General features: G+C 40.9%; 1 protein-coding gene and 1 pseudogene across 1 annotated transcript; both read right to left on the minus strand.

Annotated features, from left to right (window-relative positions):
- Positions 1-4,716: 4,716 nt before the first annotated feature.
- Positions 4,717-20,099, minus strand: LOC115655370 (lipase member M-like). The gene is given in 10 exon segments (XM_030570756.1): positions 4,717-4,908; positions 4,910-4,948; positions 5,917-5,968; positions 7,256-7,326; positions 8,977-9,123; positions 11,338-11,474; positions 13,563-13,672; positions 15,177-15,375; positions 16,125-16,242; positions 19,998-20,099. Coding segments are annotated over 10 exon segments (1,167 nt in total).
- Positions 20,100-31,548: 11,449 nt separating this feature from the next.
- LOC115655372 lies at positions 31,549-47,753 on the minus strand (annotated as a pseudogene).
- Positions 47,754-56,237: the final 8,484 nt, after the last annotated feature.

Consider the following 56,237-nt stretch of genomic DNA (forward strand, 5'->3'; position numbering starts at 1 on the left):
CATATACTGAAGCAGTTTTACAAAGCATCATGTTTTGGCCTTGAGATTGCAAAGGCCCTTCAGTTGATGTAGTGAATCCTGTAATTCTGGCAGGATAAGACTGATCCTATAAAAAATGTCCAAACAATTGTTTCCATGCATACGGTTATGTTCTAAAGCAGTGGTTCTCAACTTTTTTTCGTGGACACTTGAAAATTTCTAAGTGTCTCAGAAGACCACTTAATGATCTTTCCAAATGTTTATACCGTTAGCTAACTATTGTAAAGCACTTTGGATAAAAGCGGTATATATAAAAACAATCATTTTTTTTGTTCTACAAATAAAAGCACATGATTCATATTTTAGTATCAGTAGTTTTACCTTTCTAATGCAATGAATGTGCCCTCTCTCCCCCACTGTGGCAGCCCCCGAGCTGGGGCTGGGAAGGAGGAGGAGGTCTCTCCCCAACCACAGCAGCCACAGAACTGAGGCTGGGAAGGAGGGCCATCTCTCCCCGGTAACTGCAGCCCTGGAGATGGTGAAAGTCACCTCTTTCTCTGGCCACCACAGCCTGCATGTCCCAAATTCCCCCCACCTTCTCTTCTCACCCCACTACCCCCTCCTACCTACCCCCCTATTCCCCCACAAGGCCACCACCTCACCTTACATGTGCATCTTCTCCAGGATCCAAGGTCCTAATTAGTGGAGCCATGTCTGCGTGGCTCCACTAATTAGGTGGGTTGCCCTTCATTCTTTCATGTGCGGCTGCCCAGGTGCGCACCTTAGAAGGAAATATCTAATGGATGTTCAGAATGAAACTCGCGGACCACAGTTTGAGAACCTCTGTTCTAAAGAATAAAGAACTGTGCAGCCACAAGGGTGAGTCATGTAACCTCTGTATTAAGTAGTTGTCCATCAAAATACTGACCAATGCATATTAGTCATCATTTCAAACATTTGTTGCAAAGCAAAAGGGGCGTTGTTCATGTCCGAAAATCATAAATATGGTGATTAATGAAAAGGGGGAAACTAAAATGTTATGAGACAGTTTATCAAGCTGCTCTTGCTTTTATGCTGAGTGCAGCGTTGCCAACCTCAATTATTCAAAACTCATGAATCAAGCCCCCAAAAACAAGACAGGCTTACAAATTACAATATTTATAAAGATAATAAATTTGGGGTCTTTTTATTTGCCCTCTGGGTTTGAGCTTCTAGGATTCATACTTTTTGGTTTTTCCCCATAAATATAAGGGTTACTAACTTAGATATTTTTGTTTTGTTTTGTTAATGAAAGCTGAGATTCTCACATAATCATATGACTCCAGGAGTTTGGTTTTTTTTAGAGAAACATCAGAAAAACAGCAGACTTTCTATAAAAATCTCTGTTGTACTCTCTGCACTTAGGGAAGTTTACTGATATAATGGTCTGTTAATTGTTCTATATCTTTTACCTAGTTACTGAAGGAATATTTACTAATGGGGAGTATTATTGTAGATAATTAGAATTTGACATTAATCTTGAACTTCAGGATCCAGGATAAATATTGTTTATCCAGTTCTTTAATGTAGTGCAGGTTAAAGTGATAATCTAATGGGAGCCAATCATATTGACACTTACCTCCAAAGAGATTTAGATTTACATGAGCACCATATATTTAAAAAGTAGGGTATCACTTTGCAAAACCCTCTGGCCTTCCCAACCTGTTTACCTATAATACATCGTCCATGATTTTCTGGACAGTTACTGAAGACAGCACTGTAGTGAAAAAGACAACCTCAACAGGAGACAGTGCTGTGACACATTTCCCCTTCATGGTCCCATAATCTGTCCACCGCATTTTCCCTCCCTTTCCAGTATCCTACCTTGCATACTTTCCTTCTCTACCCCTCCTTAGTCTCTTCTCCCTATCATTCTTTTTCTTCAGCTTTTCAGCCTTCAATGCCCCCTATTTCCTCCTGAATCTCTTCATTGACCTACTGCACCAGGCATTCCTGCCTCCTCCTCATTCCTTGTATAGACCCTTAACACATTTCACTTCAAATAATGGGAATTGGTGGCCAGCTTTACTATGGACAGCCTTACCTTCCACATGTAATTCTGTTAGGCAATGATGGAGAATTTGAGTTGGGGCGGTGTGGCATCAACCCATTGAAAATAAGCCATTTGAATAAGGGAATATTCATAAAATATAGTGTCACTGGATGGGCAGGTAATATGAATAAGCAGAGCCAAAATGCTCAAAGAACCACAGTATGGATTGTCTACACTATGAAATTAGGGAAACATTTATTAAAGTGACATGTAGCCTCCGAATTTACAAATCTGTGGTGTATGTCCCCACTATGCACATTCTTCAGCGGAGCGCATCCCACTGCCATGGTTAGCATCAACTCATGGAGCGATGCACTGTGGGCAGCTATCCCACAGTTCCTGCTGCTGACTGGAATTCTGGTGAGGCTCCAATGCCTGATGGGACAAAACATTTTCATGAGGTTGGTTTGGGCTACATATCGCCAGCCTTCCATGATGCATTTGGCTCCCCTCCTTCCTCATTCCCTGAAAGCAACAGCAAACAATATGTTATGACTAAGCCTGGTCACTCATGCAGACGCCATAGCACAGCAAGAATGTGATGCCATGCTGGAAGCCATGGAATGGAGCAATTCACATATGCTAGCAGCGCAGCCAGCTGCTTCTGGGCCAGGGAAAAAAGAATAGAATCAGTGGGATTGCATCGTTATGCAGGTATGAGATGAGGAGCAGTGACTGCATAACTTTTGAATGTGTAAAGCCACTTTCATGGAACTTTTTGAATTGCTTTCCAGCCTGACGTGCAGAATCCAAATGAGGCCTGCTCTGACAGTTTAGAAAACGGGTGGCAATAGCCCTATGGAAGCTTATAACATCAGATTGCTATCGTCAGTCGGGAATCACTTGGGAGTGGGTAACTCTACGTGGAGGCTGCTGTGACCCAAGTAACCAGGGCAATCAATTCACTTCAGCTAAGAAGGGCAGTGATTATGGGAAACATGCAGGACATGGTGGATGGCTTTGCTGCGATGGGGTTCCCCAACTGTGGTGGGGCGATAGACAGAACACACATCCCTATCTTGGCACCAGAGCACCTTGCCAAAGAATACATAAACTGGAAGGGCTGCTTCTCAATGGAGTTGCAAGTGCTAGTGGATCACAGGGGCCATTTCACTGACATCAATATGGGATGGTCGGGAAAGGTACATGACGTACATCTTTAGGAAATGCGATCCCTTCAGAAAGCTGCAAGAAGGAACTTTCTTCCCAGACTGGAAAGTTACCATTGGTGACGTGTTTATCCTGAGGACCCAGCCTACCCCTTGCTCCCATGGCTTATGAAGCTGTACACGGGCAGCCTAGACAGCAGCAAGGAGCAGTTCAACCATAGGCTGAGCAAGTGCAGAGTGGTGATAGAATGTGCCTTTGGATGTCTAAAGGGGCACTGTCATAGTTTACTGACCAGGTTAGACCTCAGCAAAAGCAATATTCCCATTGTTGTTGCCGCTTGCTGTGTTCTACATAATATCCGTGAAAGTAATGGGGGTGAGGAGGACTTTCCAGACGGGGTGCGGGGGTTGGGGCAGATCACCTGGCTGCCAATTATGAGCAGCCAGACACCGAGGCCAATATGAGGAGCACACTGAGGTGCACTGTGTCTCCGAGAGGCTTTGAAAACCAGTTTCATGAATGACCAACACTGATGTGACAATTCGTGTGTTGTTTCTTACCAGCCTGCCCTCTTTTTTTAAGAACCTCTCATAATCAAAAGAACTAGATTGCATTAACATATTCTCTGTAACAAGGTTATCATCATAGGATGATGGAATGCATATTGACCACTATCAGAAGACTGATTTCAGTGTAAAAGAAAAAATAGTGGTTAAGTGGAGCTGATAGACTGAGAGCTTTGTGACCCGGCAAAACGTTGGGAAGCATGGGAGCACATTTTTGGAAGTAAAAATATAATTTACATGAGAAAAGGGCTAAAGTTATATTTCTAATTGTACACAAATGTTTTAGATTCCCAGACATTGGTTTTTTTCCTCATTCATCTCTTCCTAGTGTGATCTCTTTTATCTTTTTTTTGTTACAAGCCTTTCAATTCAAGGACATCCTTGATGTGGTGTATTTTCCTGGTTTAGCTTTTGCTGTCTTATTATTGTATATATTCATGTGTAATCTATACAAAATAAATGGTCAAAGTCAAAACTAATATAGACTATCTTAATTATATACGAAAGGCTGCATTAAAAACATTTATTTTTTAACATGTAACATGGAAAGCTCTCTAGTATTTTAAGTGGACCAGAGAAATGTCCTCATAGTTTAACATCTAATGATGGACTGTGCTGAAAGATTTAAGGCATGCACCCACATTCTGGGCCTCAACAGCTGTAATGTGCCATTATAGGATTTTAAGTTTTGGTTTCAGAAGGTTTCCTCTGAGAAATATAATTCAGTTTTCTGAGTAACAGAATCCTGGTTACTGTATTTCACCAGGAAGATGGGGAAAAATTGGTACCGTGACCAAAAGAAAAATAGAGTAAATATAAATCCTTTCACCGTAACCTCCCTTTCCGTTTACAAGCTCATGATGACTCAAAAAATTGCAAGTGGAAAAGCCGCTATTGGCATACATACAGAAAGTAGATTTCAATAAATCTAAATTAACTAATTAATTCTCAAACAATGCGGTGTGGGCTTTATGGATACTTTCCTATCAGTGCAATAATTTCACTGTACACATGCTTGGCTGCATCAAGACCCCAGGTGAAATCCCAGTGGTTCCAGTCAGAATATTCTTGTGGTAATGAGGTTAGTATGTGAGGGAGTAACATGTCAATATCCTTTGGGTCTACCATCCAGTCCTCTCCACCAGACCATACTGCAGTGGGCAACAATCATATCTTCTATCTTATAGAAGGGAGGGACAGACTGAAAGACAAAAAATGCAAGTCTCAGATTGCTGTCTTTATTTTAAACAAAAACTCATGATTAACCATTTGACTGCTGTGCAAAATTGCCAGATTCACTGAGATGATCAGTGTTTTGGGACAGCAGTCTCAACCGTGGTTGATAGTCTACACTAGGCACCTGCTGCTGCTCCGTAAAGAGCTGCCTTCTACAACCTGTCCCAATTCATCTTTGTAACATCGTATTGGGTGCCATTAGGGTAGCTGGAAATCATGCAGGATAAGCCTGCCTAATTTCCTCACTAGGGATCGGTGCTTCATGGGAGTAGGAGGAGGAAAAGGAACTGTTCTCAGAGACTTGCTGCTGGAAAGGAGTTGCCAGTGTGAGAAGAGCCAAGACCAATCCCGCTGGCGACAAAACATCCAGCAGAGAAGGGAAACAGGCTATGACACGGAGATCGGGGAGAAAGGAAAACACCTGGCAGAGACAGAACCAAGTTCAGGAGAACATGCAAGAAGGGAACTGGACCATATACAAGGGAATGGGGAAGCAAGGAAGATGGAGGCTGTGCAGGGAGAGAGGATGACCCAGAAGCAGGGGAGCATGTGCAGGAGGAGACAGGGCCAAGTAACAATGACTTTGTGCATGGGAGGCGAGAACCAAGCAGGCAGTGAACACAGGGCAGGAAAGTGAAGGAGGAAGGCGACCAGATGGCAGATGAGCAGGTGCAGAGATGCCTGGGGACAAGAGAGGAAGTGACAAATGATAGAGAAGGAGATGAAAGAAGGAGCAAAAGGAGATAGTATGATAAGTTTTCAAATGGATGAAACTCATATAAATACACCCCAAAAATCCATAAACTAATGCTAATTTCCTGAGTCAAATGCTGTAACAGATTGGGGATGTGTTGTGATTGAGCATGGGAAGGCAGGGGATCATTCTTATTTTTAAAAGACTACTTCGTTTCATAAAAAATCATTTTTCCCTACCTGGTTGTACTTAGCCGGGTTCTCACTGCCATAGTCAAAATATTGAATTCTCCTGATTAACTGCCTAGCAAAATGAAGAAAAGAAAGTGTAAAATAGACCAAATATCCACATGCCTTTGCATATCAGTGTGCTGTTCTGCCTTAAACTATCATGAAACAATGATATTATAGTATGCAGGACTTAAATTTCATCCAAAATGTTTAATTTTTGGCAAAACACTCATTGACTTCAATAGGATCAGAATTTAGCCCTTGCATCTACAACAGCATAAAAAACTTACATGCACTTCTTCAAAATCACTTCTCACTTTTATTGCCGGCAAGTAATTTTTAATCTGTATCTGCTAACAAACAAGTTTTTCTCTTGTTAACTCATCATAAACACTGTGCACCAGGGTGCTTTTCGAGAACTTTGTACTGACAGATTTTGGTATTACATAGTCCCTGATTTTTGTCCAATCTTTCTCTTTCTGACACAATAATCTTAAAATACTCCTCTACATCAATATAACACAGCCCAATATAACATGAATTTGGATATAACGCAGTAAAGCAGCGCTCCGAGGAGGCGGGGCTGTGCACTCTGGCAGATCAAAGCAAGTTCGATATAACGCGGTTTCACCTATAACACAGTAAGATTTTTTGGCTCCCGAGGACAGAGTTATATCAGGCTATAGGTGTATATAAACAATTAAAAGAATTATAATTTTCCTTTTCAGGACTGCTTTCTATACTGGTGTTCTTCACGGAGGGATTATAGATGACACAAGCAGCAAACCCTATAGTTAAGAAAAGGGTCAGGTGATCATTATAAAAGCCTGTTTTCAGTTTGCCAAATTTTAATAATTTAGGCTGTAGTTTTCCAGGCTCTCTCAGGCTAAATTATTTTGGCAAATTTCAATAAAACCAGTTCAGTCATTTGTTATAAAATGTCTAGTTTCCTTGAGCCATGTCCATCCTGTGCACTGAATGAGGCAGGGCCCTGTGGAAAAAGAGTATGTGATCAAGTAATTAAAGACTGTATCATAATACCTATGCACAAGGGGGCTTAATTAAGGTTGCATGAGCAAACTTTATTCTGGAATTTTCCTAACTCTGAGTGTGTGACTTTAACAATCTTAATATTCATAGCTTTCCTACATGCCTATCTTTTCACGCTGAAAACTCTCAGTAACCAACAACGTCAAAGATGGAACTCAAAGGATTATGTCCACTATATTAAAATTCTCATTGATAAATAAATGCCTGTTCTTCTGAACAAATCAGGTTTTAACTATAATCAGAGAGCTCAAGGGAGAGTATAAAATGGCAGAATATTGAAAGATTTCAGAAGCTCTACCGGGCCCAGTGCAGTATGTTTTTAATAGATGTTTTCATTGGGAAGTGGCCTGTGTACACATCCATTCGACTCTGCAAAAAACATTTTTAGGCTATCATTTGTTTTCTAAATGAAATGGGAGAAAGGCAGGATTTACATAACACCATTCAGTTCTGTAACTACAGCATTACAAATCATCCAAAATTGAGCAAGTTGGTAGCCAGAAAAAACTGGAATATTTTCAGAAATATAATTCCTCTCATATCTGTTAATTTTACATCAGTACTTATGATAGTTCTGCCAAAAGTAGTAAGAAACATCTAAAATATTAAGCTCTCCTTGACCCTATTGTTAGGTTTTATTTAATTCTGTCTGAGTTATGGTTTTCAGTGCTAGATAAAACAGGCTTGCAATGTTTGCCTAAATGACCTCATGCTTTTGCTATGTGTAGATCCTGGGGGAAAGCTAGGTGGATGCTATTGACCCATTGAGCTAGGTGGATTGTCAGACCTCTGAATATAAGGAAGTGGGAGTTTGCTCTCTGTAAACAGAGGAGTCAGGGCTGTTGCTTAAGCAGGCGCATGTAGGAAGAGCTGAGTTTGAGTAGAAAGCTGGGCTGAACTTTGTTTCCTGTCATTAATTTCTGTGCTAATAGACCCACCTTCTCTCTCTCCCCCCTTCCCCCCCGCAAAGGGTGCAAGTCTTTGACTCTACATATTGCATGGGACTTTGTTTCAGAGCAGGTTGAGCAAGGTACTAGCTCACATGAGGCACAATTTCCTTTTCCTTTTTTCATTCATAGAACTCCAGATTGCCATGTAAAGACACCTCTGGCAAATGGACTCTCAACATTCCCCCCAGAGACGAGATTAAATATTCCTGACAACGTATGGTTTGCAAAGGTATGTGTGTGACAGTGGGTACCTTGCAGTGCTGACAGCAGACACTACTTTAATCTTTGGCTGACTGGTGCCTGTTAAGCCTACCGACAATTTAATAATATTATTGATAAATATTAGTTGGCAACTGGTGCCTGTTAGGGAACTGCTGACTTTCCTTATCTGGGCTGCATTCTAGTGTAGGGGAGGTTAGGCTGAGGAATGGAATTCTCACAACATCACCTCCTCAAATGGACAGATAGGCATTAGGACTATAGCATAATCCATCTATAACCACTAAGCCACTATACTGTGCAACAATATGTTCGCCTGAGTAATGTTTTGGGGGCAGTGGATCCAACAGCCTCGCTTCTGCTCACCTGTTCCACTGGAAACCAGTGCAGATGGCCTACCCATAGCACTGAAAAGTGAGCATTTCAACCCTCCCTGCACAACTGCTCTGGCCACAGCATGCACTGCTGTTGCGTAAGTCAAGGCCTGGGACTGCAGGCTGTAAACTCCAAATTTGACTGTGATATTTTAATGCCATGTTAAACACTTACCTGTCTTGTTCTCAATAAAGCAGTGTAACACATTAACCAAACCACTAAGCCAACTGCAGGCTACAGAAATTCCCAGTTATATTGCTTTTCATCACCTGCATTATTGAGACATTTGCTTTCTCCATTCTCATCATGTTTGAAAGTCCCTAGCAAAATCCTGCAACAATTAAAGGACTCAGCCTTACTCATTCCAAATTAAATAAATTGCACACTTGGCATAAAAGCTGTTGAACTGAAAAAGTTAGCTTGATTTTAATCATCACTAAAAAAAAATAGGGCTGATATAGATATACACACATACCATATTTATGTTTTTCTCATTGAATCCACCCGCAAAGAAAAATGCATTGGCACAAAGTCTATTAGGTAAGTCATAGCAGCATATTTTGGCAGCAAACTCCCTCATAGTCTTACTCCACCAGCGGAACTCTCTTTTGCCAAGAAGATCCTGTGAAAATGCAAAGAGCATTACTTACAGTGAACTTTCAAAGTGTATTTGGTATAGTTTCCTTATCACAGTCCAGGCCTGATCCAGGTCATACCCTTAACTGACTTCCTTTAGGTTTTCATGTAGCTACTATGACCACAACTGTGTTCCATCAACAGTGTATTCCACAAATGTCACAGTTAATACATGCATACTTCATGGGATTTTCATTCATTCAAGGCAAGAAGACAGAAGTGTATTACCCACCCTCTATCCCTGACTTGAACAGATACCTCAAAGACATATGCATCAGAATGGCATCAATATGATAAGCTGAACGTGAAGTTGGAAAATTCACATTCAGATACCTTCTCCCCCCATTTTTTTCAAAATAAATTTAAAAAGTACTTGAATACAGCATTAAAATGGTTAATTTAAACATACTGAAGTCAGGAATTCAACAGTTAAGACTCCGAATAGGGATGTTAATTCTGACACCTTGCACATACAGTGAGAGGCATATTGTAAATGGCAGAGACTTACCCAGCGGCACCTCCTGCTGGTCATCTCTGGGAATTAGCTCTCCAGCTGTTGGAGTGCCCTCTGCAGGCCAGTGTCTCGCTGCCGCTTGCAGCCCCCCCATGTCCCTCCAAGGATCCCGGTGCCCCTTTAACTGGGTGCTGCCCCCTGGCAGTACCCCCACAGTTCTGGGTCTCCCCTTCCCAGGGGAACCCCCACCCACTGTCCCCACTTCACCTCAGTCTTGGCTACTGCCCAGTCCCCATCTAGCCCCCGCTTACTGAGGCAGCCTGCAGTATAAGCCACTCATCATAGGCAAAGGGGTTTGGACCTGCTGTCTCTGGCTACCCATTGGCTGCCCCTGCAACCTAGTATCTAATAGGCCTTACCAGGCCTGCAGCCTGGGGCTTTCCTAGGCCAGAGCTCCCTGGCTCACTTGGCCTTCCCCAGCCCTGCTCCACTCCAGATACCTAGTTAACCTCCCTGCAGCCAGACCCATCTCTCTCTGAATACAGAAAGAGACCCTCTGCTTGAGCTCCTGGCTCAAGCCTTTATAGGGCCAGGTGAGGCCTGATTGGGGAGTGGCCCAGCTGCGGCTGCTTCCCCAATCAGCCTTGTATCTGCTTTCCCCACCACAGCCCTCTCCCAGGGCAGTTTTAAGCCCTTCAGGGCAGGAGAAGGGTGTCATAAACAGATAGTTAAGGGTTAATGCCCCTTTACCTGTAAAGGGTTAAGAAGCTCAATGAACCTGGCTGACACCAGACCAGAGGACCAATAAGGGGACAAGATACTTTCAAATCTTGGTGGAGGGAAGTCTTTGTGTGTGCTCTTTTTTTGGGGTGTTGTTCGCTTTTGGGACTAAGAGAGACCAGAAGTCCATCCAGGCTCTCCAAATCTCTCTGAATCAGTCTCTCATGTTTCAAAATTGTAAGTAACAGCCAGGCAAGGCAGATTCGTTTTATTTTTGTTTTCTCAACTTGTAAATGTCTCTTTTTCGCAGAGACAATTTTACCTCTGCTTGCTGTAACTCTGAACCTAAGGCTAGAGGGGGTTCCTCTGAGGTATAGGACTCTGATTACCCTGTAAAGTATTTTCCATCCTGATTTTACAGAGATGATTGTTTTTTACTTTTCTTTCTTTAATTAAACGCTTTCTTTTTAAGAACCTGATTGATGTTTCCTTGTTTTAACATCCAAGGGGATTGGATCTGGACTCACCAGGGATTGGTGGGGGGAAAGGAGGGAGGATGGTTAATTTCTCCTTGTTTTAAGATCCAAGGGGTTTGGATCTGTGTTCACCAGAGAACTGGAGAAGCCTCTCAAGGCAACCCAGGAAGGGGAAAGTTTTGGGGGGACAGAAAGTGCTCCAGAGACTGAAATTTCTGGATGGTGGCAGAGTTACCAGATCTAAGCTAGTAATCAAGCTTATAAGTGTCCATGCAGGTCCCCACATTTGTATCCTAAAGTTCAGAGTGGGGAAGGAACCTTGACATGGAGTAACCACCCCACTACACATATGTTTAACAAAACAAGCAACCAAAAACACTATGGAATATACATGCACTGTGACTGAATTAATATGTCAGTGGCAATCTAAACTGTTTACAGTATATTACCTCTTGTATTATCTGGTAGCGTGGGACTCCTGCTCAGGCACAATGCCTCTTTTTAAAGACCAGTACTCAGTAGCGTAATAAAATACAGAGAAATCTCATACCTGTAATGCTTCTTCAGGCATTAACAACATTTTCACTACAGGGCTTTTGCTGTGTCCAACGGTGACAGCAGGAGCCAAGGCAAAAAACATTTTGACTTTCTGTGCCAACTGTGGCATGGAAGAAAATGCTATGAATCCTGAGAAAGAGAGGAGAATAATTATGGAAATCTTACAGAAAATAACGGAATACTGACAGGTTTCAGAGTGGCAGCCATGTTAGTCTGTATCAGCAAAAAGAACGAGGAGTCCTTGTGGCATCTTGGAGCAGTGGTTCTCAAACTTGGGCTGCCGCTTGTTCAGGGAAAGCCCTTGGTGGGCTGGGCTGGTTTGTTTACCTGCCACGTCCATAGGTTCAGCCGATCACGGCTTCCTTTGGCTGCAGTTCACCGCTCCAGGCCAATGGGAGGTGCGGAAAGCGGCACAGACCGAGGGATGAGCTGGCCACCCTTCCTACAGCCCCATTGGCCTGGAGCGGTGAACCGCGGCCAGTGGGAGCCGCGATCGGCCGAACCTGTGGACGCGTCAGGTAAACAAACCAGCCTGGCCTGCCAGGAACTCTCCCTTAACAAGCAGCGGCCCATGTTTGAGAACCACTGCCTTAGTGACTAACAAATTTATTTGGGCATAAGCTTTCGTGGGCTAAAATCCACTTCATCGGATGCATGCAGTGGAAAATACAGTAGGAAGATATATACACACACACACACACACACAGAGAACATGAAAAAATGGGTGTTGCCATACCAACTATAATGAGACTAATTAATTAAGGTGGGCTATTATCAGCAGGAGAAAAAAAAACTTTTGTAGTGATAATCAGGATGGCCCATTTCCAACAGTTGACGAGAAGGTGCGAGTAACAGTAGGGGAAAAATTAGCATGGGGAAATAGTTTTACTTTATGTAATGACCCATCCACTCCCAGTCTTTATTTAAGCCTAATTTAATGGTGTTCAGTTTGCAAATTAATTGAGTGACCATCCCTGGACTCAATTACAGACCTAAAAGTTGCAATTCTCTAACAAAAAAGCTTCAAAAACAGACTCCAATGAGAAACTGCTGAATTGGAATTAATTTGCAAACTCTACACCATTAAATTAGGCTTGAATAAAGACTAGGAGTGGATGGATTATTACACAGAGTAAAACTATTTCCCCATGCTAATTTTTCCCCTACTGTTACTCACACCTTCTCGACAACTGTTGGAAATGGGCCATCCTGATTATCACTACAAAAGTGTTTTTTCTCCTGCTGATAATAGCCCAATTGACTAGTCTTGATTGATTAGTCTTGTTATAGTTGGTATGGGGACACCCATTTTTTCATGTTCTCTGTGTATATATATATCTTCCTATTGTATTTTCCACGGCATGCATCTGATAAAGTATGCTGAATGATGCAATTTATCCCAGAATAAGAGCAAGCAGAAATGGAAACTGTACCAAGGTCATCAGCGCTTCAGAGGAGTTAGCAGGGATATTTGTTCATGACCTTTCTGTTTAACTTTTATATAACTTTCACAGCAGAGATGTTAAAAGGAGATTATTTCTTATTTCTATGGTCAAATATAGTCCTGATATGGACCTCTTTAATGCCTATTGCCAAGAAGCAGATCTCTCGATTATCAGTTATTGACACTAAAAGGATAGTATTTTGTCCCTATTGCTAACAGAGAATATGATAACTTGATAAGCCTGAGTTGGAACAATAAGCTCATTTTCACACTTGGGCTAGACTATCCATTAGTATGGAAGAAGGGAGCACCATGCGTTTCACCTGAAAACAAAAGCCATGTATTTGGTGCAGCGTCCCTGGGTTAATTTTAGAGGGTATCCTTGTCTCTTCAGCAATGAAAGATTTTTCAGGCTGAAGTATAGTCAAAAATTCCACTTGTGACACCAAGATGAAGTTTAGCAGGAGAGGAACCTTTGGTGGTCACGAAAACCTCTCTGGTTTTTCTAGGAATCTGTTGGCTGCCTCTGATTACATCACAGGCTTCATGGCTTCAGTGGGACTTTTACCTGAGTCAGATCTGACTGAAAACTGAGAAAGGAATCCTGAACTTAGCCCTATATAAAGTGTTGGCACGTTACACAAAAATGGGAATCATCTCTGCAATTTTCTCCTTATAAACTTATGAAAGAGTTAATAATAGCCCAGAGAAAGCCTTTTGTATTTAAGAGAGAGAAAAGTACAATGCGAATGCATCAAATTCTGCTAGCATACCCATACTGCCGCCCTGAGAGTAGCCAACATAATACAGTTGCTTCTGTCCAGTTTCCTGCAGAATAAAGTTTATCATAGCTTGAAGGTCATATATGCCCATTTCATGAAAACTGCAATATAAAAATATGAAGTTAGTCACACAATGAAGTTATAGGGTCAGATTCTCAAGTAAGTTATGCCTCTTATGCACCACTACGGTGACCTTAAGGGACTGGAATTTGGGGATAGATTTCCAGGAGAAAATTCCCATTGTGTAGGGAAGCTCTCTGCTGAGTGCAACTGCGTGGGACCTGGGGCTGTGCCTCTGGCTACTATCCAATCCTTCCCTCAACCACTTCACTGGAAAAGGGTCCATTAAAGACCCTATATGAGTGCTACAGCTTTCAGCAGCTCAGCAGCATCTGAAAATTGGCAGGGCTTGCTCTCAGAATCAGGGAGCTGTAACCAGCTTTGCAGTGAGCGGAGCTCTGGCTAGGGAGAGAATCTGGCCAGGAAATCCTGCCCACATATATTTGAATGCAACACTAGTGAACTCTGGATCTGTTAGATAACAGCTCAAACTCTTCAGGGATCCAGCCCAGCCTCAGTTTGCCAGCCTAGAGTTTGAATCTTTATCTCTCTACATAATACAGATGCTCTATTCATTTTTCAATATTGAGTGTGTTTACAAGCCTAGGAAATATAATGTTCTGTTCGCCAAGACATGATGTTTGAATTAATGTTAGCCCAATGCTCTTTTAATTCTGCTTCTGTGCTAAAGGAAAATGGCTATGTCCTTTAGAGGGTATTCTAATAACTAGACCCAGTTCCAGTAAATCACTAACAACAAGCTTGTTAGAAAATGGCTCAGCAATAGTTAAATAATACCCAAAGGGGAGGCAGCAGCCAACTGGAAAGCTTGATAATATTGCCTGAAACCTGTATTCCATGCATTTTATGCCTGAGCTTCCCCATGTGAAAGAGAATGTGCAGCTGCCCCTTAAGCATGGTGCTGCCTCCTCCCTATAGTTCACCGGGCCCACTCTGGACTGATGCAAATGGAAGATGGATGGGCCTGTTCCATGCTCCTCCTTACCCTCTTTGGGGCAAACTCTATCCCCAAGGTGAGAGCAATCCCAATTCTGCTTTGTGCTCAGGGACTGACTGCCCTTGGCCACTGGATAGGATTACAGTGAGGGAAAGTTTCCTTGTGATATTTAATGAACTAAACCTATCTAACAGCACAATATATTTCTGTAGGTGAGTAATGGCCCTGACGATGACATGTTTCAATGCAAAGATTTCTACCACACAGAGGGTTCTGTTTAGCTCTGTGCTGCATCTTTCAATCCTAGTGCTACTGAAAACAGTGGCATTAATGATGTGAGTAAGGGGTGCAGGAGGAGGTTCTCTGCTGATTTAAACTTATGGCCTCCCAAGGCCATGACAATGGAACCAAATGGAAATTCATACAAAAGTACAGATCTAAATCCTATCTGAGCACCATTGCTGTGCACAAATCACACAAATTGATGTTCACATGAATTAAGAGAAACATAGATCACTGCACATACAGAATTGCCAACATGCAAAACAGTTTGTCACTTTCACTAGTTTCTCTCCAGTTCAGCCTACCTGAAATCCCAAAATTCCTCTTGGCCAACTGAAAATTTCTGGTGTCTTTGAGACCATGTTGTTCCTCGGCTATTTCCTATCCAAACATCATAGCCAGCATCTGCTAGCATGAAGCCCAGACTGTTGTTGGCCAAATTTTCGATCCAGTTGCTACCTTGACCAAACAATCCATGCTGGAGAAGCACAGCTGGCTTTGGGCCTAAATAAATGGAATACTTTACCAAACTTGTCGTTCTGTAACATGGCAAAGTGACATACTGTATTTCACTCGTCCCAAACACATGCTGATAAAACCTTTATATCAGAGCACACCCACAAGTATGATACCCCATGGCAAATAATTAGCTATAGTTAAAAGCAACTGTAAATAGGGGGTTAGAATGGAAATGTTTAGGGAAGTTTAGCTATGGCTGTCATTAGTGTTCTATACATACATATGTACAATTAGCTTTAAAGCTGCTAACAGCTGTAGTTAAGATTTCCTAAGCATTTCCATACTAAATCCCTGTTTTTTGTTGCTGATAACTAAGGCTGGTTGCTTGACATAACAACCAAACAGAATAAAATATACAAAAGTCACAAATTTATAGGAAAAAATCACTGTGCTACTCAGACAACAGGCATCCAGCCTCTCCTGTTCTCAAAGTTATGTTACTGCTACTGTCAAAAACCATGACCTAATCATTCTCAATTTTCCTCACCCTGCTTTGTTCAGAAAAATCACAAACATATAGACATTTGTAAAGACTTGATTGATTGATTGATTGATTGATTGATTGATTGGTTGGTTGGTTGGTTTTCAGTCTGAGATTTGGGTTCAGGATTTCACCACAGACTTTAAACATGCCTCCAATATATCTTTTTTAAACCTGGATTGGTGGGTTGGTTTGTTTTATTTTGGATGAGTGTTATTTGGGGTTTTGTGCATCAAGGAAAATGGAATCATACCTTCGTCTGTAGGTTTTTCTCTGCCATAAGGAATTCTGTTTATTTTCAAGTAATAGCCATCCTCTGTCAGAACTTCATACTCCTCACTGGGATATCCTTCATAGCAGATCAACTGACTCTGAGGGAATTAAAGAAATGTCTAAGGGTACGTCTCCACTACCCGCCGTATCGGCGGGTAGCAATCAATTGCTCGGGAGCGATATATCGCGTCGCATCTAGACGCCACTATATCGATCCCTGGAACGCGCTTATATCGATTCCGTAACTCCACCAACCCCAAACGGAGTTGCGAATCGACAGGAGGAGCAGCGGACATCGATCCGCGCCGTGAGGACAGTGAGTAATTGATCTTAGTTACTTCGACTTCAGCTACGTAATTCATGTAGCTGAGTTGCGTATCTAAGATCGATTTTTCCCCGTAGTGTAGACCAGCCCTCAGATTGTTTACATGTATCAGATTCAGGGGCAGCTCCCAGCATCAGCACACCAAGTGTGTGCTTTGGGCGGCAAGCCACGGGGGGCGCTCTGTCGGTCGCCACGAGGGCGGCAGGCAGGTTGCCTTCAGCGGCATGCCTGTGGAGGGTCTGCTGGTTCCGTGGCTTCTGCAGACCTCCTGCAGGCGGGCCGCTGAATCCACGGGACTAGAGACCTCCTGCAGGCAAGCCCCCAAAGGCAGCCTGCCTGCCGTGCTTGGGGTGGCAAAATACCTCGAGCCGCCCTGATAGATTTTTCATTATCTGTTGCAAGGAAGAGGGCATTTCCCACTAGGAAGTGTTAGCATGAGTGTTTGTTTAAATTTTATGAGTTCCTGCACTTAACTAGTTTCAACAGGGATATGGAACAAAGCCTAAAATAGTGAGAGAACTGTATTCCTAACCTGGCCCAAACCAGAAAGTATTGAAAATATTCCAGAGAGCCCATTCTCCTGAGATTTCCAGCCCAATTACCTGAACAAGGAGGTATGAAGAAGGCTGGATTAGCTGTGGAAAAGCTTAGAAAATTTCTCACAAAGAATGTAACATTTCTATGTTCTTCCTTTGCATATCCAAATGTAACGGCATTAGTCCAGAAGGGAATAAATATTCAGGAATCTATTATTTGAAAATAGTTTTCATTGGAATAGTCATTTCAAGAAATCCTCAATAAGTTAAGCATTTAGATGCAAAAAAAGGGGTCAGTGATTAATAAATGAGAAAAATATAGTAAAAAGTAACTTTTGATCTGTGATGATTTGGGGAATTTGTCTATGTACAATTTAAGAATTCCTGGTTGATTTATGAAATTGCTGAATTGAATGTTGTGAAAGTAGAATGAATTATATTTTAACAATAGAAAGGATTAAAGAAAATGCTGTCTGTATCTTTAAGCAAAATATTGGAATGCTGCAATCCAGGGTGTCAGGAATACAGACATTAACATAGAACAATTGCATCGTTTAAGGGCAATTGGTGAAGTATTAGCCTTAAATCGTAAGAGTTAGTAAGGAAGTAGAATATTGCATGCTGTGCCCCAGGTGACTTTTACTGTTTGCTTTCTTTGTCCCTTTGTCTAATTTCTGGCTCTTTTATCTGTAAAATAAGACTGTTTGGGTCTTGCATGGCCACTCACATTATCTGGGTGTTATTGGCGGAGCGCTGCGCTAATAAAACAGAGTGGTCTGAACAAATTGTGAGTCCCTGATTCTAACTTTGACAAGTGTACAATTCACCATCAGCTGTCAGGATGTCGCCTCTCCTCCTGATCAGGGACAATGGTAGGCCACTCAACTTTGATGAGCCTCCATTCAAATGGAGCAAAGAGATGATTGCTGCCCAGAGCAAACCAGTTTTTCATGTCTGAACTCCAAGGAGGAGGTAACAAAGCAATAGATATTGTGGTGGGACTCTGGTCACCCGATGAGCCTGATCATTGACAAAGTGGAACTCAAAGAATGACACAAAGGGCCTTTGGCCAGGAAAGAGGAACAGAGGGACATGTTGTCATAGTAGAAGAGTTCTATTTAACTGCAGGACTGGCTGATGAATAAGGAAACTATGCAGAAAAGAGGAGAGACTTTATGATTTGGAGGAAAAGCCATGTACAGGAGATGGTATCCTGGACTCCTTAGTGTACATGCCCTAAGCTCAAAGAATGCTCAAGAGTGCTGAGGAAAATGTGTACAGGTGTCATAGTTTTGTCTAGCTCTGTCTTTCTTGTGTTTGCTGAAGTAAGTGATTGGTTTTTGGAATCTTCTGAGAAATCTGTGCATCTGTTTGCTTCACTATAAACACAGAGTTCCCACAAACTAGGAGCTCAGGGATAGGATGATCTTAAATTATGGGGGAATCTGGGGTATTAGCACTGGTGGGGGCCTATAGCTGGTGGGCCACGAGGCCCTATCTCAGTGACAGGGTAACAAACAAGGAGCCCGTGCCCAGGAAGCATGCCAGAGAGGCCAAGAAAAGAGACAGTGTTACAGACTACTCAGACTAGGGACACTTAAAGCATGTGAGCGCAAACACGGCAGTCTAGTGAGTTTCCAGCTGGGGGAGCTTTTCCTGGATTGCGACATGAACCCGAACAGAAAGGTAATTAAGCGTATGGAGGGGAGATAGGTCTGGGTCCCAGAGCCTCAGTATTTAATAATATAAACATTTCATCCTAGTATGTGGGGAGTAGGTTTGTGCAGAGCATTATGGAAAATGCCAGCTTTAGGAACTCGTAAGAACCAGAAGATTATAAGCAATGGTGTCTGCTGACAGCTCAACTGAACATTGGTAGCAAAATTTACATGCTAAATCTTTCTCAGAGCCAATTTACATCTGCAGATAATGATCGTAATATACCTGAGCCAAAACAAGATAGGTGAACTCCATCTTGCCTAACCTGAAGGGCCAGTACTGCAGGAATCCTGCATGCTCTTGTGTAATTCTCTGACAGCTCTAGCTATTAAAATCCACTCCAATGGGGAGTTTCCATTAAACCAAACTTTAGACTATCTTAGATTTGCTTTGTCCTATAATAATTATGTATCTTTACATCTCAGAAAATGGTTGGCTCCATGATAGAAAGAACTTTATTATGAATCCTCTTATAAAAGTAAGGGTATAAACTACCCCAAATATAAGTGTTTACAATACCACAGAAACATGCCAAACACCAAGCATCCTTTCTGTGCTCATTTCACTCCCGCCTTGAAACCCACTCCTTTTGCAAAGTCTCCATGTATTCAGCTCCACATTTTCTTACAATTTATCTCTTGTAAAGATCCATCTTATGCTTCATACTTTAAACCATAATCATCTATTTAATAATCCCTTAACGTACATACATCAAGCAATTACTTCCCGAAGGGTTGTCAAAAAAGTGTTTGAGCATAACTATTATGTAGACTCATTATTGCTGGCTCAGATCCTCCCTCAAAATAGGGAACCATGACATCTGAGAAGAGAAAACAGGCGTGATGAATTTTCTTTCCGGGAACAAAGAAATGCATGGAACTGAATATAAAAGATCACTCCCATTTATAGCTGACTTACTCATATGCACACTTCATACTTCCCCTGATCTAGCCTTCAATACAGATAAATTGTAAGGTTCTTCTGGAAAAACAGTAAGTGCTGCTATAATGGGGGAAGGGAAAGAGTTAAAGAGAAAACTTGTTAATGAAACATTATCAATATTAAATATGGACCTAAACTTGGATCCAAAGTTTGCAATTAGGTCACTTGGTAGATGTATTTAATGAGCCTTTCTAAATCCCAAAACAAGACACCCCCAAACGTTGTGGTTAAAAATTTGAAATGTGGCCCTCAACCTGAATCTGAATTTTCAGGCCAATGTCTAATTATTATGTTCCATTATAGTTAAGATTTTCACAAATACTTGACTTACAATATTCATAAACGTTTCGGGATTCATGTTTCTTTTCTTGATGAGTTCTTCTGAGCTTGTAATGGCTTGTATTAGACAGACTACTGCAATAAACCACCACATCTTGTTTCTGTGAAAAAAAAATGCGTCTATTAATAACGTTTCTACTAACATACATATTGGCTTTGTAATGTTATGCCAATTCTCTTCTATATCTAAAGAGTGTGAAATATATGCTGGAAAATGGAAAAAAAACCCCACTATTTTACCTGCCAATTCTTACTCACAAGCACAGTAATATGGAATTCAGTCGGGGACAGGCCCTACTTTAGTCTCTGTCATGATTCTGTTGTATTTATGGCGATATCCAATTCTTATTGAACTTACTGAAACACTCCCTTTGCCTGCAATAGAAGATGGAGCAGGTCCTATGTGAAGTACTGTTATACCTTGAGCACTACAAAGTAGTTAAATTGCTTCATACCCAGGACCGTTGTTATGTAAGTTAGTGTCTTATGTTTTGTTAAACACAAAAACACAATAAAAATAAGGATTAAAAATATATCAAGGAATGCATTCATGCCAGTCAAGTAATGGCCACATCTATACATTTGTTATTTTATTATTACTTAATAATATATTGTGGATCAGGAGCCTATTTTATTGGACATTGACCAAACACATAGGAAGACATGGTCCCTGCCACAAAGAGTTTATAATCTAACATACTGCTATAAACCATTATTTCCAGGATTATAAATTTCTCAGACTAATTTTTTAAAATAAATTTGTCAAGAATACATCGTAAAACCTCCACACTACTTGGTCCATATAGTAATCACATATCCCAATAAAAGACATTTATAATATGACTGGAATGGCAATCGTGTTTAAAAAGCATGACTTTAATATAGCCCACAAGCACTCTCCCTGGTTCTGTGCAGTGATACCAATCCCTTACTTTGTTGAGTCAAATTTACCACAGAATTTTACAAAAATAAAATTGCTAGATTTGTGGCACATCAATGCAAGTCGGGAGACTGAAAGTTAGGTTTGATTGAAAACAGCACAAAAAGAACCCACTATTGAATTCTGTATTAAGAACACAAAAAATACTCGCCTATAGCGATTTAAAGTACCATGCTCAATTATGGTGAATATTCTTTTGGGCCATGTTCATTTGTAAAGTACTGTAAATGGTACATTTTACAATAAGGTTTAAGTAATGTCTCAATCTATGAAAAAGAACAGATCTACCCTTAGGAGACTTTCTGTCTATTGTTCCTCATTCCAACAATCTTTTATCCCCATAAAATATATAGACCAGAGGAGTTGCAGTGTCAATTCTCCTCACTCCATCTCCTCTCCAATGTTACAAGCATTCACCATAACTCCATCTAAGGACCTGTCAAAAACCACATTCAAATGTGACACAAACCAAGTGACTGAGGTACAGGTTATTAGTTATTTTACTCCCAAAAGAGCATCTAAAATGTAAATCTGAGTTCAGGAAGGAAAAGATATTACCAACCAGAGTCTACTCACGGCATCAGATGGGATTTGGAGGCTTGAATGGCGGCAGTTCAGTCAACACCAGTGTTAATAGAAGTAGGAAGTGACAGACATGCAGTACCTTATTACGTGACACAATTGAAGTAGGTGCGTATCAGTAAACACCACTGATGACTAAAACTATATTTATTGTGCAATTAAATGCCTTCATTCCCCTCCATCTGCAGGCATGTGATGTCATTTCACATATTTCTGCAGTTGTTCAGTAAGGCATGGATCCTCCACTCACTTATGCACGAGCTTAACTTTAGACATATTGTATGTTGCCGGATGCAAACTCATTTTAAATTAAATCTTCTCTTATCACATTCACACAAAGGAGCTACTGATCTGTGTGAGTTGTGAAGAGTGTTAATCAGTGCCATATGTCCATATAAAATATATTAATTACAGTGTGCGTGTAGTAACCTGTAATTTTCTATTATCAGTAGTCGCTGATAAAATACAACAGCACATGTGTTACATCCTTAGTTACAAAGCATTTGGTTAGCTTCTTATCTAGTTCATTCGACTATCTCTTTGCCAAAGAGCTGATGAGGGCTTTTGTAAATCTATTCCCACTGTTGTGTTGAAAAAAATCCCCACACACATAAAATAAATAAAGAACAAATATTTGCATATCGAAACTAAAATTTACTTTCCATGATCATTAGCATGACTACAACTGGATCATGCCAACGTCTGTATTAAACAAATTCCAAAAAGGGCCAAAGCTGAACAGGGCAAATTCATATTAATGGTAGCATTATTTACAGAAAACGTTTCATCGTATGTGCCCAGTTCCAGTCATTAAAGCACCTAATTATTTTATGTCTAATATGGACTTTTTTCAAAAGAATTATTTATTGAATAAATGAGCATATCAGCAACTCTATCTAGTAGAGCATGTTTTTTGCCAAAAAATAAATGAGAGCAAAATTTAGCCCACACACTCTTCACTACGAGTTATTCTCAGGTTTCAAAAAACAGAATCATACTTCTGCACATGTATGAGTGTAGTATTCTATCAATAATAAAATGTTTTCTCTCCATTTTACATTCTCCACTGAATGTGCATCGGAGCAAGCTATAATCCCACAGAAAGCCAGAGTCCCCATAGCAAAAGGGCAATCGTTCAATCCTATCCTCTGGGATCTCTCTGCTCAAAAGAAGCCAAGCCACTCGTGGGTGACTCCTACTCTCTTCACACATTTCCAGCAACAAAGGCCTACAATTTCTCAGATAAAGGGGACAAAAATCACAAACTTCTCAAGCAATCAATCCAATATTTCGCTTTAGAGGATAAATCATTTATTCACTCCTCCCTTATCACTGAAATGAAAACTATCACAGAGGCTAATGACTCAACATATATAATAGTGTTAATGGTTCCAAATACTACCTGATCAGTCTGACAAAATCAAAGTGGCCACCTGATCTTCATCCATCACTAGCACAACATTAACCAACCCAACTAGTGGTATGTCCATATCATACTCGGGTCCGAACCCAGATTCATTATGGACACAGAAACACGAAGTATGCAGATATTATAGCATTGTCTCACCACAACTGTCTCAAAATGTATTCCCAGGAAAGGCCTTTACGGGAGCTGCTGGATGTTTGGCATCTTTGCAAAACAGGCCACTTATTGAGGTTCCCAAATATGGATTTAAGTACCTAAATTCTGGTTTGTAGATGTTGACAAATTATTTTTCTTGTCTCTGTGTTAGTGTAAGCTTCCTGCTTAGTATTAGTCTAACCCCCCTTCTGAGACACCACCTGTTTTGATTAAATATCATCTGACATCTGTGATGATGGTCTGCCGGTCTTCCTTGGTCAGTTTAAATTGCCCTCTAAATGGCCCCAAAGCATTTGTTGGAGTGTGAAGTGTGCTTCCCCTATGTTCTCACCAGCTTCTCTAGCCGTCAGCATTGATGTTGCTATCATTGGGTCCTAATAGCTGAAGTGTAAAGTAATTGTATGGTCCCCCCCACACACACACATTTCTTCTTAACCATCCTCAGAGGATTGGGAGCAGTTCAGGAGCATTTCTGAGCAATGGAGGTTGGAGTGATATTTAATGCCAATATTTAGAATCATAGGCCGATAGGGTTAGAAGGGACCACAAGGGTCATCTAGTCTAACCCTCTGCCAAGATGCAGGATTTGTTGTGTCTAAACTATCCAAGACAGGTGGCTATCCAGCCTCCTTTTGAAAACCTCCAGGGATGAAGCTTCCATACCCTCCCTAGGCAGTCTTACCATTCACACAGGTAGAAAGTTTTTCCTGAGATTTCCATGGAAAACCCCTGTCCCCCTACCACACTCTTGCCCAGCCTGCAACCTCCCCTCCCAGCCTACAGCACCAAGACTCCAGCAGGGGCTTCCCCACTGGGTGGAGATGCATGTGCCCCAGTCCGCTACCTCCTATTTGGGCAGTGGGTCCCCAAAAGGCAGATTTGTGAGGCTGCAGCCAAGGAAGAAAGTGTTAAACCCGGGATGTGCTAAGGGGATGTGCTAAGCCTGGGCCACCAATACCAGGGCAGAACAAGCAGGGAGAGGTAAAAAGTTGTTGTTAAGCAGCATGCCTGTTGCCAGTATCCAAATCTCATTAACATTAATGTCAATGGGATGGACTCAGCTTCTGGCATAATGTCGCTATTAACCGAAAGTTGCTAATCTCCGGCTTGCTATTAACTTCATCCACTATAAGATAAAGGGACTATTCATATCCCCTCCCAGTGTTTGTTAATAGGAGTAATCTCACCCCTAAAACATGAGATTGGGATGTGATGTCTCCAAAAGTTATAATCATTCAAAGTTTGTGAAGAATTTAATAATTATATAAAATAGACTGTACTTTACAGGCTGCATATATTATTTCCTATCACATGCATAGATTTGTTCATCATTCTACAATAATATATATTGATTTAGCTGACTAAACTGAAGGATAAATCTAGCTTGAGTTCAACATTATATTTTGAGTGAACATAACTGGGAAATGGGGACTGATTGTTAATCCTATGCTATTCCTTCCTGTGACTAGATCACTGTGTGGGCCAAATTCTGCATTCATGTACAGCCATGCAGTGCCATGGAAGGCAATAGCGTAACTGGCAGAAAACACCACTCCCCCTGAATATGTGCCCGGTGCTCTGACGTTTGTTGATATGCTGGTGTATGCAATAAAATAATTCTTTTTTAAAACATGCAGTTTAAGCATAGAAGTGTTTGGCTTATTAATAGCTAGAGCTGGGGGCATACCATAAAGTGTTTTCTGCAACTAACGTACACTACAGATGTGCTTTGGCCATGCTCTCTCTTCTCCTTTTGTATTTGCTTAACATAGACACCGGAGTGAGCTAAAGTTTACTCATACAAAGGTCCATGCAAAGTCCATTTTAAGTTTATTTACTTGTTGTTTAGCTATGCCACAGAAAAAGCCCCTACCAGCTCCCAGGCACAGTGGCAACTAACTGAGTTGGACAAGCATCTGACTAAACCCTTCTTAGCTAAGTCTTCATGTTTGTGCTGTTGGTTTATGTCAAAGACTGTGGTGATTACAGAGCATTACACATAATGCAAGTAATATATTTTATATGGGTTGAGACACAGCTTGGCACCCTTTACAACTTGCACACTGCACACAGATCAGCAATTGCTTTGTGTGAACATGACAAGAGAAAATTAAATTTAAACTAGTTTGCATCCAGCCAACATGTAACACAGTAGCCTTAAAGCTAAGTACATGCATGCGAGACTGAACAATTGATCATAGAAACATAGAAGATTAGGGCTGGAAGAAACCTCAGGAGGTCATCTAATCCAACCCCCTGCTCAAAGCAGGACTAACCCCAACTAAATCATCCCAGCCAGGGCTTTGCCAAGCAGAACCTTAAAAATCTCTAAGGATGGAGATTCTACCACCTCCCTAGGTAACCCATTCCAGTGCTTCACCACCCTCCTGGTGAAACAGTTTTTCCTAATATCCAGCCTAGACTCCCCCGCCCCACTGCAACTTGAGACCACCACTGAGAACAGACGAGCTCCATCCTCTTTGGAACCCCCCTTCAGGTAGCTGAAGGGTGCTATCAAATCCCCACCTCATTCTTCTCTTCTGCAGACTAAAGTAGCCTCTCCTCCTAAGTCATGTGCCCGAGCCCCCTAATGCCTCCCTGATCCCTTAGGCTGATGCTGAATCACTTAGAAATGCGTAAGAGATGGCATCCCATGTCTGAAAATAGAGTCATTTTCATTCTTCCTCTGGCCCAATGACTATTCAAGAATTTCATACAAAGTGAAGCACTTCTACAGGAGAGACAGAGCGCTGCACTGACAGATATCCTCTAGCGCAGTAGTTAGGGCACTCACCTGGGAGGGGAGATACCTGGATTCAACTCTCTAATCCAAAGTGCGGATTAAAACTGGCCTCTCCTATATGCCCGACAAGTACCTTAACCACCAGGCTGCAGGCAGCACATCACCATCTCCTTGCCCCCATTTTGTGAATAGCTTCTAAATCCCTTTTTGAATCAAATCTGAAAAAATTCTTTTGACTAAAACTATTCAGGGGCTTTGTGTCAAATTTGCAAATAGTTTCAGGTTACTCAAACCAGCATTTTTCAGTGAATAAACTAGTCTGAAAACATCACATGGAGCTAAACTGTAGGAATAAAGACCGAGAAGGGGGTGAGAAAGGAAGTATTTGTATTCCCATTTTACCAGTGAGGAACTGAGGCACTGAGAGATTAAGTGTTTGGCATAATAAGGGATTTGCAGGATTGGAGCTGGTAGTTATGTGACATAATATAGAGCCAGAATGATGTGGATTTCACATGGGTGATTGAGGAGGATACAAGGAGACTCTGCAACTCAGTCTCTGAGCTCCCTGATCACAGGGATGACTCACCTATCTCCTCTAAGAAATCAAATTCAGATCCTTGAGGAGGTCCCCGAATTACCAGCAGGATAGAATATGATAACGACAAGTAGTGCAAATCCAAGGAATCATAGCAAACACCTGGGTAAACCCTACAGTTAGTTCAGATACAAAGCTTATTTCAAAGGACTCTTTCTAAATCTTGCTTAATTCTAAAACACTAATATGCAATTCTATGGATGTTTCTTCATCAGATCAATTATTTCACCGTAAACTCGCTCAGCAGCATCAAGACCCCCAAATGAAATCAAAATGGGCCCAATCAGGAAAATACTTTTCATACTGTAGAATAGTGATTTGTGGGAGTAATATTTTCATATCCTGCAGGTCCACAAGTCAGTTCTCTCCACTATGCCACAATGCAGTTAGAACTTTCATTAACTTCTAACCTATACAAGGGGGCTTCAGTCTGGAAAACAAATTGAACAGCTTTAAAAGTGAAAGCCTGTGAAGTAGTAAGTTTTAAACACAAAATATTCATCTGTGGCTTGATATCTGCCTGAAGTTTTGGGTGCATCCAGAAAGAATGCAACTATTTCATTATTAGATGTAGTGAGAACATCCTTGAGTTTCACGGATTTCGCTGGAAAGTCAATAGAATAACAACAGCTGGACAGGGACAGTGGACAGACAACAGACAATTTGCAGCAGTGAAAATATTTTGAGCAAAGTATTGAATAATTCAGATAAATCAACTAAGATATTTCCACCACAATCAGACAATGCAGCTAATATATTTTATTCCCTCGTTAGAAATATTCTTGCTGTAGTATTCTGTTTATTTTTACTTTTAAGAGATCATGGCTTTTTCTTACTTGGTTGTATTTAACTTCATTTTCCTAGCTGCCATAATCAAAATATCTGAATTCTCCTGTTTTAAATTTCTAAGAAAGAAAATATACACATTTTAATATCTTTTATTATTTGTTCTGTCCCAAAGTATCCTGAAATGATCAAAATGAACAGTTGATTTTAAAGGAAACATTAGGAATTAATTAGACATTGTTTCTATTAAAAAGGGAAACAGTAGGCAGCTTTTCAGAATGGAGACTGATATCATAATCTTGTTAAAATACTTGCTTGTGTCACTTTAAAAATTTAATTCCAGACTGATAAGGCAACCAACCAGAATGGCTTTTAAAAGCCATGCAGCCCTAAGATTGAGTGAATCATTTCAGTACTGGTCCAGAGCTCACATTCTATGTTCATTCTTACATTGATCAGAATTATATTCTGAGATGCTATGCCCACTGATTTACTTGTACGAGAAGGTGTCTGCAGTTAAGCAAAGAGCCTATAGAAATACAATAGATTTTTCAGTATAATAATTATCCTTCTGGAAACCAGAGTGGTAAAGCTGATGGTTGAGAGCTCTTGGAGATGATCCAGGTTGATGCAGTTATAGTTGATGATGAAGTTGGACTAGAGAGATATAAAATATCCCTCTTCATGGCTTTGAGACAAATGAAATAATTCTTTAATATCATACAGGGAAATCCATTAGAATTTTGTCCATTGATTGACAGAATCTGAAAAACTACTCCACATCCATGAAACACAAAGGCTTACTTTCCACTCTATATAAAGTAATCACTGTAACTTACAGCAAATAACTATGTTCATGAAACGATAGAAAATTGACATAAGCATAGACACCAAAATTGAGAAATGGACAAATATATGGGGCAATGGTCCCCACTCATAAATAAACACATTATTAAAAGAAAATTACATTAAAATTCTTTATCAATTTCTCACTCCCCTTAAAATTAAACTTATTTATGGTACAGGGATAGAGCAAATGCCAAAGAGAATGGAATGAAATAGGATGATTTCTCCATATATGGTGGAAGAGGCCAACAATTAAAACATTTTGGAAAATCATAAGGAAGATCAGGATGTCAGCTGTCAGATAATCCAAGTATTTTTATTAAGTTGTCCTGAAAACTCTGCATCTTATAAAAGCCAGAAAAAACTGATCACACATCTCTGAGTTGCCACTAGCTATAGCAAGATGGTGGAAGAGGACAGACTGTCCTAAAACTACTGACTGGTATCAAAAAGTGTGGGGAATTCTGGTACTAGAAAAACTAACTTATCAGTCAGAACTCTACGAGGGAGAAGATACAAAGATAGTTACTTAGAAATGTGATGGAACTTTTTGGAATCTGCTGGAACAGGGTCACATTCCCAGCCACCAAACCTGATAGTTTAAGAACATTTAAAAAAAAAATACTAAGGTTGGGGAGAAACCCTTTCAACTATAGCCACAATTAAACTTGAAGGAAAAAAGAAAAAAAAGATTAATATCACAGAGTTTTGATACAACAAGTAAAACAGGTTACACGTTTAAATGTAAGAAAAACAGACGTTTGGACCTAAGTATATGGTAATGAAAGACTTTAACGGATACGGAAGACGAAGAGTAGAAAAGCATCAACCACAACATGCGATCAATACTACAAAATGAAGAAAGCAACTCGTAGCAAACCTTGTTAATACAGCTTTAAGGATTTCCAAAGGCCAATTCATAATTGTGTATATAATAAGCTTATTTAAGCTGTAAACAAGTTTTATAAGATTTCTGTTACAAAAGAATGGATGCGTTAATAATAAGGAAAGGAAAGGAAAGAAAATTTAGTCCATTGAAATGAAATTACTATTTTATCTTATCATCTATACATATATTTTGTTTTCATATTGTACCAGTGAGTGTGCATGGTATTTTGTTTTAACCAAATAATTTATTCCAGTATTTTGATAAATGTTTCTGTTAAAGTTTGTAATAACTTATTTTAGACCTTATTCTCCTCTCTCATGCCACTCTGATCCATGTGTGAGGGCATCCTCCCTGTATGGTTCTCTCAAGGGAGATCCAGCCATCTCCATGTCACTGTTTCCCTTCCTCTCCCTATAGAGGACCTTCCATACATTGTTTGTAGAGGATGCTGGAAGGACTGGGCAAAGGAGTAGGTAGCCCAGCGCCAGGGTAAGATGCATATAATCTCTCCTTCATTCCCAGGGGGTCTCCTCTGACAAAGTGATATAGGCGCAGTCTGTATTAACTTTTTTGCAGAGCCATTCCCTGATATGGTCAATGTGAGCATGGTATAATGAAGTCACATTACAAAGGGGCTGAGGGGAAAGGGGAAGTGCTCTACTGGGCACTAGAGGCCAGAACACAGGATGGAGACAGGTTTGGGGGTAGCCAGGTAGCCTTTTCAGGGGAGCAGGGCAAGCCTTGACTCCTGCACTAATCCTCCTGCTTCTCCCCATGGGATGACAGTGGGAGGATCTCCAAGAAAAATTCTTACAGAGGTTTCCTCCCCAAACAGCCAGTGCTTTCAACAGTTCCAGCTTCCACCCCTCTATCTCCTTCTCTCAGACCCCAACTAAACGGCCTTTCATTCAGCTTCCTACAGTCAGTGACTCTTCAAGGCAGCACAGCCGCTTCCCTGGGGCAGCTGACTGTAGAGGCTGGGCTAGGAAGGGAAGCACTCTTCTACCTTCGATAGACTGTTGCTATCACTCCTGCTCCAGAGAGACATCAGAGGGAAGAAGCCGCTTCCCCCCACAGGTCAGCTACAGCGCTCAGCTGTGCAAGAGAAAACAGGTGTGATGCATCCAGCTATAGGAAGCTGCATCAGAGCTCTTACGTCCATATCCTGACTGAAGAGGCTAAGGCCCCAATCCAGCAAAGCACGCAAGCACGTGCTTAATTTTAAGCACACGAATAGTTCTACTGAAGTAAAGACACATCCACACACACTTTTAAAAAATCATATTCTTTTACCATGGACTGCCTTTCCTAATATAAAGATATGTAATTCCCCAATCCATCACCGCCTCTCCTCATTCATATCTCAATGACTCACCTCTGCCATGAAGTCTATGGAATGTGATCTGATTCATGTACTAAAGTAAAACTTAAGGAGGAGTCCTACTCACTAAGGTGACATGAACTAACTGAGGCTCCAGTCCTACAGACACTTATACAGGAATATGAGTCTCCACCTGATTTAAATTATGTAACCTGGTCCAAATCCACCTGCTCCTTTTGTGCCTCTTGTTTGTTATGTGATGTATAAACTGAAGAGGATAAATGTCTTGCACGAGAGACTCATCTAGTTATCTGTTTGCAAAGTATCCACTTCACCTTCAGGTATGTTACAAGTCAGAAAAATAAGCCATACCATTGTGTAGAGTAGGTGGCTACTGGTGCACTTCCTGCACAGATGAAGGCACAAGGCTGAAGATCTCATGCTTCATAACATACCCAAGGTGTGTAATCTACTGCACATGTGGCAACAAACTACTAATGCACATCCTGTTGTAGCTTCTTGCTATGTTAGTATCCTGTTCTGAGTCATACAGTTTTGCCCAGGCACACTACTAGCCAGAAGGTTTGGGGCTCATCCCTTGTGCTTGTGAAAATTCTATGGGAAACCTCATTGTGGGACCCAGGGGGGTGCGGGGCAGGAGGCGGAAAGAAAGAGGGAGAGGGGAGAGTAAAAGAAAATGTGCATGTAGGAATAATAAAACAATTGAGTTCACTGTGTTCTCTTTCTAACAACTGTAATGAAGTATCAGTACCCCAAGATTGAAGAGTAGATAATTAACATTCTTAGCCACTTCGTGCAGGTGGGGGAAGGATCTAATTAAGCAGCAATCATCACAGGATCTTGCCCTGTTTCCCAGGTTATGTGTAAGGATAAGATATTATTATGACCCAGTATAACATGATACTGCTGAATATATTTATTTTATTAATCTCATTTTAGTTTTCTTCTAACATTAAAAAGAGGCTACTTACAGAGACTGCAGTTTTTAAGGAGTAAAGATTGTTCAGAGGCTTAAGATGCTTCTAGGATATACTGAAGTGGCACCTTTAAAGAGTAAATTTACTTAAGACTCCAGGATAGGTATCTTCTCATGTTCTTAGTCAATGTATTCTATAGATGCATATTCATCAATATGTAATTCCAAAGATTCATCGCTGAGGTTTTTAAAAAGTGGTCTTATTGACCTTGTACACTCAAGCTGAGTGATCCCAGCAATTCTACTCTTAACCCTTACTCTAGCACCTAAACATTTCTTGTTTTCCATAGTTTGGTTTCCTCTCTGCTCCCTACAAGCTCAAAAAATATTAAATGTCCTTTTGAGACACAAACAATGTCCAAGGCCAGAAGTCTCTTTATGGCTGTGTCTACACTAGCATTTATGGCAAGTACTCACCAGTGCAGCCACACATGGGTACCCATGGTGGAAAATTAGTATTTTGATTTTTTGAGCCCGCTCTGGCATTGATGAAAATGCAATGAAACCTGAGAAAACACAAGAAATAGACCTGAGCAATCTTGAAAAACAAACAAACACAAACTTGCTATATACAACTTTAAAACACATCCACTGTTGCCAACTATTGCAATTTTAAATGTATCCCAGTGTTTGGAGTTAAATATAAAGCTTCAGCTCCTTGACACAACTGATTATACAAGAATCTTAGATTTCATTTAAAGAAAGGACGTTTCTAGCCTTCATTGTTATGGACAAGGATTTAAAAATGTGACTAACTGAACTGTAGAGCTCAAAATCCAGAAGGCAAATAAAAAGACATCCCCCTCCTCCCGAGCTGTTACTTTTTAAAAATCTTATAATTGTTACACCAATTTCACAACCTTAGGGGGGCCTGATTCGTGATTTTTGAATGTTTGAGATGAGGAATAATTCTGTATTTGTTCAAACACCTAATCTGATGTAAGGATACATTCATCCTGAACCATAATTTAGAGATTTTATGCAAAATTCTTTCCTGGCATAACACCATTAACTTCAGGTCAGTTTTGTCAGCAGAGAATTTGTCCTTTTATTTGTAAGAAATCAGATGTAAAACAGAAAGAAAGCTAAACATTACCTAGATTAAACACACACTCAGGACTGCACATATTGGCATTGGTATATGGCAGGAAAGCAATTCACATCTGCATCAAAATATACTGGAAATCAAAAACTTCCAAACCACACATTTCTGTGGGGCCTGGAATTTCTCTTACACATTTCCAAGTGTCCCAAAGAAAGGAATCAGGGCTACTAAGGGCAGAAATTTTGTCAATATCAGCGTCCTGCTTGCTCACTGGGACTAAGAATCCAGAGACTGAGTGGATGAGGGTTGGAATTATGACGGCCTCACCTGGACTAAGACTAGGTACATGGGAAGCATTTTGGCACCAAGGAAAGAGAATCATGGTCTTTATAAGAACTATCACCTCCCAGTCCAGGTCAGAATGTCATTCCAGTTTCATTTGTGGTGTAGCTGCAGTCGTGTTGGTTCTAGGATATGAGAGAGACAAGGTGGGTGAAGTAGTATCTTTTATTGGACCGATTTCTGCTGGTGAAAGACAAGCTTGCAAGCTACAGAGTGCAAATATGGCTTGCCCCTTAAGAATCTGCAGCCTGCCTGTATCACCACTTAGGGTGAGGATCTGCTATTCATCTCCAATGTCTTTAGTATATTAAGCTTAGTTTACCTAGCAATTAAACAAAACACACAATCTGCTTTGATCTCTTTGCTATCCCTTATAATCACTTAAAATCTATCTTTTGTAGTTAATAAACTTGTTTTTGCTTTATCTAAAACCAGTGTGTGTTGGGGTCATAACTTGGGGCAGAGAGAGGGGGAGAATTTCATGACTTTATGCTGTACAGTTCCCTGTGCAGCACAAGACAGTACAATTTTGGGTTTACACTCCTGAGGGGGGGTGCATTACTGTAGACCACGTGTACAGGAAAAAGAGCTGGGTGAGGCTTTTTTAAACAACTAAAAAAATTCATACAAAACTCAGGATTTGGGGGTGATGGGGGACATCAGCTATCCAGGCATTGGTTGGGAAAAATAATACAGCAGGGCACAGATTATCCAAGAAGTTCTTGGAATGCAACGAAGACCACTTTTTTATTACAGAATATGGAGAAAGCAACTAGGGGAGAGGCAGTTCTAGGTTTGATTCTGACAAACAGGGAGAAACTGGTTGAGAATTTGAAGATGGAAGACAGTTTGGATGAAAGTGATCATGATATGATGAGTTCATTATTCCAAGGAATGGTAGGAAGGAAAACAGAATAAAGACAATGAACTTCAAGAAGGCAGATTGTAGCAAACTCAAAGAATTGGCAGGTAAGATCCGGTGGGAAGCAAGTCTAAAGTGGAGGAGGAGGGAAGAGGTCAGGAGTGTTAGCAGTTTTTTAAAAAGAAACATTATTAAGGGCACAAAAGCAAAACTATGCCAATGTGTAGAAAATATTGGAATCATAGAACCATAGAATATTAGGGTTGGAAGAGACTTCAGGAGGTCATCTAGTCCAATTCCCTGCTCAAAGCAGGACTAACACCAACTAAATCATCCCAGCCAGGGCTTTGTCAAGCTGGACCTTAAAACTTCTAAGGAAGGAGATTCCACCACCTCCCTAGGTAATCCATTCCAGTGCTTCACCACCCTCCTAGTGAAATAGTGTTTCCTAATATCCAACCTAGACCTCCCCCGCTGCAACTTGAGACCATTGCTTCTTGTTCTGTCATCTGTCAACACTGAGAACAGATGAGCTCCATCCTCTTTGGAACCTCCCCTGCTTCATGTAGTTGAAGGGTGCTATCAAATCCTCCCTCACTCTTCTCTTCTGCAGACTAAATAACCCCAGTTCCCTCAGCCTCTCCTCATAAGTCATGTGCCCCAGCCCCCTAATCATTTTCATTGCCCTCTGCTGTACTCTCTCCAATTTGTCAATATCCCTTCTGTAGTGGGGGGGGGGGACGAAAACTGGACACAATACTCCGGGTGTGGCCTCACCAGTGCCAAATAGAGGGGGAATAATCACTTCTCTCGATCTGCTGGCAATGCTCCTACTAAAGCAGCCCAATATGCTATTGGCGTTCTCATATCCAGCTTCTCGTTCACTGTAATCCCCAGGTCCTTTTCTGCAGAACTGCTTTCTTAGCCAGTCAGTCCCCAGGCCTGTGTTGGGATTCTTCCTTCCTAAGTGCAGAACTCTGCACTTGTCCTTGTTGAACCTCATCAGATTTCTTTTGGTCCAATCCTCCAATTTGTCTAGGTCACTCTGGACCCTATCCCTATCCTACAGCATATCTACTTCTCCTCACATTTTAGCATCATTTGTGAACTTGCTGAGGGTGCAATTAATCCCATCATCCAGATCACTGATAAATATGTTGAACAAAACCAGCCTCAGGACTGGAACCATGGTAAGAGACCACCTTGGCTTAGCCAGGAGATCTTCAGTGCACTTTCTTTGACAGGGCAACAAGCCTTGTGGATATGGGGAAACAGTAGATGAAATATGCTTTGACTGTAGTAACTTTTTTTAGAAAACTGTACTTGAAGAGTAGTTATCAATGGTTCACAGTGAAGCTGAAAGGGCATTGTGACATTACACTCCACATTCGTAATAGTAATATTGTGATAATGGCATAATCATGATGCATTTTGTACAGGATGGGGCATGTAAGGTGTCATTGGAAAAGTTATGATTTACTGAATACAATTATCCTATTTTTATGCATGTATCATTTTTGTATCTGAAGTTATAAATATTGACTATGGATCCACATTTCAAACAGGCTTACTCTGGAAAACACCCCCAGCCAGCCTTTCAGGTACAACAATGAAGAAACCAGATTGTTGATGAATCATTAGCACTAAGACAATGGGTTGTGGAATAGCTTAACCTTCCTGTGGACATTTCAGCCAGCCTGTAAGTAATGGCTATGACTCTGCAAGGGTATGTGACCAGGCCACATGACTCTGAACTCCATTTTGCGATGTCAGTATTTTTCCACAAAGTGGTCTGGGAACCAGGTTTGAAACAAAGGGCTCTATGCAAAAAGTAATATCATCTGTTGTTCTTGATTCCCCCAAAACTCAACACCAGAGAAGCTCCGAAAGGAAACGACTTGGAACGGGGGAAGGAATCCCAAGCTGCAAAGCAAATGCAACTTGTCCCTTAAGAATCTGCAAGCCTGCTTGTATTATCAGCCAGGGTGAGACTCTGCTAATTCATATCTTAATCTTTCTCATATTTTAGGCATCATTTGTTGGTTTTGTTTATTTACTAGGTAAATGTTTTGATCGTTTGGTATCACTTATAATCACTTAAAATCTATCTTTTTGTAGTCAATAAACTTATTTCATATTTTAACCTATATCAGTGCACCTTTAAGTGAAGTGTCGGGGGAAAAAATCTCAGCTTGGTTACCACCAGTATGCATAATTCCCCTCCACATAGAGGGAGGGGCAGACATATTAATAAGCTTACACTGTACAAATCCCTGTGCAATGCAAGATGATATAATTTTGGGTTTATACTCAGAGGGAGGTGTGTCCTGGGAGCTGGGAAACTGCCTGGGGTCTGCTGTATGTACTTGGGTGGCTCAGGTAAAGCACTCTCAGGTAGCTCAGGTTGGGCATGTGGCACCATCTGCTGTCATGCTGGGTAATAACAGGCCTCGATAAGTCTGGCTGCGTCTCTAACCAAGGAAGCAGAGTGAGCAGGGCCAGTCCAACTGAGTAGTTAGAGAGGCGTAGTGATTTCTCATGGCTCCTAGACTGCACCCCAGGGGTGACAACCCATCACAGACATATTGAGTAAGGTCCTGCAGGGATCTGTCCTGAGTCCAGTTCTATTCAATATGTGCATAAATTAATTGGGTAACAGGCATCAAGAGTTCATTTATAAAGCTGGGAGAGGTTGAAAGCACTTGGAGGACAGGAGTAGAATTCAAAATGATCTTGACAAACTGGAGAAATGAAATAGGATGAAATTAAATAAAGACAAAGGCAAAGTACCACACTTTGAAGGAATAATCAATTGCACAAAAGTAAAATGAGAAATGACTGCTAGGAAGGAGTAAGCAGAAAAGGATCTGGGAGTGATAGTGATCGACAAAACTAATAAGAGTCAACAATGTAATACTGTTGCAACAAGAGCAAACACCATTCTGCGATGTTTTAGAAGGAGTGTTGCAAACAAGTCATGAGAAATAATTCTTCCACTCTACTTGGCACTGATAAGGCATTATCTTGAGTATTGTGTCAGTTCTGTGCACAAAATGATTTAAGGACCAAGAAAAAAAATGACCCCAGCACATGGGTGGGGAACCCTTTTGCTATCAAGGGCCACTGACCCACAGGAAAAATAAATCAATAGCGGGCCACACACAGCTCCACAGGCGGATGCCAAGGCTTGAGGCTTCTGGCCTGCAGCACCGAGACTTGCCATGGGCCAGGTGAAATTAAAAAATGGGCCAGATTTGCGACTAGCAGTCACATACTAGTTACATGCCATTGTAGGCAGTCTCATCATACCATACTCTCCATAATCTTATCAAGCTGAGACTTGCCACGGGCCAGGTGATATTAAGCAACTGGCTGGATCCAGTCTGTGGGTTCCCCACCCCAACCTAGGAGGAAAGATTGATAAAACTGGGTTTGTTTAGTCTGGAGAAGACAAGACTAAAGGGGGGGAGAGGACAACTGTCTTCAAGAATATAAAAGGTTGCTACAAAGAGAAGGGTGATAAATTGTTCTCCTTAACCACTGAAAACAGGACAAGAAGTAATGAACTTGTATTGCAGCAAGGGAGATTTAAGTTAGACATTAGAAAATCTTCCTAATTGGAAGAGTAGCTAAGCACTGGAACGTAGTACCTGGGCAGTCTGTGGAATCTCTGTCACTGGATGTTTCTAAGAACAGGTTACACGAACATGTAATAGGGATTGTCCAGATAATACTTTGCCCTGCCTCAGTGCAGGGGACTGGATTAGATGACCTATCAAGGTCCCTTCCAGTCCTACATTTCTGTGAGTCTAAGCACTGACCTACAGAGTCATTCCCATTCTCTCCTCCTCTGATCTAATGACTGTTCCACTGTTGATAAATCATTTAACTGTCACTGGGCCCAAAAGAGAGCAAGGGAGTGAGAATGGGAATGATTCTGTAGGACAGTTGTAGGGCACCCATCTGGGAGGTAGAAGACCCCAGTTCCAGTCTCCCTGCTACAATTATTCTTGCATTATTTATCCACAGTGGAACAGCTTCAACAGGAGAAACAGAGAGCTCCCACATCAGAATATCCCATAATCCAGTGATTAGAGAATGCTCCCAGGAGGCTGGAGACTACCGTTCAAATTCCTTTCTCCTCCTCTAGGAATGAGGGAAAAACTGAACCTGTGTCTCTCACAACCCAGGAGAGTGCTCTAACCCGTGGACTAAAAGTTATGACAGACAGCAAAAACTTCCTCTTGCCTGACTTTGAATGGGACCTGATATGGCAGGTGGCCTCTGAGCACCCCTACAGGACTGGGCCCTGCACGAAACTTTGGCAGCCATATGCCTGAGGTGTTTCACCGGTTCATGAATAATTCTGGGGTGGGAGATAAGGTCCCTGGGTGCCTAGAGGGAGGCTGCAGTGTGCATGGCCAGAGGCAGAAACTTACGTGCCGAGGGATTTTTTACTCTGAAAAATGTTGGTGCCGAGTAAGTCTAGGCTTCACTGGGAGTTTTGAGGATCACAGTGGAGCCAAAACTGGGACTTAGGTACCTAAATACCTTTGGGGATCCCACACTTGAACATCAGCAGATGTGTGCAGCTGAGTAAATGGTTAATGTTAATTAAGTCTGAGTGGTATAAGCACATCAGCTGATGTAAATTACTGACATATTGGTAGAGACTGTCATCAGCCCATTACAATGCTTTTGTGACTATGTTGTGTCATAAAGAGAGCAATACAAAGAAGCTGGAATGTATCAGTGAATCGGACCCATTGGTTTATAAATATAAAAATCACTAAAATATAAAATAAAATAAAATAGTAAGATTTTAAAAGTTTCTCTGCCATTAAGTTTAAGGTACCTGTTATCTGAAAATTCCTCCTGATCAGCTGTACGGTTGTAGTGTTTTCTTGCCCAATAGTTCCCTCTGTTATGTCCAATCCAAACATCATAGCCAGCATCTGCTAATATGAAGCCCAGGCTGCCACTGGCCACATTCGCAACTCAGGTGGTTCCCTCTAAAACTAAGCCATGCCGCAGAAGAACAGGTTTGAGACCTGAGAAAGAAAGAGGGATTATTTTACAAAAGTGGTATCTCTCTAATAGGATAATAAAATAACACTGAACTCCTCTTCCTGGATTTCTTTCAAAATGGCACATCTGTTGGAGATTTGCTACTAGCAGTCGCATACTAGTTACATGCCATTGTAGGCAGTCTCATCATACCATACTCTCCATAATCTTATCAAGCTGAATCTTGAAGTAAATTATGTTTTTTGTCCCCATTGCTCCCCTTGGAAGGCTGTTTCAAAACTTTACTCCTCTGATGGTTAGAACCTTTCATATAATTTCAAGCCTAAACTTACTGATGGCCAGTTTATATCCATCTGTTCTTGTATCATCGTTGGTGCTTAACTTAAATAGGTCTTCCCTCTCCTTGGTATTTATCCAGAGAGAAATCCTATAGAGTGACTAGATGGCAAGTGTGAAAAATCATGACAGTGGGTGGTAGGCAATAGGTGCCTATATAAGACAAAACCCCGAATAATGGGACTGTCCCTATAACATCAGGACATCTGGTCACCCTACATTCATATTTCCCCTGAGCCTTCTTTTGGTTAGGATACACAAGCCAAGGTCTTTGAGTCTCCTCTCATAAGGCAGGTTTTCCATTCTTTGGCTCATCCTAGTAGCCCTTCTCTGAACTTGTTCCAGTTTGAATTCATCTTCCTTAAACACAGGAGACCAGAATTGCACACAATATTCCAGATGAGGTCTCACCAGTGCCTGTAAAATAGTACTAACACTTGCCTTTCTTCACTGGAAATACCTCACCTGATGTATCCTTGGACTGCATTAGACTTTTTCATGCCCACATCACACTGGTAGCTCGTAGTCATCCTGTGATCAACCAATACTCCGAGATCCTTCTCCTCGTCTGTGGCTTCCAACTGATAAGTCCCCAGTTTATAGCAAAAATTCTTATTATTAATCTCTAAGTGCATGACCTTGCTCTTTGTATTATTAAATTTCATCCCATTTCTATTACTCCAGTTTACAAGATCCTCCAGATCTTCTTGTATGATTTTCCAGTCCTCTACTATATTGGCAATATCTCCCAACTTTGAGGCATCCGCAGATTTTATTAGTACACTCCCACTTTTTGTGCGAAGGCATTAACAAAAATGTTAAATAAGGTTGGTCCCAAGACTGATGCCTGAGGAACTCCACTAGTAACTTCTTTCTAGCCTGACAGTTCATCTTTCAATATGACCCATTGTAGTCTCCCCTTTAACCAGTTCCTTACTCACGTTTCAGTTCTCATCATAATCTCCATCTTCTCCACTTTAACTAATAATTTCCCATGTGGAAGTGTGTCAAATCTTACTGAAATCCAAGTAGATTAGATCTACTGAAATCCAAGTAGATTAGATCTACTGCATTTACTTTGTCTAAAAAATCTGTTATCATCTCAAAGAAGGAAATCAGATAGGTCTGGCACAATCTACCTTTTGTAAAACCATGTTGTATTTTATTCCAATTACTGTTTACTTCTATGCAAAATTTGTTCAAACATTTTGCATAGAATTGATGTCAAACTAACAGGTCTGTAATTTCCCAGATCACTTTTGATTTCTTTCTTAAAAATAGGTACTCTATTAGCAATTCTACAGTCATTGGATACAACCTCCAAGTTTACAGATTCATTAAAAATCCTTGCTATTGGTCTTGCACTTTCATATGCCAGTTCCTGTAATATTCCTGGATGGAGATTATCTGGGCCCCCTGATTTAGTAAAATAGAGCCATATCTGAGTTCTTACTATTTCCTATGCCAAAGGGAATTCTGTTGACGCTAAGATAATAGCCATCATCTGTCATAATTTTATACTCTTCACTCAGATATCCTCTGTAGCGGATGATCTCACTCTGCAGGAAACAAAACAAACGTGTTTTCTAGAATTGTTTGCACTTCTGAACTTCTGACATTATCTGGGGCAATTAGCAGGGAGTCTCTCACATGGAAGTATCTAGAAAGACTTATTTCTGTTTAATTTTCATAAGCTTCTACAGTTTCCAGGTTTCAGATGAGCCAGTAAACAAAATCCGTGTACACGCAATCTGTTCCAAACAAGAAGTACTGAAACTAGGACAGCTCATTTTTCACTACTTGTCTTCCTGTACCATAGGAATATTTCCATTAAGATGGAATCAGGTCTTTTGGAAAGGTCTTGGCTAACCTTCAAAAAAATATGGAGGCAGAAGCTGATTTAAACGATCTCTAAAGGATAAGAAGTGAAACATAGAAGAAAATAGAGAGATTGGCTCTGGCTTGTTGAATGCACTCCTCTTAGAAGACAAAGTTAAAAGGAATGCACTATTGCCCCATTCTCAGGCAGAGTGCATCTGGGGAGTCTAGATGTATGTGGTCTCTGGCCAGTAACAAGCAGTAGATTCATAGATTCTGAAATCTAGATAAGGAAAAGAAGGGGGACACAAGAAGATAAATGAGTAGGAGAGGTCACCACTTGCAGAACTCCTTGCTTGAAAGCTGTATTAGCTGAGGACAAGAGATCATCTTTATAATCATGTCTAGTGCCTGTGGGTATGGTAGCACAGGGGGCAGCTCAGTTTTACAGAGTTCCTTGTAAAAAATATTGTTTTGGTTTTTTTACTGAGAGAAAAAAATGACTTCAGTTTTCCAAAGGCGCACATATAAACATCTGGACAGATACTTGTCAAGTACCCCCACACTGTGAATGGCTACAGCAGATAGCATTACAGTTAAGCTACCAATGAGATCATAAATTCAGAACAAATGAGGGGGCATGGAGTGGGATGAGGGAGGAAGAATGAAAGGAAAAGTGAGTGAGTGATGGGGAAGGGATGATAACCAAAGTGGGGTATAGAATGATTAAGGCAAGAGTGAGTGTAAAGTCTTACAAGTCAGAAAGGCAAAAATTTACACCACTTCACAGAGGTATAAATTACAATGCAAGGCAGCACAGAAGCCTTTCTGTTGGTTTGAATTGAATGCTTTGCTTGAGTTTAGTGCTTTAGTGCTTTGCCCATGAGGCCAAGAAGAAGGGAGCTCACATGACTCAGAATCTGAGGGGAAGGTATAGATGACTCAGACCAGAGTGAGGCAGAGGAATGTTGAAAGCTGTGGTAGGAAGAAAATGACCAGGCGGCAAAGGATTCCCCTGGCCAACATGTGCAGATATAATATCATCTAAGGTATGAAACTGAGAAGTACTGAGTCACCCGTAGAAGTGCCTGTTTTGGAGAAAGAGATGGAAGGACAAGCTGCAGCTTCTGATAGGTTTTGATGAAGGGAAGACTAGGGAGGGTAGGCCAGGGGAACATCCTGCTGAGTAGGATGCACTTTGTGGTCTTGACCTTGACTTTGTCTGCTACTGGATAATGTTGCACAAGCAGGGAGGCATACACAGATCCCCACTGAAAAGATGCACTCCCTGGGACAGATGGTTTGATCTGGGCTGTTAAGTATCACTCAGGTCCAGAGTCTCAGCTCAGACAGGAGCTGAACAGGCTTAGCTGTGGGGGCAGCAGAGAGGAAGAACAAAAATAAATTAAAATAGAAATAGTAGTAAGAATAAAAAGGAATTTGAGGTTTTAAAGGAGAATTCATGGAAGGCTGCTATACAGAACTGACTGCATTCCCATTGGATACTGTAGACTAGATCTCATGTCTGGGCTCACCCCTTTTCAGTTTACTCTGTACTCAGCAGCAAAGTTCTATAATGCTATGTCTGTATGTTCTCAAAAGCGGATGAGTCATCCCAGAGATCCTGAATCCAGATTGGTGGATGCACTTCACCTGGGAATCTTTCAAAAGGGCTTGCTTTCCCAACAAGATTCTGAAAAGATCAAGCAAGCTATGGAAAAGTCTCAGACTATTTAGAAACCTGCCACATTGGATCTGCAAGCTCTTTTAGATACAATAACTCCTCACTTAAAGTCCTCCGGTTAAGGTTGTTTCATTGCTGATCAATTAGGGAACATGTTTGTTTAAAGTTGTGCAATGCTCCCTTCTAATGTCCTTTGGCAGCTGCCTGCTTTGTCCACTGCTAACAGGAAGAGCTGCCCCTTGCAGCTAGCTGGTGGGTGTTGGAACCACGGTGGACTGGCAGCTCCCAATCAGCTCACCGTTCCCCTAAGTTCCCTGTGCTGCAGCTACCCAGCAGGCTTTCAACTGCAGCTATCCCACCCCCACTGCCATGTGCTGCTCCTGCCCTCTGCCTTGGAGCGGCTCCCCAGCCTCCTGCTTGGGGGGGAGCGTGAGAGGGAAGCTAATGTCAGGGTGTCTCCCTCCCCCCTGCTCCTACACCCCACTTACCCCTTCTTCTCCATATAGAACAGGGTGGAGAGACAGAGAGAGCTGCTGTCTCAACTTCCTGACTCAAGACAATGCACTTAAGAGTGGGTCAGCTTACTTAAAGGGGCAGTGTGCATTTCTCTCTCTCTCTCCCACATACAAGGTGTGTGTCTGTGTCTGCTATACTATCTCCCTTCCCCTCCATTCCTGCTGCCCTGTAGAGTGTGAGGCTACATTAATAACAATGTGCTAAACCCTGAGGGCTCAGCCCAGTGCTAGTTCATCATTTAGCACAGGGGTTCTCAAACTGGGGGTCGGGACCCCTCTGGGGGTCACGAGGTTATTACATGGGGGGGTCATAAGGTGTCAGCCTCCACTCAAACCCTGCTTTGCCTCCAGCATTTATAATGGTGTTAAATATATAAAAAGTATTTTTAATTTATATGGGGTGGTTGCACTCAGAGGCTTGCTATGTGAAACGGGTCACCAGTACAAAAGTTTGAAAACCACTGACTTAGCAGTAACTGCATTCCGTGGGAAATATCCCACCCTCTTCCACTTTCTAACTTCACCACCTCAACCAACCTTCACAATCATCATAGCTGTGAACAGTATTAAATTGTTTGTTTAAAATGTATACTGTGTGTATATCTATATACTATATAGTTTTTTTGTCTGGTGAAAAAATTTCCCTGGAACCTAAGCCCCCCCCCATCTACATTAATTTTTATGGGGAAATTGGATTAACTTAACATCGTTTTGCTTAAAGTTGCGTTTTTCAGGAACATAACTACAGCATTAAGTGAGGAGTTACTGTCTGCAGGCACAAACTCAGGAATGAAGTCGCAAACCAATGCTAGAATGGCCATGTTAGAAGGAAATATGCATTTCAAAGTCTACTATTAATAACAAAGATAATACCTGGCTCTTATATAGCACTTTTCATCAAGCAAGCTTCGCTTCAGTAACATTTTAGTGTGAAGAAATCTCTATTCCCTTAGTGGTTTAGATTCAGGAAAATAAATGCCAGTGAATAATACACAAGAAAGACAAAAAATAGGGATAGGGCAAGTTTTGAACCTGAACAAAAGGCAACTAAGTGGATGGAGGGGGAAAATATGGCTCCCAAATATAAAAACCCCATTCCAGTGTGATCAGTAGGTCTGTCTAGTAAATTCTGGAGACAAGTGGCTTTAAAAAAGCTGAAAGAACTAAAGAGAATAAGCAACTGAGGCTTTTGACATGTAAATGGGGATGTAAAGGCTTGCACAGAGCTTCTTAAAAAGCAGAGCTAAATCAGATTGGCAAAGGCTAACTACTGCCTACACGGGCAGTAAATACTTGAGGTATTTGGAAAGCTTGAGCAGGGCTCTGAAACACTGGAAGTTCGCAGAATGCCTGTGGGAGTACAGGAGAAGCATCTGCCAGAGTGGGAGCGACACTAACTTTTGAAAAGAGTTCAGCCTGAGTTAGTGGTGCTAAGCTCCCATGATTTTTCCACTATAGTAGACACTCCTTCACACTTTCTAAAGACAGGACCCTGCCCTCCTCCTTGACCATTGTGGAGAGCAGTGAGTGCAAGTGTAGCATCCTGTGTGGAGGCACAAGGGAAGGGGATCTGTGAATAATTTCACTGGGTTTACCTGTTACTATTAAATTTACTTTGTGCAGTTCAGCCTCGGAGATCATTTGTATTATTATTATTGTACTCTCATTTTGGTCTCCATTTCAATCCTCTTCCTTAGCCTCCTTAGAACAAGCAGGTAACTGGACAGAAAAGATTGCACGTGCTTCTGCCCACCAAGTGCCTCCAAACCCTGTGCAGCAAGGAGATAGCAAGGGATGACCCTGCAAATCACTCATCACAATCTTTTTTTTAAACTTCTCTTTCCTTTTCTTTGTTCTTTTGCTGTATGTCTGTGTCCCTCTACCATGTACATTACCGTTCTTTCTGAATATGGCATTGGATGTGATCCAGGTGACAATATGTTATTTATATATTTAATTCTTTTTAGTTCATTCATTTAAAATTTACAAGCAGTCATTTCATATGCACTCAGCCCATGCTCTGGACTCTTTACATACATTGCATTTCAGAATGGTGAGATATTCCTGTATCATGTAACGGTCTACTCATAACACTGCTCTACAGCCAAAATGCTTCTGAAATAAATGTAGTCCAACTTTACTAATTCTGGGTCACTGAGAACGAAAATGATGCTTAAAATTGTTGATTGGCTCTAGTTTTCAAGATATGCTATTGGGTCAGTATATACGACCCTTGACTTGGGAATGGCGGAGCATAAGTGAGTTCTAAAGGGAAGGGATCTCAATTTAAACCAGAAATGACTAAAATACATCTTTGACTGGATCTATGAATAAATCTATGACTGGGTTTGGACAGTACTTGCTTTTTAGGCAAAACAATGAATGATGCAATCTGAAGCTGGTATTGCATCATACATGATATGAATTGCATCATGTTATTCCTAGAAGTCATGGATGAAGCAATCATAATGAAGTTACGTCACTCTGATGAACAAATTGCCCTATATCAGCTCTAGAAATCATACAGTGTTGTGCTCTCTTATTTGTCAGTGTTTGATTTTGCAAAGGGACACACTTCTGTTTAGCCAAAGTGAGCAGAGATGCCTCGTACTTGTGTGAACAGTGCAGATAACTTCTGCTATGTTTGTGGTGAAGTGACTTTTGCATCACAAAAGCGTAGTATAACCACTCTGGTTAAGAAAGCCTATCACCTTTATTTTAGCTGCAAAATTGGAGATCAGGACAAGAGGTGGGCCCCACACATATGCTGCAACACTTGTGCAACAAATCTTTGCCAGTGGTTGGACAGGAAAAGGAAATCTATGCCTTTTGCAGTGCCAATGATTTGGAGAAAGCCAACAGATCATACCAGCAATTGTTACTTCTGCATGGTGCCTCCAGTTGGGAAAGGTGTGTCAAAGAAGAAAAAGTGGACTGTGCATTATCCAAACATTCCATCAGCTATACGCCCAGTACCCCACGGAGAAGGACTGCCGGTTCCTGATGCACCAGAATCATTCTCACTTGTGTCAGACGAGGAAGAGGATGAAACTTCTGGTCCTGAACCATCAATGTCACAGGACCCACATTTTCTCCCATCCTCCTCCTCTGAACCACACCTCATAACACAAGGTGAACTGAATGACCTTGTCAGGGATTTGGAACTACCCAAGAGTAAGGCAGAGCTGTTGGGCTCCAGACTACAGCAGTGGAATCTCCTGGCAGGCTATCAGGGCAAATGGAGCCCATCAATGCTTGCAGACTATTGCTGGACAGTGACAAGAAATGCTCCATTTAATGAATACAAGAGACAAGCCAAGAAGAGCCGAGTAGACACTGAATAGGACTAAACTATGTACATAATAGTTTTTTGCCTTTTGTTTCATAATAAATTTTATTTATATAACCCATTTGCTGATTTTTAAAGTGGTACATAAACTAGACAGGTGAAATATCATCATGTAAAGCAATCATAAACACATGAAAAGACCTAGGTTTACAATTTATGTTTAAAACTCTACTATCTACACAATATACATAGACATAAAATGTAAAAACTTAAATATCTTAGAAACAGTAGCCAATCAGTTGTTTTAATTGTCATATTTGAATTCAGCACATCAAAATACATAATAAATATCACATTTTATCTCTGAAGCAGACGACTGCTCAAAAATTGTAGAGCAGTGTAATTAAGCCTCCAAAAGAAAGAAAGAAAGGTGTTTGTGAGTTAGTCTTTTGCTGGTAAAGAACTAAAACAAACATATAAAACATAGAAAGAAAACTTGCAATTTATATTAAGCTGAGATGTAATGGAGCATTGTGGAATGATAAATAACCAATATATCATATGTGCTAAACTAGGCTGGGTAACATATTCAGTTATTGCCTCACCTAGAAAACAGAATTTAGTAAACTTAAGAACTGTCTTGCTCTGGTTACTCAGCTCTTTCTTCAAGCCAAATCTGTTCTCTTAGAACACATGTAACCATAAGGGATAACAATGTCTCAGGATAATTGTAGGGAAGGAAAAGTGGGTTCACAGAAATGTGGCTTCCCCCCTGCTCCCAGAGGGCAGTAATCTACTGCTAGCCTACGTCAGCAATAAATTAATAAACCTTCCACATCATGTTACCTCTCCTGCGCCGGCCAGTGAGTAGGGGGTGATGTTACAGCTCCAGCCCTCTCCTCTCCCCTGCTTGCTCCAGGAAGAGAGTAAGCAGGTGAACAGCTCCACTTACTCCTGTATATCTGCACACAAAATGTAGGTAGCCTGTGTAAGGGGGAGTTTTATTCCCTTTTAGTCCCCTGCACAGACATATAACCCAAGTTACAATCCAGCCTTTAATACTCCCATTACATTTATTTTTAAATTGACAGCTATTCTTTTGATTAAAAAAACAACAAAGGCACCATTCACTTTACCTGCCTTCTCCACTACACCAAAAACAAAGGGCTGCTCTCTCTAATAAAAACATAACCAAGGTCTCACTTACTAGTCCAATATAGCCTTCAGCAAAGGAACACTCCAGGGGCCCGTTTGAAAAGAAAAAAGTGTGAGAAAATAATTGCTAGGTTGGGGAAAGAACTTGGTTAAAAGGACACTCTGTTAATGAAGAAATTAGTTCAGATGTCATAAATTCATAATACACTTCCCTACTCCCTACCTTTTCTCCAGTAATAATATGCAACTCACAATATTCATGAATGCTTCAGGATTCACATCCATTCTCCTGAACTCTCAATTCCATGTGTCAAACACGCTACCATAATAAACAGCCACATCTTGGTTCTGTGTAAAACAATGCACCTATTAATAACATGGATAGAAACACACATCTTGGCTTTGAACAATTGCAATACATAGATGCAGAAGACAGTATTATAGGTACTCAAAACAGGAAACAAATATTAGGGATAGTGTTTCAGTTGTTTGGCCTCATCCTTGTATAAGGCCTTTCATTTAACACATCAAAGTGATCATAATCAGATGAGTAACAGAATTACATCATTTTTAAATACAGAATCTTTCACTTTGCCTAAGTTGTCCTTTTCCCCAGACAGATCTTTCCTTTGTGTGGGAAAACTAATAGACAAAGCAGGAAACTCCACTTAGTTCTATCCTCACAGAGTTTCCATCAGATTGGGGAAGATAATTTACTCAGACATGTGCAGACTGGTTGTAAGGGACTGTTCATTTGAACTAAGTTTCACGCAACATCAACCCTAATTCTCATCAGCCTAACTTTTGTTCACATCACAAGTTAAACACCGTGGGTTCCAGTTTTCTGTTTATAATTTGGTTGGGACTATGGTTACTCATGAAAGTGGGTGTTTATTAGAAACCAGCCAGAGAACGCAGAAATATTTAAGATACTTTTAGAAAATGAAACCAAAACATAACCACTATTCCAGTCATGAGATGCTACTGCTTAGTGCTTGGTCAGTGTGCCAGAAACACATGCTTTGTGGCATGTTCCCTTGGAAAATTTCAATTTCTGAAATTTCATTGGCTTGGCAGGATTCTGTAAAATTAAGGTTTAGCGGAAGTAATCACAACCATAAGTTAATCATCTTAAATGTACTGCTTATATTCATATATTAAGGTATACAAAATTCTATTAAAGTTAGGAACTGTCAGTTTCCGGTATAATGTGAATTCATCCTCCTGTGTGTCCATGCACAAACACGAAGGGAAATGGCCATTGTTAACAGTTTATATCTCAACAAAAGATGAATGGAATTTCATGGGACAGAGGAAAGGCACTTCTGTAGTCTGAGGGCATTCCCCCTGCTGAATTCCTCTTGTGCATTGGAACTGATCTGTGATTATACTTATGTTATAAACCTACGATTGTGTTCACATTAAATATAAAACATTGCAATTGCAAAGGGAACATAATAAATCCTCTATTATCCGGCACCCCTGTTCTCAGGAGATTCATGAAATATCCTCTGGATGGAGCTCAAAGTACCGTGCATATCCTAATGTTCAGTTCAGTAGAATAAATCTTCTGAAAACCACTGCTGGAGCATATACCTTCTGAGAGCCACAAGGGAGTTAAATCTATTAGGTACTTACTGCGCTATCATGTTTTTGGATCTTTATGTCATTTTTCCATTAAGTAAAGATAGATGTACCCTCAGCAGACTTCCCCATCCCCCCAGTTCTCTTCTTCCCCATTAAAAACCAGTATAGACCTCCTCATTCCTTCAGAAGGAATCTGACAAGGAGCAACATCATCTATCTATGGAACTGTCAAAATGCTATACTGATTTGTTCTGATACAATAATCAAGTAACTCAGAGACAATTTACAAATCAGTCTATCTCCAAAAAGGTAACCAAAAGACAGTTTTGATTCAGGGAAAAAGAGATTACCAGAGTTCACTTGCTGCACCAGATGGGAATCAGATACCTTAATGGTTGCAGTGTTGCTGGCCCTAATTTAAATGAAGCACGAGAGAGAAGAGAGAATAAATCACACATAACTTTTCTCCCCAGCTTGTTATTACATGTTATTATTAAAGGGTGTGCACAACAGCATCTGTCGCCTCCCTTTATTATTAATATAAATAAGCATAATTCAGCAGGCTGTGATATGCTTCCTAAGGGAACACTCAAACCTCGCAGCTAAAAACTGATTTATGGTTAGGAATTTCAGCTATGAATACATTCACCTATACATTGTCACAGCTACTGTCTCTGTCCATAATGCACAACCATTTATTCTCAATTCAACCTAGCAAAGCATAGGCCAACATAGCAAGATCGTGCTCCATAGTCCCAAAGGTCATGGTTTGTTATCTTTGGGGCACAGTCAGATGCCCAATCTTCCATGTCAAGCTGCTGCCAGGGAGCCAGGGTTATCACATGCTGCTGCTTCTTGTAGCAGCTGTGCCATTTGCCACCACAGCGGATGCTCACAGTTCCCTGAGCCATCCCGAGGTATATCAACAGGATACCAGCAGACAGGAATCTGCTGTTTGGCCAGCCCTGTTCCACTCCTACGGTGGGCTCCCCACTGGAGGGATTTTTTCCAAAACTGCAATTCTGTATTTTAATAGCCAATGAAATGACTATTGATTGTTATTTTTTTGAAGAAAAAAAAAGATCTACGCTGAACAGGAAAAGAGTGTCAGGAAAAAACTGGAAACAGGAAAAACCTGTTTAAATATGACTGTTGCTACTGCGATTTCGGGACTAGTGGGAGAGGGACTCTGATGCTTTCTTCTTTTTCTTTATGCTCCCACCCCCTAAGGAACATAGGGCATCTGTCAGTTTCTGACTTTTTTCCCCCCTGACACTTTTTTCCTGTTCAGCATGGATGGAATCATTTATTGAAAAAAAAAATCAATTAGTCGTTTCATTAGCTACTAAAATACAAAATTGCAGTTTTGGAAAAAATCCCACCAGTGCTGGAGTGCACAGTTAGTACTTTTAATCTTTCCTCACACATCACTTTCTTCAACTGAGTTTTATTGTTCTTTTTGCATTCCCTTCAACTCTGTCTAGACGACTCTAGTATGGTGGTGCCAAAAAATGAACAGAGATTTTAAGTGCAATTTCATCAGAGCCACATTCAGAGGAACGATCACTTCTCTACTCACTGGTAACATGCCTGTGCATTTGCAATTTAAATCCACATGCACTTCTTTTTGCTCACCCTTGAATGTAATGTTTAATATGTTTTCACTACCATATATTAACAAATCATTCTCCACTTACAGCAACAGCTGTCACTGTATTTTTGTTCCGTGTCTGTATTTTTAACTAACTGAAAAGTCTAATCAAGATTTTCTGTTAATTTTTAACTTTTAAAATTGAACTGCAATTTGGCCAGTAAAAACCACTATAGGCAAATACTTTCCAACAATATCTGCATATTCTTATTAACAAGACCATTTGTCGACAGTTAAAAAGCAAATACTGTAACTCATTAAATTATTCTGTAATGTTAGCCAAAATTAGGTAGTTCTAAAGGATTTACACTTATGGTAAAAAGTACTGAAATATATTAAACTGATGCATATAGATTTTTGGATCTGGGCACATATAGCAACATATTGCCAAGGACAAGAGTGTTTTTCTGAACTTTGTAAAAATAGTAGTCATCTATTATAACTGTTGCAAAATAGAGTAACTGGGTGCAGAATTCCAGTAGCCTTGACAGCAGGAGCAAAATGCTTGGGAAAGGAAAAATTAGAGTCCACCATTTGAGGAATTTCCAGCCTATGGTAACAGACTGAAGTTACATATACTACTAGCAGTGAGATAATTCCAAAGTATGCTATGCTGCAGGTAAAGCCCAGAATTGGTGGAGAGGTAACATGTAGGCCTGGTTTGACGTGAGTAATCAGGCATGAGTGAGGTCTGATTTCTTGGGAGACAGGATTAGGGAGGTTTCAGAGTAGCAGCTGTGTTAGTCTGTATCCACAAAAAGAACAGGAGTACTTGTGGCACCTTAGAGACTAACAAATTTATTTCAGCATAAGCTTTCCTGGGCTCAGTTCTTCGGATGCATAGAATGGAATACACAGACAGGAGATATTTATACATACAGAGAACATGAAAAGGTGAAAGTATGCATACCAACTGGAAGAGTCCAATCAATTGAGATGAGGATTAGGGAGGGAAATGGCTTGGCAGACTGGAAACAGAATGCCCATACTAGCTAAGGTAAGGGGGAACACCTAGGGGACCATTTACAATGGATGAGACAACAATGGATAAAGTGAAGTCTGGAATGTAAGATGGGGCAAAGGGTAAGCTGTCAGTCTCCAGGGAAGCCATGCCCCTTTGCTACACAGCAATAGCTTTCTAAGAGCTTCTACAGCCCTGACCAGCAGCTGGGTTCTGTCCATTGCAGACATCAAACCAAACAGTTTTCATAGGCTGAACTTTAAACAGTTGAATATAATCATGTAATTTAAGTATTCAGAAAAATTGCGAATCAAATTATTTGACAAGAAGTTAGGAATAATTAATATATTTGCAGAAATCAGGAAGAGCCCATGAATGATTCACAGTTACTTGTATACAGTCTCAGGGTTCCAAATCCTGTGACTGCTCTGTAGAAGTGCTCCATCCCCATCAACGCAACATGTCTCTTTTCACAGAAATGCAGAAGGATGTTTGTAGGCAGTTCTTTTCTGATCATCCAACAACAGGCTGAGCAATAATCAGCGAACATTTGTAAAGATAAAAATCACTGCCTTGGGTTAGAGTGAGGGAAAGAGATAGACTTTTGTGCTGGTTCTGCAAGTAGCTGAGCCCAGCACTAGAAAAGAAAGTATGGATTTTGACAACAGTTTCTTAGATCAAAACCAGAAAGAAACAGGTTCACCTCAGAATAGCCATTAGGGAGAGCATGGACTTCAACCACCACATCCAAGGTGAGTGCCCTAACAAGCAGGCTGTAGTCTGAGGCCTGGTCTACATTAGTCTGTTATTTCAGAATTAGCCAAGTTAATTCAGAAAAAAAATGATTCCGTCCACATGACCAAACTGGGTTTTTCGATTTAAAGGGCTCTTTAATCAGATTTCTGTACTCTCTCTCAGCAAGTGGAGAAGCGCTTAAATCGAGATCACAATCCCAGGTTAAAGGTATTGTGGACGCAATTTGATGTTATTGGCCTCCAGGAGCTATCCCAGAATGCTCCCTTGTGACCACTCTGGACAACACTCTCAACTCCGATGCACTAGCCAGGTGGTCAGGAAAAGCCCTGGGAACTTTTTAATTTCATTTCCTGTTTGGTCACCATCAGCACAGGTGACCATCAGAACAGTCCACCATCACAAGAGATCACGCAGTCCCAGATTCACAGACGAGCTCCAGCATGGCCCAAACGGGAGGTACTGGATCTCATTGCATGTTGGGGAGATGAATCTGTTATGGCAGAACTACATTCCAAAAAAAGGAATGCAAATACGTATGCTAAAGTCTCCAGGGCCATGACAGAAAGAGGCTACTCCAGAGACGCAGAGCAGTGTCTTACAAAAATCAAGGAGCTCAGACAACCGTACCAAAAAGCCAGGAAGGCGAATGGGTGCTCTGGGTCAAAGCCCCATATATTCCACTTCTACCATGAACTGCATGCAATTATGGGGGTTGATACCACTACTACCCTACCACTGTCCATGGACACCTGCAAGAGGCGAGTTGCACCGGGCGAGGAAGAGACATTGGAGGACGAAGAGGAGGAGGACGACAGTGCACAGGCAGCAATTGGGGGATCTGTTTTCCACCCAGCCAGGGACTATTCTTAATGCTGGAGCCAATAGCCTCCCCCCAACTCCCAAGGCAGGCTGCCAGACCATCACCCTGGAGAAGGTACTTCTGGTGAGTGAGAGCCTGATCGGAGCCAAGAGATGGGAGACAGGGCGGGGGGGAACCCAGCCATGCTGGGCTGTTCGCATTTAGTTTAAAGGGCTCATACCTGCTCAGAGCCTCATTGGAACCACATGGAGGGGGGGTGGGGGATGTTGTGTGAAGCGATCATCCCAGAGAGCCCACAGGCCTTCTTTTTATATGGCAAACCCACCAGGCATTACTTGCTATGGGAAAGAGGGCCCAGCAGTTTGAAAGAATTGAAATGAATGAAGAAGCAGCAGAATCTCGCGTGCCCCTAGGCTGCCTGCAAGCTGAATTCTGTTGCCCAGCCGTGTGTGATGGCTGACTCACACCAAAGTGGCAGGCACTTCAGTATAAGAGGCAAAATGCTAACTTGTACAGAAAGAACATGTGCTGTGTACTATGAATTGCCCGTTTCACTGAGAAGGGGTGTCCCCTTTGTTCTCTGAAATGTATATTTTAAAATACTACCCTTCCTTTTTCTCCTCCCACAGGTGCAAATGTTTCAACACGGCCCCTATCTACTCCATCCCAGAGGCTGGTCCAGATTAGAAGCCAGAAAAAATGAATTTGGGACCACATGTTCACCGAGCTCATGCAATCCACCCACACTGAGAGGGCCCAGCTGAATGAGTGGAGGCAAACAATTGCAGAATCCTGTAAAGCATTACAGGAATACGAAGAGAGGAGGGATGTGCATGATGAAAGCAGGCAGGATGCTATGGTCAAGCTCATGGGGGAGAAAACTGACATGCTCCGCTGTATGGTGGATCTAATGCAGGAAAATCAGCAAGACCACAGACTGCCGCTGCAGCCCCTGTATAACCACACTCCCTCCTCCCCAAGTTCCATAGCCTCCTCACCCAGACACCCAAGAACATGAGGGGGGAGGCTACGGGGACTCAACCCCAGAGGATCACCCAAGCAGCAAAAAGTTGGCATATACAAACTTTTGATTGGTTTCTGGACTTGTCCTTCCCTCCTCCTCCACCCCCCAACCCAATAGCCCCCCGCACAGTCTACATTCTGATTTCTCTCAATGTGTTGTGCAACAAATAGTAAAGAACAGTTTTTAAACAATTTTGATTTTCATTCATATATATAATAAAAGGAAATAAAGTCAAATTTGTTATATATATGTTATATTGTTATATATATATATATATACACAATTTTGACTTTATTTCCTTTCATTCATATATATATATATGGGTGGGTAACTTCAAGAGAAACAAACAACAAAATGGCAGATGAAATTCAACGTTGATAAATACAAAGTAATGCAAATTCAAAACATAATCCCAACTATAAATATAAAATGATGGGGTCTAAATTATCTGTTACCACTCAAGAAAGATCTTGGAGTCATTGTGGATAATTTTCTGAAAACATCCACTTACTGTGCAGCAGCAGTCAAAAAAGCAAACAATGTTGGCCTTCATTAAGAAAGGGATAGATAAGACAGAAAATATAATGCCTCTATAAAAATCATGGTATACCCACATCTTGAATACTGCGGGCAGATATGGTTGTCCCATCTTAAAAAAGATATATTGGAACTGGAAAAAAAAGTTCAGAAAAGGGCAACAAAAATTATTAGGGGTATGGAACCCCATATGAGGAGAGATTAATAAGATTGGGACTTTTCAGCTTGGAAAAGAGACAACTAAGGGGGGATATGATTGACATCTGTAAAATCATGACTGGTGTGGAGAGGGTAAATAAGGAAGTGTTATTTACTCCACATCACACAAGAATTAGGAATTAATGAAATTGAAATTGACCAAATGAAATTAATAGGCAGCAGGTTTAAAAACAAACAAAAGGAAGTATTTCTTCACACAATGCACAGTCACCCTGTGGAACTCCTTGCTAGAGAAGGTTGTGAAGGTCAAGACTATAACAGGATTCAAAAAAGAACTAGATAAATACATGGAGAATAGGTCCATCAATGGCTATTAGCCAGGAGGGGCAGAGATAGTATCCCTAGCTTCTGTTTGCCAGAAGCTGTGAATGAGCAACAGCGAATGGATCATTTGATGACTACCTCTTCTGTTCATTCCCTCTGAGCACCTGACATTGGCCACTTTCAGAAGACAGGATACTGGGCTAGGTGGACCTTTGGTCTGACCTGTTCTTATGCATACGCTAAATATTTTACTTTACTTTTTCTTTTCTCTTTTATTTTCTCCCCTTCCTGCTTCTCATCCCCACTTCCATCATACTTTGCAGGTCGGAAGGGTGGGGAGCAGAATTTTGTTTTGCTCTATTTTTATTACTAATTCAATTTTGACATTACATTATGCACAGCCTTGTTCAAAAAGATGTTGGACTCTACAGATGCCTGAGGGGCATTTATCTCAATAATGTAGTTTTAATTACTAAATAATAAAGCCAATTGACATTAATTACTTGTATTTGGCTTCAGAGTTTAAGATCGATTGTTTAAATGTAAAATACAAGTTTAGCACTTCAAAATTTGTTTTACATTTTTCTGTATTTTAGGACCTGGGCAACACTTAACTTAAAAAACAACAACAAAACACAACCCCATCAACCCACCCATATGCACTCGCCTTTTTGGTTTAATTTCTATTAAATCAAATCTTAGTTAAAAAATCATTTTGATTGTCAGTTCCTCCACTCCCCGTTTACAGACAAAATAGTTTAGCAGAAAGTACCAGGAAAGGCACTTCCCTTTTTTTCTTTGTATAGCAATCTGCAGGCTGCTGGTCCAAGAATTGAAGTGACATTTCTGCCTCTTGCTTTTCATTGTCAGGTCTTCTATTTTAAAAAACTGCACAGAAATAATCATTTAAAAGTTTAACATGATGTAATACCTTTACATTATTTGGTGAATTACTTAAACAGCACTCCAGTGGGATGGAAAAATTCATGCAAACACAAAAAAATGGAAAAAAAAAATCAAGCCAGTCACAAGAAGCAATTTTTATTAAGACAAGT

Source organism: Gopherus evgoodei, chromosome 7 (assembly GCF_007399415.2).
Source record: "Gopherus evgoodei ecotype Sinaloan lineage chromosome 7, rGopEvg1_v1.p, whole genome shotgun sequence".
In the NCBI taxonomy this organism is placed as follows: Eukaryota; Metazoa; Chordata; order Testudines; family Testudinidae; genus Gopherus; species Gopherus evgoodei.